At 29.2% G+C, this 72,089-nt stretch overlaps 5 protein-coding genes and 1 pseudogene across 6 annotated transcripts; 4 read left to right on the top strand and 2 right to left on the bottom strand.

Moving 5' to 3' along the window:
* The first annotated feature begins 3,564 nt into the window (after nucleotides 1–3,564).
* On the top strand, nucleotides 3,565–5,302 carry LOC130935997 (pathogenesis-related genes transcriptional activator PTI6-like). The gene has a single exon (XM_057865961.1). The coding sequence runs from the start codon at nucleotides 4,133–4,135 to the stop codon at nucleotides 4,979–4,981; it is 849 nt and encodes a 282-aa protein (XP_057721944.1). The 5' UTR covers nucleotides 3,565–4,132; the 3' UTR covers nucleotides 4,982–5,302.
* A 22,700-nt stretch (nucleotides 5,303–28,002) lies between these two features.
* LOC130937820 (eukaryotic translation initiation factor 2 subunit beta-like) lies at nucleotides 28,003–31,719 on the top strand. The gene is made up of 10 exons (XM_057867111.1): nucleotides 28,003–28,140; nucleotides 28,593–28,642; nucleotides 28,842–28,947; nucleotides 29,030–29,085; nucleotides 29,172–29,226; nucleotides 29,318–29,406; nucleotides 30,243–30,388; nucleotides 30,540–30,682; nucleotides 30,883–30,968; nucleotides 31,422–31,719. Exons 2-10 carry the CDS (start codon nucleotides 28,598–28,600, stop codon nucleotides 31,497–31,499), a joined length of 804 nt encoding a protein of 267 aa, XP_057723094.1. The 5' UTR covers nucleotides 28,003–28,140; nucleotides 28,593–28,597; the 3' UTR covers nucleotides 31,500–31,719.
* Nucleotides 31,720–33,080: 1,361 nt separating this feature from the next.
* Nucleotides 33,081–38,387, bottom strand: LOC130963050 (uncharacterized). Of its 2 annotated transcripts, XM_057889202.1 has the most exons (5): nucleotides 37,181–38,387; nucleotides 35,218–36,986; nucleotides 34,886–34,965; nucleotides 33,876–34,098; nucleotides 33,082–33,429 (listed from the first exon to the last, which is right to left on the bottom strand). In XM_057889202.1, exons 2-5 carry the CDS (start codon nucleotides 35,300–35,302, stop codon nucleotides 33,314–33,316), a joined length of 504 nt encoding a protein of 167 aa, XP_057745185.1. In that variant the 5' UTR covers nucleotides 35,303–36,986; nucleotides 37,181–38,387; the 3' UTR covers nucleotides 33,082–33,313. The 2 variants fall into 2 exon arrangements, 1 of the variants encoding a protein (XP_057745185.1); XR_009079800.1 differs by lacking the exon at nucleotides 35,218–36,986 and having other exon boundaries at nucleotides 33,081–33,429.
* A 1,237-nt stretch (nucleotides 38,388–39,624) lies between these two features.
* On the bottom strand, nucleotides 39,625–47,829 carry LOC130950862 (DEAD-box ATP-dependent RNA helicase 20-like). The gene is made up of 15 exons (XM_057879496.1): nucleotides 47,370–47,829; nucleotides 46,139–46,231; nucleotides 45,826–45,990; nucleotides 45,614–45,709; nucleotides 44,995–45,069; nucleotides 44,437–44,598; nucleotides 43,959–44,039; nucleotides 43,451–43,549; nucleotides 42,608–42,703; nucleotides 42,039–42,170; nucleotides 41,576–41,650; nucleotides 41,263–41,352; nucleotides 41,106–41,180; nucleotides 40,665–40,891; nucleotides 39,625–40,103 (listed from the first exon to the last, which is right to left on the bottom strand). Exons 1-14 carry the CDS (start codon nucleotides 47,736–47,738, stop codon nucleotides 40,715–40,717), a joined length of 1,785 nt encoding a protein of 594 aa, XP_057735479.1. The 5' UTR covers nucleotides 47,739–47,829; the 3' UTR covers nucleotides 39,625–40,103; nucleotides 40,665–40,714.
* Nucleotides 47,830–48,986: 1,157 nt separating this feature from the next.
* LOC130935852 (ubiquitin-like protein 5) lies at nucleotides 48,987–49,386 on the top strand (annotated as a pseudogene).
* Nucleotides 49,387–60,399: 11,013 nt separating this feature from the next.
* LOC130971517 (trans-cinnamate 4-monooxygenase) lies at nucleotides 60,400–67,194 on the top strand. Its single transcript, XM_057897119.1, has 5 exons — nucleotides 60,400–60,866; nucleotides 62,318–62,679; nucleotides 63,504–63,637; nucleotides 65,680–66,067; nucleotides 66,781–67,194. The coding sequence occupies exons 1-5, from the start codon at nucleotides 60,444–60,446 to the stop codon at nucleotides 66,989–66,991; spliced, it is 1,518 nt and encodes a 505-aa protein (XP_057753102.1). The 5' UTR covers nucleotides 60,400–60,443; the 3' UTR covers nucleotides 66,992–67,194.
* Nucleotides 67,195–72,089: the final 4,895 nt, after the last annotated feature.

Here is a 72,089-nt window from a genome sequence, read left to right as displayed (position 1 = left end):
ATAGAGAATAATTTTACTTAGCTATAGTATGAAAATCATCGACAAACAAAAATCTTTAGCCTCTCAACTACTCAACTTAAATGAATTTCTTTTTCAACACTTTTTATTGTTGAGATCATCAAAGCTTCTTTTCAAAATACAAGTAAATTACTTTGTTGGTTACACTTTGATCACACATGAATTTGATCCTTGTATGTCAATTCGAAAAAGAAAGAGAGAAAAAAAATTAGAAAAATAAATTTGGCAATTTTTTTACAAGAATTGTGTTACATATAGTAAAATATCATAATAATTTATTTTTATTACTATTATCAAATAGAGTGCTTTTTTTTTCGAAAAATAGAGTACAAACTTACTTTAAGTAGAATTTACATATATAAATTGATTTTCTATACATTTTTAATTAATAATTAAATTATTCTGTTAATTTTTATAATTTTTTTTAAATTTATAATTTGGTCTTTATATTTTACCAATTTTTAAAATTTTTATACCAATTTTAAATTTATAATTAGATATTTTTTAACAATAAATATTAAAAATTTATTTCTTTAATCCGTCTGATACTACTAACAAATATACCTCAATACATTATATTAAGTTAAATATTTTTAGAATGGCAATAATGTGATTAAAAATTTAAAACTAATATAAAAACTTAATTAAAAATTTTGTAAATATAAAATTTACTATAAAAATTAATAAAATAATTTAAATTTAATTAATTAAGGTATCCAGCTGAGCAGTGTTGATAGACAAACTCTGCAGATTGTACTGAAAAGAGTTTACATTTCATCATCATTGGTTGGAACTGGCCCAGCATTCAACATTGTCATAGACACATTTCCCTTTCCTTTTTTTACCTCTTTTTGTTTTCTCTTCTTTTTCCACAATTAATGGTGATTTTACTCAATTATTTATTCTACCACTTTATACGTCAACACAATGAAACATCCTTAGCCATTCTTACAGAAAAAGAAAATTTTACATTCCATTATTCGAGGTAACTTTTTTTTCATAATTCAGTTCGATATATATCTTTTTGTACTTTATTTTTAATTTTTATTTGCTTTTTTTAATATATATGATTGAAATAGAAATGTTAATATTCAAATGTATTTACTATGTGACACCAAAAAAAAATTAACGAAAAATTTTTTCCCATTATTTGAATTAATTTGCCCCATTATTCAAAAGCATAATACTTTAACACTTAAAAATTATAACATGAAAGATAATTATTAACGAACAAAAATCCGTTTAGGTCAACAAAAAATAAAACGGCTTAATATTTAAAAAAAAAATCAACAAGTGTTTTTTTTTTTTTCGAATCTGGTTTAATTACAAATTTTGTTACTTGTTATTGAGTCATTCCAATAATTAGTTTATTCATTTATTTAAATGTGTTATAAATTTAAATCTTACTTTATAATTTGTTAGACAACAATACACTTTTTATATAAATAGAATTTAGATCTGTAATTATTAATTAATCTTTACTTTGTCAAGTTTAGAATTATTGTAAAAAAAATTATAATTTTGTTATTTGTTAAAAATAAATATTATTCATAAGAAAAGAAAATTTTAATATATTTAATAGTATTAAAATTTTCAATATCTTATTTTCTTAACAAATATCCTATATACAATTATTAACAAAATCTAGTAAGTACTACCTAAGAATTTGTCTTGTAAACATATTACAAACAATAGCCCAACCTCAACGTTATTTCATAAGAAATAAGAAACTAGTAATTAACAAGTAGTCAATTTGCGTGGTCTTAGATTCATGAACGTGGAAAGTTAATTAAGTTGGTACCTTCTTTGGACTCCACCCTTGCTTACTTTCTTTGTCTCTTTATTAATATTAATAAATTGTTTGTGCTCCCTCTTATTGCTATCTACTCGGGTTTCAATTGAATTTTGTCTAATACACAAAACAACATCGCTTCCTTTGAACTTTCTTAAACATTATGTTTAGGTAGAACAAGAAAATGAATGGGCCTTTTCTTTGAAAATATTGGAATGTTTTTGTTTTTGTCTTAACTATTAGGCGTCATGAATTATTATTCTAAATAGGTTTAATTATTCAATTTATTTTTATAATTTTACTAAATTTTTAATTAGATTTCTATATATATTTTTTTAATTAGATCTCTATACTATTCTTTTTAAAAAATATAACGTGGTCAAAAATCTAATTTAATTATTAATTGTGAATACCTTTAATTTGCAAAAAAATATTCAATTAATTTTAATATTTGTTACACTAGTAAATTACTTAAATTAAAAAATTAAAAGCAATGTAAAGATCTAACTAAAATATATATAAAAAATTAATTATAAATTTAGTGAAATTATAAGAACTAATAAAATAATTAATCTTTTAAATAATAAGATTTTACTTTTATTTCTTCCAATGATACTAGGTTTTATTATTAAAAAATAAAATTGACTGCTATTTTTAAAATTTGGCGAATGCTAATACATTATGAAAAAAAAAATAAAAGGTGTAATACTCTTTGAACTTTGAACTTTGAACTTTAAACTTTAAATTTTAAATTTTTAAATTCTAAATTGTAAATAATAAACTTGAATCTTAAATTTTAAACTCTATATTTAAGTTATTAATATAAAATATAATAAATAAAAAATTAAAATTTATTTAACTAATAAAAAATTTAATATAATGCTTACTTAGTAAAAAAAATTTAAGAACGAACTTTAAAAATTGAACTCAAAATTTTAATTTAAATAATTGAGATATTTATTATTTTATGTAATTCTATTACACTAATTTAACCTAAATAAGATTACTAATATCAAACTTAGATACATTTTTTGCAAAACACAAAAATGAAAATTTAAAATTAATGAGGATAAAAAAAGGTTGATTTGATGAGAAAGTGAGGGAGTTTGGAGAATATATAAGGAAAGGAAGAAAGTGGACAAGAGAGAGGATGAAGACTTCAATATATAGAGGCAGCTGGAACCTGCGGAATTTTCTTTCTCCCTTTGCTACCGACAGCCACACACATACACATACTCACCTTCTTATACTTTTAAATAAGAAAAGTATAATTTACTTAAAATTAAGATAAAAATATTCAATTAGTTGTCTGTAAAATTTTTTTACATGAATTGCATTTAAAAATAATTTTTTATCATATGTATATTAAAAATTAGTTATTAAATTATTTATTCTCATAAAATATATAAATTAAAAAACATTTTATACACAAATAATATATAATGATTGAATTAATGATTAATTTTGATGTGTATATAGTACTTTTATTTTTAATGATATATTGAAAAAAATATTTGTATTTCCCTTTTTAGTTTTTTTTTAAATAAATCAAAAGAGACCATAAATACAATATAAAAAAAAATGAAAGATGAAGTATTCAAATATCTACAATTTAATTAGGAGACCTTTAAGAAGGGTCATCCATTAAACTAATAAACCAACCCACTATATTAGGATATTCATATTTCTCTCCTTTTTTCCCCTATCTTTTTAATTACACAGTAAGACAATACTGGGGTAGATTAGTGGTAGTAGTAGTAGTGAGTCATCACTCATGAGATCACTCTCTTTTCCCTCCATCACTCACCCATTTTCCCTCCTTTTTTCTCTCTCCTCCAATGAGAACACACCCCCCTCCTGCTACCATAAATACCCTCTCCTCTCTACTTTTCTGACCTTACTCTTCTCTTTCTTTCCATTCATTTCTTCTCTTCATTTCCCTTTCTCTTTTCCTTCTCTTCCCTTCACTCCACACTCCTAACTGCTAATTACTAAACTACCACCTCTACCTTCCCGCCAATTCTGATCACAAGCTTCCAACCTCACCTCTTTTTCTCTCACTAAACCACCCCTCACAAGGGTGGTGGTGTGTTGAGATTATACAAAATACCAAGATTGTTTTTTTTTTTGTTTTCTCTCTCCTCTTTCCCCTTCTTTTTCTTCTCCATCAACACCAAAAATCATTTCTTCTTTCCACTTCTTCATGCTCCCAAACAACACAACTACTAAAACATCTTCAATTTATTTCTTTTCATTTCTACAACCTTCACAAAGAAAAGCTTAAAACCATTTCTTCTTATTTTTTTACTCTCTCTCACTCTCATGTCCGCACACTCCACCCTGAAGCTTCAGAATCTCGCAATAAGAAGCTCAAGCTTCGATTTTGAAGGCGACCCACCATGCAAAACAGCAAAAAGGCTTCGATCGAAGAAGCTCCTTCGAATCATACTCACCGATCCCGACGCCACCGACTCAGAATCTTCCAACGATGAAGCAGAGGAGCAAAACGCATCACCGAGGGTAAAAAGGGAAATTATCACTCACATAATGACCCCTCGGCTTCACTCTTCGCATTCTTCTTCTCCAACCGCATCTTCATCACCTTCTTCTCCTTCAATCGGTTCGGGTCAAAACCATGTTGACCGGAATCGGTTCAAGAGGAAAATAAAACGCACCATTTCTGGCTCTGGAAGGTTCCGTGGCGTTCGTCAGAGACCGTGGGGGCGGTGGACGGCAGAGATTCGTGACCCGAACCGAAGAAAACGGGTTTGGTTGGGCACTTTTGACACGGCGGAGGAGGCTGCCGCTGTATACGACGCCGCGGCAGTTAAGTTCAAGGGTCCCGGCGCAGCTATTAACTTTCCTCGTGGCGATTCGGAAGTTTCCGGCGAGAGTTTTGCGGTGGTTTCCGGTGAGGGTTTTGTGGCGGTTTCTGGGAGCAGAGAGGGTTTTGCCTCTCCGACTTCGGTCCTTGCTTACGATGACGGCGTTGTTGGTGGTTGCGAGACGACGCCGTTTGAGGGTCTCCGTTACGGCGATGTGGATGCTTTCGGTTTTGACATTGACGTGCCGTTAAGTTTGATGGGCGTTAACTCGGTATTGACTCAGCGGTTTGGGAAGGAAGAGTTCGGCGAGTTAGACCCGGAAGATTTCCTGACGTGGCCTGAATAGGGGGCTTTTTCGTCTTTTTGAAGGGATTGTGGTTTCTATCGCGTTATACTTGTGCTTGTTGGAATTCCGAAACTGCCCCTCGCAGAGCAATGGATGACTAGAAGAAGAAACTATTTTTGTCCTAATGTTAATTTGTAATTAATTTAATTATTATTGTGTAAAGGAAAATGAGTTAAGTGGATAGAAGGAAAAGAAAAATATGTAATCAAGTGAGTGAGTAAGGGACAATGAAAGATATATATAGTTTGAGTAAGAATTCTAGTGTAAAAAATTATATAATTGTTACTATTAATTTTGGCATATATTATTATGTTACATGCATGATCCAAGCTGGTAAGGGACAAAGTTATATGATATTTGAATATTGCCTTTTTTTTTTCTTTCTATTTATAAGATGCTTGTATCAAGATTCTTCTCATGGGATTCTATAGGTACTTGGAGGGTACCTTTTAACATTTGTTTTTTGGCCTAATATTATTATTATTATTATTCCAACAAAGATATGTGTGAAATGTTTAAGAGATATTCTTGTTCCCTTTTTAATTCAGATGCTAATTCTGTAACATCATCAATAATTTTTCTTAGGTAAACGACCAATTAATTTGAATAATTTCAAAATATACGAAAGATAAATTTTTGAAATATTTAAAAATATAATAAAATAATTAAATATTAAATATTTTGTAAAGAAATTAGATATAAAATTTTTTTAAAGAGGCTTTAGATATTAGATTTCAATTTGAAAATTTCAAGTATTATTAAAAAATATTATTAAAATTTATTAATTTTATTATGTCAATTGATTCTTTTTAAATGACAGAAAAATTCGTTAAAAATGAAAAAAAGGTTTAGCGAATTTTTTAAATAAAATTTTAAAATAATTATCTATTTTTTTTTCAAAAATTCAAATTAAATGATAAGTTGTTTGCAAAATGCAAAAGTGTCATTTAAAAGAATATAACTTTTTATTATTATTGTTGTTTTGTTTAAGTCTTTTGAGTGATTATTTGTGGTATCTATTTATTTGTTGAAGTTATTTTTGTAAGTGACATGCACAGACTTTTGATTTTTCTTAAAATACAAACTAGTACATGAAAAATGAGGGAGATTACTTAATGTTTTATATCCTTATATATTTAGATTTTTCTATACATATATTATTTTTCATATTCATACTTACGTATTAGATTAAACTATTATTTTTACTCAAAATTTAGAATATTGATAAATTTATTTATAATTAAATAAAATTAATTTTATACTTAAAAAAATAAATAAACTATTATTTTTATCATAAATGACCTAAAAATAACATTAATATTTGGATATTTTTGTTTTATGAAGACTATATTTTATTACCGTAAAACTAATTTTATTTATTCATGAATTTGTATTTTTATAACATATAAAATATAGTTTGACAGTCCAACAATGCACTAGTTTCTATAGTGAGAATATTACTCCTAATTTAATAAGTGTGATAATTTATAAGTGATATTATTAATTTAGAAATAGTAATGTTGACTTCCAAAACAGGTAGGATTTTGTTAACATAATAATTATTCTTGTAAACTCCTTTTTTATATAAAAATGTGAAAAACAGTAATACATAGATAGGATTTTTGTTTGTTAGAAAACATGACTATGTAGATTTGATCATTTATTATGTCACGTTTTGTTCGTTTGCAACCTACGCGTTAAGCATTCAATGTATGTAACACAATTAACTGGTGTCTGAGTCTTATGATTTATGATGCAACACCAATTAATTACTAAGAAAATCACCCTGCAACTTTGTATGACTATATGAGGATGGACTTTTCTTTTTCCTCAAATATCCTTTAACCTATATTAATATTCCAATAGATAAAAATTTTAACGAATATTAACTAGCAAAAATTGATTATTATTGAGGGATTGATAGTGATAATCAATATGATTAAAACGACATGGTGATAGATCAAAGTTAACTAAACTATGTTTATCATTTACTGAGTAAAATTTGTTTTGAGGTATTGAGACAGAAATTAAGATATTAAAATTTAATATTATATTTATTAGCTCAAAAATTAGTATTAAAATTTTGTCTGTATTTCTAAAATTTCAGTATTTCAGTATTTAAAAAAAATAGAGACACAAAAAACTAAAATTTTAGAGATAAAAATTGAAACTTTAATAATATTTTATACCTAAAATATCTTCAGTTTGATTAATTAATTCTAATTTTATTTTTTGTGCAAATTAAATTAAAATTTTATTCTTTTTTCAATTTCTGTCTCTTATTTTATACCAAATAAAATAATGAATTTTATTTTAATCTCTGTCTCTTAATTTTTATATTTCAGTCTCAATTTTTTAGTGTTTATCTCTTCACCAGAGACTATTTTAAAAACATAGATAATGGTTATGAGAAAAAGAAATAATTGTAAGTTGCAACTTTAGCAATAATTGAAATATATTCAATTATTTTTGGTGTATAATATATACTAAAAATTAATTATTAAATTAGTTATTTGCGTAAGTATATGTCAATTTTAAAATATATATTAAAAATATACGAAATAATGTATCTATTTATATATAAATATGTGATAATTGAATTAGCGACTAATATTTTGTGTATGTATAATTTTTTTTGTTGAAATTTTGACACTATATATAAGAACCAATAAGAAATGTTTAACAATAAAAAATGTTAGTATACTTTTTATATAATCATAAACTCTAGACAATAATGATTTTAGTCATTTTGTCTAATTAAATTGATACTAAAATCAGATACTAGTAAAAATAAAAAATAAATAATTAGATATGTATAGTATAGATGAATAATTTTTTTGTTATTTTTAATTTCGAATCTTAGTTTAGACTTTTAATTTGGGGTATGATTTTTACATAAATATTTTTTTTGAATAAAAATTTAATTAATTTGAGTTAAATTTCACATTGATTTTTTTACTATAATAATTAAATGTACAATTGAACGTAATAGTAGTACACATATGCAAACAAACAAGGAAGTGGGACCCTATGAAAGCACAAAGAGATGAATGCTAGTGGTTGATAACAAGTTAAGAATAATAATGGTGGGTCCATAATACTAATTCATGCTCCTTCATAATGGCATTTCAAATGGCCTATGACCCTCCCCCAACCATATAAAGTAGCTGCCGGCGGCTCACAACACAAATCAAGATATGTATCAACCATGCTTTCTTCGGTGTCACAAGTCACAACACATGTATGAGTTAGGAACAAATAATATCAATGTCAATTTAAATAATGTTATATTATATTTATATATAATTTTTAATAAAATGTATATTTTATCAATTTAACTATTAAATGACAATATTGATAAAATATATAATAAAAAATTATTTATATCAAGTTTTACGGAAAACGTAAAATTTCTATAAATTTTGTGGTGGTTTAATTTTAGATTGCGTAAAAGTATTATTAGTGACTTTTTTATAAACGGTTTCGCTATGTTACCAACAGTATATCTGCCAACTTCTGCCAACTCTTATATATAATTATGTTTCATGGAAGTGTGTTCGTGGATGTGTCTAATAAAAATGTCTTTTTTATAACTGTGTTTAATAGAAGTGTCTTTATAAATATATTTTCTGGATGTGTCTCTTTATATATGTATTTAAAATATATTAATTATTAGACACATCTACGAATACACTTCCATGAAACACAAATATAAATAAGAGTTGGCAGAAGTTGGCAGATAATATGTTGGTACCCTATACTTTTCCTTTTATAAATCATCGTCCTTTAGGTAGCATTTGGTGGAAAGATAGAGACGAAAAGACTGAGATTGAGAAAGAGAATAAGAGACAGAGATTGAAATGAATTTCAGTGTTCTGTTTGATATAAAATGGGAGACAGAAATTGAAAGAAGAATAAAATTCTAATTTAATTTGCACAAATGGTACAATTGGAATTAATTAATTAAAATGAGGGTATTTTAAGTATAAAATGTTATTAAAGTTTCAATCTCCATCTCTAAAAATTTTAGTCTCATGTGTTTCCACTTCTTGGAGGTACTAAAATACTGAAATTTTGAAGACAAAAATAGAAATTTTAGTATCAGTCTGAACTAACAAATACGATACTAAATCTCAGTCTCTCAATCTCTATATCAGTATTTCAAAACAAACGCTACCTTAAAATATAAAAAAAGGAATTCGCACAATTTCTAGGATAACTGTCGCTAGTAAACGGATGAATTAATTTGAGACAGTTTAAAATTATCGCTAGTTTGTTCAATAGATTTTTAAATAATTAAGCCAAGGTTTTAATTTAAAATGGTTCAATGTAAACATTTTTTAAGACAAACATATGAACTTCTAATTTAATGATTACTTTTTTTTTAAATGGTTCAATGTAAAAATTATTCTTTGCTTCCATATCTTCTACATTTTAAACTTGATCATGATGCATAGTGTTACTTAATTGAAGAAATTCTTCACAAAAATTGTTATCAATAATCTTTATTTACAACATATATAAATAAAAATATCTTACTTTGTGGATTTTCCTCCGACCCCGTCCTTACAACATCACACCCTGTCACTATCGGATCCTATAATGTAATCATCATCTATCCAATAATGAGTTAATTATCAATTTTCTATATAAATTTCTTATGAGTGAAATTGCTCAGATAAAAACAGAAGAATAAAAGTAAAATTTTTATGAGTAGTTGTGTTATATGTATTTTTTAGAATTCATATTGAGCAAAAATAAGTATATAAAAAATTTTCCCAATAAATTCCTATACTTGTAGATTTACATAAACCATATCAATAATATAGAATGTAATTTCTATAAAAAAAAAATGAAATTCAAGAGTATTTTTCACAATTTACTTTAATGAATTTTACAATTATTAACTCTCATACTAATAACTAAGCTACCATAATGAAGTCTATTGTATTGAGTTAGGTAGGCTATTGGACTTTTAAATGGCAAAATCATAATGCATGTTTTCTACTTAAATCCCTCAGCAATAATAAATCACTGCCGAATTAGCTAATGGAATTAAATGGGAGTTAACTTCATAGAAATATGTTCAACTATAGGCGTATTTTATTTGCGAAGTTGGTGGTGGCTTCAAATCTTAAGTTGATGGATGTCACTATAGTTAACATAATCGAATCGACAATTAACTCGATCAGATTATTAAATCACTAAATTATTAGTTTAATTAGTAGATTACAGATTAAATTGGTTGATTCAGTCATAATTAAATAATTTTATAAAATTAAATTTTTATATTAAATTAATTTATTTTTTAATTTATTAATTAATTAATATCTATTACATTATTTAAATATATATTAAAAAATATTATTATTAATAAATATCATATAAGTATCAATAACAAAAATAGATTATGATTAATAAATTTTTTTTGTTTATTTTTTTAATTTATAGATATTTAACAAAGTTTAATTTTTATTTTAATAATTATATATAATTAAAAAATAATTAATTTAAAAAAGAATAAATATAAATAAAAAATAAATTAAATTAATATGAACATAATTTATTAGAGTAAAAAGATAAAAAATATCTTAAATTTACATGACTAAAAGAGTTAATAATAAAATTAATTAGGATATGTCTAATAGTTTGTAATATATTTATAAAAAGACACTATATATTATAAAGATGTTAAAGGTCTCAAGTTCAAACTCAGTGTCTAGAATATCCTCGATTTTTTTGAAATTTGAGTGATGCGCGTGTTGACAAATCTGTCCGATTCGATCTTCGGTTTAGGTTGAGTTTGACAAAGTTTTTTTATTTTAACCGATTCGTTTACTTATCAAGTTAGAATGTTAATTTGGACCGATTTAAAATTCGATTCATTAATTTTTCGGTTGAATCAATCAATCCAACCAAATTTATAATAGATATCACTTTATTTGTCTGTTTAAGTAAGTGTTAAAATTTTAAATCTCATTTTATATATACAAAAATTTATTAATTAATAATAAATTTTTAAATAAAATTTAAATCCGTAATAAATTAATCATTAACTTGTCAAATTTAAAAATACAGTAAAAAGCAAACAAAAAATATCTTATACAAAATATCACTATTTGAGGCTTTGGAGGCTTATATATAATTTGCCTAGCCTATATAAAATATCAAAAGAAAAGCATGTAAATTGTGGTTATGAGGAAGAGTGTTTTGAATCAATGAAGGTAAAAACTAAAAAGAAAAAGAAAATGAAAAAGAAAGAAGAATTGAAGAATCCCCGAAATTATTGGGGTTAAAATAAAGATGTTGAAAGGACATTGGATGTATCCAAAGGTGGGTAACCAAACAGATATGAAGCTTAGAAAGAGCTCAAAAAATGTGACGACCCACCACCACCTTATTATACATCACAGCCGCCATCAACTATTTCTAATCAACTCTTAATCTTTTCTTTATTCTTAATAATCAATTCAATTGGGCCATTAATGTTTTTTGTCACCCAACAAAAACATTAATCAAAACACAATTTTCTTTTTTCAGTGAACGACAAAATTAGCTGAAGGTAGGCAGAAAAAATTATGATTTTTAAATTTTTTTTTTATGTTTGTTTGAGTGTTATTAAGTTAATAATTTTTTTATTTTTAACGTGTTTAGTAAATTTTTAATTGTAAAAATAAAAATACTAAAAAAATAAAAAATATTTTTTTTGAGAAACTACAATTTATATTTTTTTTAAAAATATATATTTTTTACATAATAAATAAACAAAAAATTATTTTTATATTATTATATGTAAACATAATTGATAAATAAAAATATTTTTTGTATGAGATATTCAAATATAAAATTATTTTTATTTTTTTTTATAAAATATTTTAAAATAATATAACTCGAAAAAAATCTTTTTTTAAAAGTTTACTTACCCAAACATTCTTTATGTTAATAGAATGGCAATAATAATAATAATAATAATAATAATAGTAGTAGTAGTAGTAGTAGAACGTCTAAAAACATATGTATAAAAAATATTTACACCCATAAAATATAATAATAAAAATAATTTGTTAAGAAAGCAACCATATATTATTTAACTTGCAACTTTTACAATTGCACTAGTAAAAGCAATTGTGTTATATAAACCAAATAAACGTGAGAAATGTATACTATATTACTACAATAATTTTCCATTATGAAAGTTGACACTATATATATATGGTTCCAAAGTCCATATGAATATTGATTAATTTGCTGGCTCTTTTGCACAGCTTGGAGTTGCAGATAAGGTTATTAAGGTACTTGAAAAGGAAAGAGTGTCGTTGCCTCATTCGGCAATTTTGTTTCTTTCTTCTTTCACTCTTTTTCTATTCGATGCATTACATGCTAAAAGACAAATAAATTCAAGTGATCATCAATACCATCATTTTATTTTCAAGTAAAAAATTGTTTTTAATGCCTTCTTTTATTTTTTAACCACTAACCAATTTCTTCTTATTATACATATATATGTTCATCTCGACCATGTATATGACCAGTAGCTTTTAGGTGGTTTCTCTATCTTATTATATAAGGATCCGAGTTTCAAATTTTAATTATTCTATAAATATTAAAAATCAATCACCATTTATTTTTACATATTTATATGTGTTCGGACCAATTGTGGATTTTTCGAACTGAGAAGCTAATGAAAAACTTACTTCTTATTTCCTAATAACGCCAAAAATCAAATTAAGAGGACAATCTACAAAGATATTCCGATACTTAAATCAGTAAATATTTTAGATAAAACATGTCATCTATATATATATTAAATTTTATTTTGGTCTTTGAAATTAACGAATTGTACTGATTTAATTCCTGATTTTTTAATTGTTACAATTTGGTCTCTTAGATTTAAAAAAGTACACCAATATAGTCCTTCTTCAATGTCGTTAGTTTGATAGCTCAAATCTTATCATGTTAGACATATTAAAACGACATTGTACACATTTTGACGCTAAATTAAAAGAGCACTAAATGATGTCATTACAGGGTTTGAACAATACTAAAAGGCCAGGGAGGGGTATAACGTTTTAGTATTGTTCAAACCCTCAAACGACGTCATTTAGTGCCTTCTTTAGCGGCAAAACGCATACGACGTCCTTTTAATGTCTAACGTTACAAAGTTTGAGTTACGTCACTAACTGTGTTAAATTTCAGCGACATAAGATACACAAGAAACTATATTGATACACTTTTTTTAATTTCAAAAATTAAATTGTAGCAATTAAAAATCAAAAAGTAAATCAGTACAACTCACTAATTTTTAAGACCAAAATGAGGCTTAACTCATATATTTAACTATCTAACTTGTTAAACTACTTAAGAATCTATACCTCTTCAATTCATATAACTATTCTATCCATTCATATATCCACATATTTTAGAATTTAGATTATAATTCTAATTTTTTGAAGATTATTTTATCAAAATCTATATCTTTTAGAGGACGAAATAACTATTTAATTAGTCAAATATAATCCTCACAAAAAGTACAATGTCATACCTAAATATCTTCTTATACACGAAAATGAAACTTATTAATAAGTTGGTAAGAGCACTTCTTGTATTCTCATGATGAACTTAAAAAGAATTATTAAGAGAGTGGTGGGAAATAGACCATATATTCTCATTATTATTACAAATTCATGCACTATTATTATTATTGGTCATAATAAGGAAGAAAATAAGCACAAACCTTATATATGTACGACATAATAATACATCAACTAATGATGATGGGGAATCCCCACAACATAGATAATTAATTAATAATAATTAGTACAATAATTTTGATGAATGTGTAGCTTTAATTTGCTAGATTTATAGAGGCCAAATTTGGATTTAGCAATGATATCAATGTAGTACTAGGTAGATCCCTAATCCAAAAATAAAGAAAGCCAAGAATAGTGGAATAGCTAGTGTCACATAATGCAATGAATGGAAAGCAAAAAAAGGAAAACATATATAGATAGATAGATAGATGTTTGTTATATTGCATTTAAAAGTAAGGTACATATTGATGGATCGGAGTGGCCATAATAATGTTAGTAGCACATATATATAGTCTGTTACATTCACATGGATATATATAATTGTCATTCACTACTTCACAATCTTCATCATAATGGGATACTAGCTAACCCCACTTACCCCCTTTTTTTTTCATTTCTTAATTTAGTAATATTATTTCTACATTTAATAATTTATTATTAATAAAAAGGCACATCAAATAAAATTGAAGGGTGAAAAATAAGAATATAATTAAGGATTAAAATAAAGGGTTTGGTGCGTGGTTGATAAGGACTAGGGCCGGGATAGCTTAATTTTTTTAAAAAAAATCTATGTTTAACAATATATTGACAATTATTTTTTTAATTTTTCTAGTTTTCTAACATAAACCATGCTTCTTTTTTTTGTTAATTGATTTCTTAGGAAAAGTTGTGTAGTTTGCGTTTACAAAAAATCTTATCTTTGAAATAATGTTTTCATATTTCTTGATTACGAATCACACCTTTTTTCCCGCAGAAAAAAAAAAAATCATTCATAAAAATAGTCAATTGACACTTACATATTACACATAATAAAACATTAGTTCTATATCTAAAAAAAAAGAGATAAATTAGTAGTTTCAATCCAACTCTAGATTAATAATAATTACCATTAATTTGAGATTCTTGATATTTTAGAGAGATTATGTTTGACTTGTTTTTTTTTACATATATTTTTTGTAATTTTTTTATGATATAAAAGATTAAATTTGTATTTTTTCTATTATTTTTTATTAATTACTTTTAATGCATATAATAACATGCACTAAAAGACACCACATTTTCTTTTTGTGAGGTCACCTATTCCGGTTAATTAAATCTCTTCTCAGGTGTAATACGATTAATATTTTTGTGGTTGGTGTTTAATTGTAAGCTTAGTTTAGAATAAACTTATTGATGCTATATATAGAATAAATAAATGTTATAGCGTGGAAGGGTTAAACATTTTAATTAATTAGCTAGTACTATTTTAATTTCAACACAATCTGCTAAAGATGCGAAGGGATTAAGGAGGCATAACATAATCTGCTAAAGTACTCATCATGGTCATTATTAATGAATTATACCTCAAATGATATACATAGTCTTTTTATATTTACTTATAAGTTGTAGGTTTGAGTTTCACTCTTAATTCAAAAAAAAAAAAGCACAGAGTTGTATATAATATATCTTATGATGCTAAAACACTGACATAGACATAGAACACGACACGAGACATGCGAATATATGAATTTAAAATTTTTATAAGACACGGAAACACAATATATACACCGCCGAAGCTTCCCGCTAACATTGCCATCGCACCTGGAGCACCCGCTGTCATTGCCGCTGCATGTGCTCATCAAATTTGCTGCTGTTGTTGCTGCTATTTACGTCATTGTTACCATCGTCTCTGTTACCAGCCATAAGTCACCACTACTATTATGAGATTATTGATTTGTTGGTATGATTATTATGTTTTTTATATTATTTTGTGACTTTAATATTTTGTTAGAGATGTTAAATCTTGTTAGTTTGGTTGAATTAAGAATTAGATTTTAATTAATTAGAGTAACGAATTTTATCTATTCTTTTAAATTAGTTTTTTTTGTGAGTTTAATATTTTGTTAGAGTTGCTACTAAATCAGTGATTAAATTTACTTAATGAAGTATATTATTAGGGGTTATTGTATTACTTTAATGCAAGTAAAAATTAAATTTGTGATGCCTCTTATTAGTTTGGTTGACTTAAGAATTAAGATTTAATTAATTAGAGTAATGAGTTTTATCTATTCTTTGAAGTTAGCTTTTGAATTAGTTTCAACTTGTGAATTTAATAAGTAATTATTTTTATTAGGACTGTGCTAACTTTTATGAACTCAATTGGAGTTTCTTTCTTTTGTTGTCTGTGCAGTAATATTCGAGATTTGTTTTCTATCTTTGAATATAATAAATTGTTTAAATTTTATGTTGAACTTACTTTTTCTAGGATAGAGTTTTAGGAGGGAATTGGGAGAAAGTCGCGTAGTGGCAACTTCTTGAAACCCTTGTTTGGTGAAAAATTGTGGAATTATACTTATAACTGGTTGCGCTTTAGAACGATTAGGATTTGGTATCTTATTAAATGCCTGTATGTTAATGATTTATGCCTGCAGTTGTTTTCTATATGAAAACTGTTGTATTTATTTTATAGATGTCGCTGAATTAAGTAGAAGCTTTGCCAAATTATCGTTTAAATTGTTTAAAACGTATTTAGTTTATCAGAAAATAATAATTGTATGCGATGGGAGCTTCTAATTATAGGGGACACTCTGCCGATTTTCTAAAAACTTAAATAATTGTTTTGTTCTTTTAATTATGGGGTGTGTGTTTTAATATGATTCCAAGTCATCGTATATGAATGTATGAGAGGGATAACGATGGTCGGGGGTGTAAAACCCAAATTCTTTGAGGGGGTTGACACATTTGTCACGCATGTTTTCAGCATGGAACCCTATATGTTCGAAGGGGTTTCTAGGTCTGTGCCAAAAGTGTCGGCTGACTAAGTAGTTAGAACCTACGAACATAACGTTTCACCTCTATTGTAACTAGTTCAAAGATGGGTAATGGATGTGGACGGAACACGGAAAAGTGGATGAGCAGGAAATTAACTGGTCTGTCTTTAATTTAAATAGATTCGGTTGTCAATCAACGAGGTTCGGGTGGTAAGAGACTTAAATATAGATGAAATGACTTGGGAGACTAACCAAGCGAGATACAACGAAATGGTGTATGATGCAACAGAAGTGAATGAATTGGAAGAGCCTGAAGAAGAGTCTAACCCGGAAGTAAAGAGGTTTTTATCATCTGTCAGAAGCTGCTGCACTAACCTTTGTACGATGGGTATTAAGTTGGAGTCAAATCATATCCAAGAGTCTTTTGATAACTGGGCCACCCTTTGCAGCGAATTGGTACCTATAGGGTCATCTAGCATCCTCCGAAACCTCTACGAAGCAAACAAGCCAATTTCAAAATTGGATCAAATGCAGTGAAAATTGATTGTTGTTTGAATGGTTGTATGTTGTACTACAAGACGGATGTAGAACTTAACGAATGCAGATTCTGTAGATCACCGAGGTTCCAAATCGAGAGAGAACATATTAGTAAACGTCGGTTAAAGATAATTCCTATGGAATGGGTGCATTACTTGCCTTTAATCTCGAGGTTGAAACGATTGTATGCATCGATGAGTTTGGCCCCGTACATGATCTGGCATGGTAGCAATAAGAGAGATGATGGGATCATGAAGCATCTGTCACACGGAGAAGTTTGGAAGCACTTTGACGGAGTCTATCTTACATTTGCAAGCGAGCCCAGGAATGTTAGACTAGCTTATGCTTTGACGGGTTCACACCCAATTCTAATTTTGGTAACGCGTACTTTTGTTGGTGGTAGTTATGACACCTTATTACCTGAATCCCGAAATGTACATGAAGAACCCGTACATGTTCCTAACTTGCATCATACCTGTTCCTAGCAATCTGAAAGCCAAAATAGATGTCTTCTTGCAGTCTTTGATGGATGGGTTACAGGAATTGTGGATCCATGGTGTACAAACGTATGATATTTCGACGAAGACAATCTTCCAACTGCGAGATGCGTTAATGTGGACCATTAAAGATTTTTCTGCATAGGACATGTTATCCGGTTGGTCCATGCATGGCAGAATGGCGTGTCCCATTTGTATGGAGGATGCAAAGGCATTTTAGTTGACGAATGATGGCAAGAATTCGTGGTTTGATTGTCATCGAAGATTCCTCAACATAGATCATCCTTTTTGGCATAATAAGGACTCCTTCAAAAAGAATAAGGTTGGACACGAAGAGGCACCCAAGAGGTTGGGTGGTAGGCAAGTTTGGCAGCGTGTCAGAAGAATCCTAAAGATCGTCGACGGGGCAGGGGTGAGACATCCGGAATATGGCAGGGAGCATAGTTAGACTAAACTAAGTATATTTTGGGAGTTACCTTATTAAAAAGACAACTTGGTTCGACATTGTCTTGATGTGATGCACATTAAAAAAACGTGTTTGATAACATCATGTACACAGTAATGGATGATGAGCGAACAAAGGACAATGATAAGACTATGTTAAACTTGATAGACATTTGCAGGTGGCCAAATCTGAACTTAAAGAGACTTGGTAACAGACAGTGGGCTTAACCAAAGGCGGTGCTCTCTCTAACGGAAGAGCAGAGGCAAAATATTTGTAAGTGGATTAGAGGATTAAGGTTTCCTGATGATTATACCTCTAACTTGGGCAGGTGTGCAAACGTGTCACATGGTAGGCTTGCTGGGTTGAAAAGTCATGATTGTCTTGTATTCATGGAGTCTTTGCTTTCGATCGCATTCAGAAAACTTCCAACCAACATTTGAAAACTCTTGACAGAAATAAGTGAGTTCTTCAGGGAGTTATGTACTATGAAACTGAGCAAGAATGACTTTACAGTGATGGACAAGAACATTCCCATCATACTTTGTAAGCTAGAGAAGATATTTTCTCCATCATTTTTTGACGCCATGGAACATTTAGCAGTCCATCTACCGTACGAAGTAATACTATGTGGACCAGTCCAATTTCAATGGATGTTCCCATTTGAGATAAGAGGATGATTGGTCCATTCAAGTGCACCATGAAGAATAGAGCTCCGATTAAGGACAGCATCTGCAAAGCATTTCTGGCCAAGGAAATTTTCGCATTTTGCTCCTTCTATTTTCAATCTCATGTTAAGTCACGTTGAGTAAAGGTTGCAAGGAACAATGAAAGGGAAAAATCCTTGTCATGTGGAAGGAGATCAACATCGTACATTTGCATGTGTTGCTTAACTATGACCAAGTCTTACCCTACCTATGTGAGTTTTATAAGTTTTCGTAAATATTGCAACCAGTAACATACTAGCTTCCTAATCTACTTAAAACTTTGTTGTTCTATTCTATCATACAGGTTATTTCGTGAGGCAAATCCAGAGACATCATTGACCAATTTTCCATGTTGGTTCCGAGAATACATCAGCGTACAACTAACTGACATAACATATTCAAAACTAGTTGCACTTAGTTGGGGCCCATTGAATAAGGCAACTAGCTACCTGATCTACAATGTTAATGGATATCGGTTCCATTCCTTACAATGGTTGATTGAAAAGAAAATAGATAATACCAGAGTTTGGGTTCGTGAGGATTCAGGTGGGATCCATTCTGATTGGTTTGGTGTGTTGCACAATATAATTGATTTACAATATTTCTGTTGCACCACATACCAGGTGTGTGTTTAAATGTGAATGGTATGATTCAAGTTCGTGACAAAGAACACGAAAGCACAAGGACTATGATATCACTGAAGTAAATATAACCAGAAAATATATGTACTACGATCCTTTTATTCTACCTCAAAATGCATGTCAGGTATACTATTTATCTTATCCGGGTTCATGCAAGTCTAGTTGGGTGGTTATGATTAAGATTAAGCCAAGAGGACGCATTGAGTCTGATGATACGATAGAGGGTCAGGAACCTTACCAAATTGACGACCCAACTCCTTCGAACGGTGATTGATACCGATGAGCCGATCTCCCTTCGGTCTGCCGTTATGGATAATTACATCATTAACCTTGGACTAGATGCCGACGCACTTCCAGCAGAGGATGACGATCTTCAAGAAGAAGACGGGATCGATGGCGACGAAGAAAAGGAAGATGAGTTCTATGATAATCAGGAAACTACATCAGAAGACAAGGATGGTGAACCAGAGGAAGAAGATGATGAATCTAACTAGGGTTGATGTAAACATAGTTTTTTGATATGTACTTCTTTAAGAAACTTTGCATGTTCATAACATATGTTTCAGTGAATGTAAACATAGTTCTGTGAATGTAATATAGTTAGCATTATTTCAGATATGTCAGTTACCATCATTCGGTATTTGTAATTTAATTTTTTCGTACTTCACATCAGGTTTGAAGCACTATTTCGATTGTTTATTATCAGGGTACACTAAAAATGGACGAGAAAAGATAATTTAAATTTTTTAAAAAATACTACCATCAGAATTACCGTCGGAATATTCTGACGGTACCATTATTATTTTAAAAAAAAAGTTTAAATAACATTTTCGTCGGTATCAGCGTTAAATAAATCCGTTGGTAATATGGCGAAAAATCGTACGAAGTGGCGCTAAATGTTACCGTTGGATTATTCCGACAGTAACGTCGACGAAGGATTCGTTTTCATTTTATTATATTCCTTCAAAAAATCTGACGATAATTATTGTTGGACGCAATAAATTCGACGGTGAACGTTTATCAGCGAGGTTTAAACCGGCTGATATTTTTCGACAATAAATCTGATGGTACCATGATTTTCATCAAATTTATTTGATGAATTCAATAATAAATCTGACGGTATTCAACGTTTTTCTTATAGTGAATAATAATATTTTAAAAAATATTATTAAAAGTAAAATAATACTTTTTATTATTTAACAATATTTTTTAAATTTTATTTTTAAATAAAAATATTACTAAAAATATAAAAAAATATAACTTTAATTTTAATAATACTTTATAATTGTCGTAACCGCCATAAATATAAGCATGTTACAATTCACCATATATTACATTCCCCTACTGCAATTATCTAGTCTAGTCGTCCTTGATGATCATCTTTTATTCTTCTTGTTGATGAATATCCCATGTTATCATTTGCAATATCAGAAGATCAATGTGTCACCAAACTCTGATAAATGCTACACACAGAAGAGATATTAAGACACATTTTTTTTGTGTTCTTAAGAAAATCTTTTATATTAAAATTTTAATTTTGGTATTTCCTTTTCATTCCTTAAAGCTCTTGAATTAGATATTGTTTTATCTAAAATCTCTTAAACTTGTATTTATTTATTAGTAAGAAATGATTTTTTGAGTTAGGCATTGTATCTTAAGTCATATGGTTTTCACTCAAACTAATTAAGTGCAACTAATGTAGGACATCATCATCACACTTAAAAGCTAATGCATGCACCTAATTTTATCAAAGTCCTTTTTCAATAGTTATTTATCACAAATAAACGTTAACATTATCAAAGGCTTATGTAATCAAGTCTCTATATCCATAATATGTAACTCATATATGTATCATATCATTGCCAAATAAAAAATTTAAAAACATATTCGTCATTTTATTAAAACTCGACAAATTTATGGACAAGTATTACTTTCCATGATAAAAATAACAAAGTTTTTAGCATTTAATTTATATGGGAATATAATAATAATAAAAAAACTAAAAACAATCGGATCACTTATTGCTCGAATTTTCTCTCTTTTTCGCTCACTTTTGATGAAATTTTTTAAGCTTACGTGGAGAGTCATTGCTTCTCAACTTCTAAAGCAGCCATGATCCTCCTTTCTCTTTTTTTTTTTTGTCTTTTTTTCTCTCTTAGTTAGGGTGCATATGAATCGGATAAAATCCGCATATCCGTAGTAATTATCCTCATCCAATTTGCATTTTGTGGATATTATTCGATCCGTAGAGCTATCAGATCGGATCAAATCCAATCCGCACTCTTGTAGGTTCGGGTGACGGGTATTAGAGCGATACCCTCAAATTTGCACTTTTAATAAATAAATAAATAAATATATAATTCAATAATATATAGCTAACTTAAAAAATCAGAAACCCTACCCTAATTCTCTAAACATTTCATTTCAGCATGCATCTTTCTCACTCGTCTCCCTCCCTCTGCTCTTCATCTGCTCCTCATCTCATCAATGACCATCATCGGCGTCCACTGCTTCTTCATTCACTCGCAGTCTCATAGCCGTGTTCCATTGCCAGTCTCTCAGCATCATTGCCTCGCCATCTCGCATCTGCCTCGCCTCGCCGTCTGCTCTTCTCTTCCTCATCACCCAGCCTGGTTGCCATCGCGCCACCTCTCTGCTTTTGTTCTCGCCTTCATCATCCTCTATTATTGCCGCTGGCTCTCATCCTCTATTTGATTTGCTTCTGTTCTTCATAACATTCTTTTCTGTGCTGATGTGTTGATTTTTTTTCTGGAAATGTATTATAGTAGTTGTAATTTATTTATTTTGGGGGTAAACATTGATGTTTAATTTTAATTTAGGGTTTCAATATTTTTTAAATTTTGTTGATGTTTTTCTTTTCATGTCTATTTTTTTAATTTTAAATTTTTTAAATGCAAGTTTAATTTTTTATTATTTTCAAATTTTAAAACAATTTTTTCAATCGGATATATCTAATATCCAATGCTAATTTTGCTGATCGAATCCGAGCTAAAAAATACGAATATTGGATCCGATCCGATGATCTTTGTGCAAATTAGACCGAAATTTTGTTCATATCCAATCCGATCCTTGTGCAGTCCTACTCTTAGCTTTTACCTCTATCTTTTCTTTTCTTCTATCCCTCCTCCTATCTCCCCCACCATTTTTCTGTTACTATCTTATTAGTCCTTTCTCTCCTTTTCCTTTTTTTTAATAGTTTTTCTTCTCTTCTTCCTTCTTCTTTTCTCTAACTTCTATTTTTTTTTCTTTTAGAGATTTAGATATAGATCATCTCAAAATAATTTTTTTGTGATTATTGTCTCTTCTTTATAGCGTATTAGTCTTTTTTAATGATTATTTTGGATATGTTATTATACGTCTGGGATGAATATATAATGAAAAAAAATTTTTGTTCATAGAAATATTTTCATATCTATTTAGAAAAAAAATGGTATTTTTTATGTTGTAACATTTTTTCTGTAGAATTAAAAACAAAAGAGATTCATATTTATTTTTGTTTTTATTTTATAATATTTTTTGTAATCAAATATTATGTATGTTTCTTTCTAATTTATAGTTTAACATAGAGATTATCTATTTTTTTTCTTAGATTTAGATGTAACGTTTTTTCTGTTATTTATAAGTGTTGTTTGATTACTTCTTTAAACGAAAGTTTTTCTTCTATAAAAATAAAACTTCTATGGACATAAATACTGGCTTTAGATTGTTTTAGAATAGTAAAATTTCAACTGATTAAAAATTTAATAAAATTATAAAGACTAATAAAATAATTAAAATTAAAATTTAATTAATTAAAAGTGTTGTGTCTATATTCCAATTCCTTTTTACAATTCTTTTTAAGCTAAATAATTTGTTTATATTTTTGCATCATATATATGCCATTTAATTAACCTCTTACTAAGTATTATTATATAAAAATAACAAACGAAAAATTATATGTCATAAAATGGCTTTAACAAGAAGATGGACGATCAAGGGTTGGTGGGGGGAAGAAGCACAAGTTATTTTTAATTAAAACTTCTTATAATTAATTGTGTTACTATCTTTTTATATGCTTAATAATAACCGACCCTTTTACCTATATAAAGCAAGAAACAAGTTTGATAACAAAAAATTTTCAGCCATAATTAGCTAAAAGTTTCTATAATTTACTTTATTTATATAACTTAATATTAGTTTTATTTTTTATCTTATACTCTTATTATTTCACTTATCATATTTTTATCAATTTTACTTATTAATGATATTAATTATAATATCATATTCCTTAATACTTAATATTCTTTTTATAATTTAATTTTTATATTTAAGAATACATTAAATAATAATAATAATAACAATAATAATAAGAATGGACAGTAATAATAATATACATTAATTGAGTTAATTACACTTGATTCTTTGTTTCCCTTAAGGTATTTAATATCAATCAATAAAAATACGAAAAATCATTAATTTTTTGATTTCGTTAAAGCATTTACTTGCACGTGATTCTTTGTAATATATACCTTCCATTAATTTAATTATGATCATTCAAAAATCATGACTATAATACCATTGCAAGCAGAATAGTGTATAAGTCAAGAAATTTTACAAGAAGTCGCATTTATCGTTGCAAATAGTATGACATTTGAATTCGACCTTAATACGATATCTATGGTAGAAGATGCTGATGAAGAATTTGAACAATAGGTGGACTCACCCAACGAAGTTGTTGTCAGTAAATCAATTCTCGAGAATATAAAAAATCACACTAACTTTGATGAGGTATGGTAATAAACTGGCGGACTCACCCGACGAGGTTGTTGTCAATAAACCAATTCTTGAGAATATGAAAAATCACACTAGCTTTAATGATGTATGGTAATAAACTGATTTAATTTTTTTTGTGCTTTTATGTGTATTTATAATTATATTGTATACTAACTAAATTCATACACATAACATTCATAGGTATATATACATAACATCTATAATTACATACAACTAACATCTAAAAATTAAATTCATGTTTATTAGATATTACATCCATACACATATCATTTTTTAGTTATTGCATATATAAATATAAAGTTAACACATATATTTTTTAAATTTTTATCATAATTGAATTTTAAAAAAATCAAATTATTAAATTAATTTATTCAATTGATAAATTTACACATAACATCTATAAATTTATACACATAACATCCATAATTTCATGTTAATAACATCCATAATTTGTATTCATAATATTTATAATTTCATACCTATAATATTTATAATTAATAAATTTTTATAATTAATATTATCAAATTTTAAACTATTTGTCTTATTGTATTTTTCAAATTATCTCATATGTGCATTAATAGGCCATGATTTTAATTATTTTAATATTTTTATTTAATATTCATATGTATGGTTATTTATTGATTTTAATTTGACGAGTCAATAATTATTTTTAAAAAATTATTTTTTAATTTTTGTTTATATTTTATATTTTATTTTTTATTTTTTAATAGTCTATATATAAAATATAAGTTGTATAGTAGAATTATTGCATTTTAATGGATAATAATGTGATTGAGAGATGTTATGAATTTGATTTAGAAGAAATTGAAATTAATTTTAAAAAAAACATTAATAATTCCAAACATACAGCAAAATAATAGATAATAAAAAAGATAAATAATAAAAAAGTGTATCTCACTTACTTATAAAAAAATAAAAATTTTTATATAATATTCTTATATTATAATTATTTTTTGGCTATCTAACATCACCCATAAAGCAAATGCATGCAGCAAATACTAAATGACAAAATGTTAAAAAATGCACCATATATCTTCATAACTTTATATACAAGCAGGAAACTTCCGCACAACATGGTAACCCCAATTCACTAAAACTCAATCAATAAATAATATTGCCACCATAATATTCTGAAAGAGACACAACCTTTGCAAAAAGTTGTCAGTAATTTCTTAATAGAAATTAAAGCCCCATTATTACACTAGCTTTGCTTCAAAGAAACCTCCCAAAAAAATTTCAATTATTATTATTGTTATTATTATTAGTTAAATTTTGATATATTAATAATATAAAATATTTTATACAATTATTTAATTATATTTATCTTTTGGATAATAATTCATACGATTAATATAAAAAATAATTATTTTATTGACGTATTATTATATAATTAAATACACATATAAAATTATTTTATACTGACATATAATATATTAAAATTAAATTCTATTATTATTATTATTATTGATTAATTGAGTGCACAGTTTTTGTTAGGCTCATCACCAGTCAAATTTAAAGCTAAGAAAATTATATGTTTGATTATTTTTTTTTTGGTTTATCCAAACGATATCCTCCAACTCGACAGATTAAGAATTAATCCGTTGTGGATCTGAGCTCCATTTAAGAATTTGTCGTTGGCCAATGAGTTGCTGCACGCACAAAATGCACAAGGCGGATTATATGTTTGATTATTGACGCTCAATAATTCACATAAAAGACAGACAAAAAGTTTGGTCCATATAGTAAAACTGGTTAGTGTGTCGTCGTTATAAGATAGGCCTAGTAACACTAGATTCTATTGAACCTAGATTTTAGAATCTAGATTTTCTAAATTAAAAACTCGTGGTTAATACGTGAAGTTGATTTTTCTTCCTTGTTGACCACGTAACTAATATATAGAAATTATTACATAGTACTTAGAAATATTCATGGTATAATATTTGTAAGTGTTTATCAACTCTCATTCAATTTCTTAAATTAAATTGTAGGGTTGATTTCAGCTCATTCAGCTATAATCGCAACTCTTTATGTCTCTTTAATTTGTTGTTGCATTAAAAAGAAAAAGAGTATAAAACAAAAGGCAATTATGGAATGAGCTAGCAAGCATGTCATTGTCCAAACATTAGTGTATATATATTTAGATAATTAGATTATTGGAAACTACTATTTATAAAGAAAAAAAAGTTTTAATTATTTGCACTGAAGGGATTGACTGATAATGAAATTAAATTAAGGAAAATAAATAAGAAAGATGTGTAGCTACTTATTAGCTAGAATTGATGTCCAATAAACATGCATGAAAGGTAATTTTGATATAATAGAATAATAAGAGACTACAAATATATAATAACTGACTTTAAAATTTATTTTTTTAAGTTTAATCTCATTCCACAATGCTTTATATAAATATTTTTAAGTTTATTATTTTAAAAAATTTTGGTAACTTGTTATTAAGAAAATTTTAATTTTTATTATAGTAAGTATACACAAAATAAATAAAAAATTAATTAAGTGTTGTTTTTTATTAAAATTTTTTAATTAATATCTTCCTCTTTTATTTTATCATTATCATATTTTTTTTTTTAATTTTCAATTTTCATTCATGAAGTCGAATCGCAACAATCACCATCCATATATGCAAAAATCCATCCGTACAGGACTATATAGAAATTCTATCCATTTCCACAGTGCTTTTTACTTTATGAATTTTGTAATTGTCTGAATTTTTATTTTTATTTTCTTACTGAGGTTTTCTTTTAGTCAATATTTTCTAAATAGTATTAGAAAATATTTAGTTTTAAAAATGAATACATAATAAAATTAAGTAAGGATAATGCTTTATGAATGTAAGAAATAAATCACTACATTTTTATGCAATTTTATAAATACTAAATATTAACTATTAAAGTTATTATATTTTTTTTTGTATATATTTATATTTATTTTGTATCTTTATATTTTTGATGATATGATCTATGATAGGGGTGTCTTTGGATAATTTAAAATCAGCATAAAATGTGAAAATAAATAGAAAAATCAAAGGATAAAAACGCCTATAAATAATTATATAAGTATATAACAACCCTATATTGTAAAAAAAAAAACAAAAAAAAAAACTCAACGAGAAGATACATATAAAATGGTGAAAGATACATTTTGTACTAACAGTGGTGCAAAGATATTTTAAGACTGAATTAAGAGAATACAACGACTCTTAATATGTGACATCTATTCCTTATATTTTGGTACCTTTTTTTTTAATTTCTCATATAGCAAACTGACCCCAAATATTAGCAGAAGAACAATTTTATGAAGAAGAGTTTTTTGTGCAAGAAACTAAATATATCAGTGTATAATTTATTTTAAAAAATTAATAAAAATAAAATGACACACTTTTTTATATAAGTATCTAATTATTCTATTAAAGAGAATCCTTATTTCTTCATCATAGCATGCACCTTAGCAAAATTATTGTCATTTCTATGCTTAAAAATTGTTTTATATTAAGGAGGCTAGAACAATAATAATGATTTTATATAATATTTGGGGACAATTTATTAAACACACAAAATAAATAAAAAAAATAATTAGAATCAAAATCTAAGAAATAGATGCTATCCATTAAAATTTCTCATATTTACATATTTTTAACCACTAGACTAACTCAATTTGGTTAACAAACGAGTGAGTTAATAGCTCAACTAATGGTTTTCTTTTTGGGAACTTGGCAGAAGCCCAATAGTTGAGCCCAATACTTCAAAACAAAAAAAGAAAGGAGAAGATATCTAAAACCCACGTGAAAACTAAACGCAGCGTTTTGAAGAAACAAGAAATAAAAGGGTTTTTGATTCCATCAGCAGAGAGACAGAGAGAGAAAGAGAGAAACGAGAAACGCAAACCAAAGAGGTCTCACTCTTCCGCTCACATTTCTCAAATTCATACTCATACTCGTTCTCGCAGGTTCCTTTCTTCATTTACTTTTCCCTCCTTTGTTTTGCATTCAGTTTACTTCATTTTTTTTTCATTTGCGTCGATTTCCCCCTTTTTGAGTTTTACGATTCGATATTTGTTTGTTGTTAATGGGTATGGATCTTCGATTTGTGCAATTTCTTGTTATGCTTGTTCATTTGTTGTATGAAAGTAGTTTCCAGTAATTTCTCATTTACATGCTTAAAAATGTTTATATTAATAATTTGTTTATCGTTGAATCGATAAATCCTTTGTTGAGGTTTTACCATTATTTAATTCTTTTGTTGGTGGTATACTTGAGGATTCTTCTTAGAAGAACAGGAATCTTGTGGGTTTGGAGTTAGGGATTCTTTTACTGCCTTATCTTAATTTGGTTGTCAACTTATTTTGCTGATATTCCCCATAATAATTACTTTGCTAATTCTATTTTACTTGGGATTCAGTAACCATGGCTGATGAACCACAAAATGATATGAAGGAGGAGGTTGCAGAGGTAAATCTATGTTCCCTTCAACTTTTTTTTTTTTTTTCCTTTGTAGATTTATGTATGCTAGGATTTACTATATATTTTTCACTTGATTATGTGTGGAGGTCTATTCAAAGTTGCAAACATATTTCAAGCTTTAGACGGTTAAATGCCATGTCTGGTTCTGCTAGGAATCTGGTTTAATTGGTAGTTTGATCTGTGGCAGATTACCCCATTTGATCCTAGTAAGAAGAAGAAGAAAAAGAAAACTACAATCATAGATCCTGCAGATGATCTGGACAAGTTGGCTGAGAAGACTGAAAATTTAACAGGTACCTCAATTGGAAAAGGCTGTCAGGTATCTAGTTTATAATTGTGGTTATATATGGCTGATTTCTAGCTTTTCACTTATAGTGGCTGAAGGCGTTGAGAGTACATTTGCTGGTTTGAAAAAGAAGAAGAAGAAGCCTGTAAGTCATACTGACTTTTTGTGTGCTTATATTAATGAACAATTATGGTTGGAAACAATTCTGTATTTGATATGTCTTGTTTATAGGTTGAAATCAGCAACTTAAATGAAGAGAGTGGAGATGCAGTTGAAGATTTGGATGGTAAGTAGTTGGTTTTATTCATGTTAGTTCTACATACAAGCCTTAAAGAAAGCTTATTGGATGCTGAATATTTGATATATTCTTTGTCTAGATGCTGCTGAACAAGATGAAGGAGACCCAATTTCCTTGCAGCCTCGTTATCCTTGGGAAGGGAGTGACCGTGATTATCAATATGAGGAGGTATATGATATTTTATATGTTTTCTGCTATACTACAAATATGCCTTAACAGCTCAAATAGCTAGAGGTAGATGAAGACCTTGAAAAACCATTAGGCAAAAGCATTAATAAATGGTTAAAACTACGTATCATTCATGATATAATACTATGGTGTTGCCTAATTCATGTTGCCTCATCTAATAGTAATGCAACAAGTTATTGGTTGTTGTGGATCCCTTTTCTATTTGACATTAGTTTCATAGGCTGTGGTTTGGCTTTGAGGTTTTAAAATGGGTTGTTTTTAGGAATGGTTTATTTGCTGCAGATTTTTCAACTCATAAGCATGTTGACCATTTAGTTGCACATGCCTCTGCAATATTCAGGTGTCATAAGTTCTGCATCTAACCCATGTTTGGGATACTAATGAAGGAATGAAATGAAATTTTGTTAATCTTATGTGGAAGTAATTATAAAGGAACAAAAGGAAGCATTAATATTGCTTGGAGATTATAGTTTTTACTTTACTCTTTTCCACTCTAATCTTAGTTTCCCCTGAGTTCTTGTACATTCTATTCCCACCTACTTGGATAAGGCTTAGTTATCATTCAAACAAGGGAGTTTATTTCCTTTTCTATTTACCTCGACTCCTGTCATCAAATTATGTTTTAAGGGTGCTTTATCCTTATTGGATCAAGGTGTGCCTCTTTTGTGTGATCAAATGGTGTCATTGTACTTTTGTCCTGAAGCCTTTTTTTTAAAAAAATGGTTTGCTGCTTCTTGTTTGATGAGTTTTACAAATGTCTTCTATTTTCATATGTCGTATTGTAATCCTTTTGTTATTTGAATATTTTTGTGCAGCTTCTTGGCAGGGTGTTCAACATTCTACGTGAGAATAATCCGGAACTTGCCGGCGACAGGCGGAGAACTGTTATGAGACCTCCACAGGTTCTTCGTGAGGGCACGAAGAAAACTGTTTTTGTGAATTTTATGGACCTATGCAAAACGTATGTTATTTTACTCATCTGTTGGATATCTCTGATGTCCATTTGGCCAACTATTTCTTTATTCTTTTATTTCTTCATTGCATCAACAACTAATCTTTACACTATCCATTCTCTTCTTTTCTTAATGTTTTGTTGCTCCCCAATCTTGTAGGATGCATCGACAGCCAGACCATGTTATGGCTTTCTTGCTTGCTGAACTGGGTACAAGTGGCTCTTTGGATGGACAGCAAAGACTGGTTGTGAAGGGAAGATTTGCACCAAAGAACTTTGAAGGAATTCTGCGACGATATATCAGTAAGTATTTGTTAGAATATATGATGCTGTATTATCACTCCTACTTTCTAGTATTATTTCTATAATAAATTCAACTGACTACATTTTGTTTGATGCCTCCTTGCATCTCCAATAGTCCTAATGTATCTTTTGGTTATTGCATTTCTGTGTTTCTGGTTTTGGGGTCAAAGGTTAACTTATTTTCTGTTTTTTTTTTTTAGATGAATATGTCATTTGCCTTGGGTGTAAAAGTCCTGACACAATACTTTCTAAGGAGAATCGTCTGTTCTTCCTTCGATGTGAGAAGGTAAAATTCCCATGTGCAAATCATCAAATGACATTAGTGTTTCTTCCTTTCTGATATCTTGTTTTCATTCAATTTGTGGTCAATGATGTGGCCAAAGGTGATCTCTATTGAATTCAAGGTATTTTGGTAATTTGCTTGTTCAAAATTAAATTAGGATCAGTGAACATGTTTTTGGTGTTCATAATGCTTATGCAGTTCTTTTCGTTTTGGTGGGGTTGAGTTTTGACAACTAAATACACTATTTTTTGTTTGATACATAAGAACCTTGCATACAGATTTCCATTGCTATTTAAAAAAATATTCTCCCTTTTCTTTGTCATCCATGTCTTTGGTTGTTTGTCTTACAAATTAGATAGGTGAACCATGTTATCTGCTGAGGAATTAGTTGCAGACTTATATGTAAGACAGAATAGGCATTGCACTGGATATCTTATAATTCTTGTTGTCTTGCAGTGTGGATCTGGAAGATCAGTTGCTCCGATCAAGGCTGGTTTCGTGGCTCGTGTTGGCCGTAGGAATGCGGGCACATGATTTGATCTGATACATATATGTAGACTGGCCGGGAAAATGATACCTTGTCCCAAAATTTTTTGGCTATGTATGATGGATTCTTTACTTCCGTTGAGGTTAATAGGGTTGTTTCTCTTTCCGGGGTTTAAACGTTATATCATGATCTTTAGAGAATGATGCATAACTAGTCTTGTCTCTTGTTTTGAGCTTGGACTACTTATTTTTGCCGATTAAACGAAAATCACAGCTGAGCGAGAAGTACGAAGCATTTCTGGGCTATCTAGTAGATCACAATCGTGTAAATTTAAGTATCGATAACATTGGCACCTTTTTACTTGTCACAATTGGAGCCATTGTATAAGGTGCTATCCAACTTTTGGTGAAACCGTAAAACGGGTATTTAAGATATCTATTAAAAGTAATTTATAAATAATTTGATTTTTTAATTTTAAAAATGTTTATTTAAAAAAATAATAAAAAAATTTTATTTAAGAGATTTTTTTTTAATTTTTTTATAAGCACTTAATAACTTTTTTAAAAATTATAATTTAATTTTAAAAATTATATCAAATATTAATATTATAATTTTTTTTAAGTTAAAAATTAAAAAAAATTACTTATGAATCTATCTAAACTGTCCTTAGTACTTTAAACCTTAATTACTTGCTTTGTTCTATTATTGACATGTATTTTATTTGTCATCTTAAACTCATATTTATAGGCTCATATCTGTTGTATCTTGCTTCAAATATATTCTGTTTTTCTATATAACATTCGTTTTTTATAAAATGTAATATATATCCCATGAAAATAAAATATAAAGTATTAAAAAGATTACGTAAATTTCAAATATAATTAAAGTCATCAAATTAAAAATTATAAGCAATCCTAAAGAAGTTTAAATTTATTAAATTAAATTTCTCAAATTCAATCATCTATCTCAAACACTTATTTGTGTATGTTTCAAAACTAGTCAACCTTTGAAAAATCGGGTCGGATTTGGCCAAATTGTCATCCCTTAAAAGATGGATTATTCGAGATCAAAACTAAAACCTATCCAACATCTCGCAATTCATGCCTTATTAAATTGTCATGTAACTTAAATTTCTTGTCTCGGTAGTTTAAAGATATCAATAAAAGTTGTTCGTCTGATTTTTACAGTTGCAAGCTTGATTTCATTTATGTTTTCTTTAAAATAAAATAAAATTGCTGAAACGATGTAGGATTAGTGATAATGAATTTCATTACAAGGTTTAATAATTTTGAATTCTGCATTTGTGGTTGAGGATTATAGCAAATTTTGCCTTTGCAGTTTTCCTTACAAATTGAAACATCAGGATGCAATCAATACGCCTTAAAAAAAAAGAAATTATATATAAAAAAAATTTAATTTTAATTCAGCGTTAATATAAATAATTTTATACATATATTTAATTACGTAATGCCACATAAAAATAGATATCTTTTATTACATACATAGTCATCTAAAAAGTAGATATAATTGGACACCTATATAAAATAGTTTACACTATTTAGTGTATTAAAATTAGACTCATAAAAAAAATTGAAATTAACACATAGTTCTACTACTCAATAGAAATACATAGGCTACAGAAATTATATACCCTATATACTGGTAATAGGAAAAGGAAAAATAAAAATGAAACTGCTTATTTATTTCTATATTTATAGAATAACATTAATCAAGACTATTGGCACACTGCAATATCTATGTGGAAGCTTATTTTATTTTATTTTATTTTTTTTACGTAGCTTCTTTGCATTTCATATTCTGCCCCTTTTACTCCATTCTAGATATGGCTTTGCAAAGAGTATCACATATTGAAGGTGGAAATGAAGGCCAATGTTGTTAGTGCTGAAACAATTGGCATGTATAATCTCCCATGCAAACTCGTGGCACCGTTGGGTTTAGTGTAAGATGTATTCAAAGCTGCATAAATATGGAAAACATGAGATGCTATAATCAAAATCATTTTATTCAGTCTTTTGATTGATTGAAAACAATTTTTTTTTTAAAAAAAATAAGGAATATAAGTGATATAACTAGCGATTACAATGAATAGAATATAATAGAGTTTAAATTTATGAGATATACATATATATATCAGGATACTGCTTAATTTCTATTATAAGGTAAATAAAGTGAGTCAATACAATTTTCTGCACAGATAGTTTGTATATAAAATACTTTATGATAACTGCTTTTAAGATATACAACAAACTTGGTTATGGGGAAAAAATGACAGACATAAAATTTATCTATCTAACAATTAAAATTTTGTTTACATTCATAAAATTAAGAACAAAATATTATATCTATCTCTTGTATCTGTAAATATAGAGAATCCAAAGGCATCATAATATCTAACAAGGAACCTGTATGTTGAATGCAAGCAGTTTGAATGGCGTTTTCAACGAAGGAGAGGGAAGCACCGGTCTCAAATGTGAAGCCATGAGGCTTGACGTCACGGACGCATCTGATGACGTCAAGGGTGTGTTGAGCACATCCACCAATACAGTAGTCAACGATTTCATTTTGGTTCACAAATACTGTACCGTTGAATGTCAACGTGTTATGTTGAGCGCAAGCTTCTGAATGCTGCACAATTGCATATACATCACCTTCAAAATTCTAAACAACGCTAGTTTTTTTATATAAATTAAAAAAATAATTAAATAACTATTTTAAAAATCATGCAAAATCTAATTGAAAGTTTGATTTTAGATTTTTTTTCATTTTCTTTCCTTTTTTTATTATTAGTATAGAAATAAAATTACCCAACCTTTAAAATTACCAAATTTTAAGCATGAATTTATTTTTTAGACGTACTTACATGCAAAAGGCTGCTTTGGAGATTCGGCCTCTACTCTCTAGAGCTTTTTGACAATAAATCAATCATATTTTTTTATTTTTCTCAAAATAATACTAATTTTGGAAATTTTTTTTACTTGTTATTTTTAAAGTTTGGTAGTTTACCCCAAAAATAAATCAATAATTTACAAAAAAATTTTTCAATCTTTTTCCTTATATTTGTTCCCTTTTTTATAACTAGTAATATTTTCTCTGTTTTTTAAATAATTATTATCTACTTTTAAATATATACATAAATTAATTTTATAGACTTGTCCTTATTATTAACTAGTTTTTCTATCACTCTACTAATATCTCTGCCTTTATTGTTGTTTTACTGATATTAATATCTTTGTCGTTCAATTTTCTTTCAGTCATTTTGTTAATAAATAGCGGTATATTTAAGAAAAGGGGGGGGGGGGATTAATTATTGTCACACGAATTTTAAATAAAATTATTTATGAAGTGAAATCTTTAAAGTGGACCAATGCATTGCAATTCATAAAATAAGATGAGAAAAATCATAGCTCATTACATTATTCATAATACAGAAGTATGCGCTCCTCCAACTCTCAAAGGGGCTCAGATTGGCGTTTCTCCTTGGTTCAGTTTTGTCTGCAAAGAAAAAATACACATGGAAGGGATAATTAAGTAATTATTGTTTGTTTCAATCTAATAAAGCTCATCAACTAATTAAAATACTAAAAATGACATATCATGATATTTTTCTTTAAGGATGTGTTTGTGAGAAAATATTTTGGAGGCAAAGAAGAAAAGAAAAGAATCAAATAAAATAAAAAAATTTCTCCAACATGTCAACTCAGAAACACACTATATATAATCTTGTGATAATTTAGGATTACTAACTCTCAGCATTAGTGGGACTAAGCAAGAACATCAAACATATTGCAAGAGAAAAGGAAAGAAGGAATTTGCTCTTGCCATGTTCCATTGCTTAATCAAATTATTATGTGAACAATATAATTTGTTGACTATTTGTTTGGTTTGAGTTTTGGCATTGAAGAAACAAAGCTGTTGGGAAGGTATATTTATATATGTATATGGAACATAGTAGGTTCTTGATGTTCAAAACTAGGTGAAAAGTTGTTCTATTACGCATATGCTAAGAATATGGAATAAAACATTTGATAATTGATATAAACAAGGATACATATTATTGTGCTATATGAACAAAACAAGATGGAAGCGTTGATCAAGGACAATATGAAAACAATGAGGAAAGAACATTTTGTCCGAAATTAAGACGTGGAATACAATGATTGTACCGCATTACTTGGACAAAAGGATAATGTCTGAAATTTATTAACCACTTTCCTTCAATTATTGCTTCTTTTATAAATATGGAAAATATCAAGACACAGATAAATCTGCTCATTTGCAAACATATTCGATATAATTAGTTTGCTTTGAGCTTAATTTTTTTTTTGCAACTAAAATGAACGAACCTAATTTAAATTAAATTTGTCTGGGTGATTTTTCATTATTATAATTTTCAAAACATAGATATTCTTCTATCGGAAGTAATCACATGCTTGAGCTATATAGAACCACCTGAGCGATCGACAAAGCTCTTTCCTTCATACAATGATAGTAATGATGATATCCTACATAAAATTATATTGTTTCGGCACGATAAAAATTTTAACTAATCTTATTCATACATTTTAATATAATTAAGAAGCTGAGAGAATATTATTACAATTGTAACGAAATATCCAACTGATCAATTTAATCAGATTAACAGAATCAGTCATTTAGCAAATCTAGTTTAACACAAAAAATCCATTCAAAATTGGTCAAAAACTGAATTTACAGAATCGGGCAAATCTAGTTCAAACAAAAAATCCATTAAAAATTGGTCAAAAACTGAACTAACAGAATCGGTCAACTTGGAAATTTAGTTTAAACAAAAAAAATATGTTAAAAATATTGGTCAAAAACTACTTAACCGTTTGAACATATATTTTTTGTATAAAAAACGATTTAAAAATTAATTAAAAAATAAGGAATTTTAAAAAATATATATAATATATTATTTTATTATATTTAACTCAATTGGAACTGAATTTTGATTATATTTTATATATAATAAAGGAATTTTGATTAAATGTCTAATCTTTAAACTTTTAATTTCACCAATAATCTTATGTAAATCTACATGACACATAGTTCATCATTGCTTAATAGAACAAATAGTTTAACGTACCAACATTAACGAATTAATTGTGCTTACCAAATAATAATTTCCATACTACATAGCTTTACTTATATATAACTAACATCAAATTTTACGTGAAAATCTTAACTTTGGTATCCATGCAAGAAAATTCAATTCTTTAGTAAAAAGAAAACCAAAAGTCTCTAACAAAACCCTATCTTTTCCTCTTATAACGGAAATCCTTTCCTGCTTTTAACAAAGTTAAGTTTAACATACCATCATTATGACCGTGTTTGTTATTGTTACCACATTCTAAACATAGAAATAATGTTAAAAAAGCAAAAGAAGACCTTTCACATTGTTTCTTTTTTTTCTTTTCTTCATATAAAAATCATCATTTTTTCTCCTAATCCTCATACAAACAACACTTGATTCCCCTTCCTCTTTCCCCCAACACCTGAACAAAAAAAAAAAAAAATCTGTTGGGGGAAGGTTTTTAAAAACTCAACATTCCACCTTTTTTTTCTGCGGAAACTTTTATCTTTGAATCTGAATCTTTTGACGCAGCGCGACGCTAATATATTTAATTATTTATATATATATAAAATAAAAGATGACTTTCAAGAAGCTGAAGAAGCGATGTACTCTAACCTCGGAGATGGAACACAATGTGAAGCGAATGCTGCAGCTAATTGAAGATGGTGGAGATTCATTTGCACAAAAGGCTGAGATGTATTACCAGAAAAGGCCAGAGTTGATTGCACTTGTTGAAGAATTCTATCGAGGATACAAATCATTAGCAGAACGCTACGATCATGATGTTCAATCATGTCATTCAGATAACGGTTCTGAATCACATGCATCAATGAATCCTCGCCGCGGTTCCAGCTATAGAGCCCCAGGGTTTGATTTCTTCCTTGGCTCTTCCAATGCTGTGAATAACAACAATTGTTTCTACGATGCAATTCACAAAGATGGAGACGGATCTTCGACTCTGACGGATTCCGACGATGAATCTTCGGATAATTCTTCTGTCCAGAGTTTTAATTCTGGATTCTACAGTGGTAGTGGCAGTGATAGCGGTATGAATAGGAGGATCTTGGAAGTGGAAATGGATTTTCCTCGGGATGAACATGAATTGAGGAATGTGAATGAGAGATTTAGGGTTTATGAGGAAGAAATTTACAAGCTCAAGGTTGAGCTTGAGAAATATAGATCTATGGAATTGATGAATAATTTGCATAATAATAACAATAATGTTACTGAATCATTATCACCGACACTGCAAATTTCATTGTTGAAGGATCAGATTAGCGTAGCCACTAAGGAATCCGAGTTTTGGAAAGTGAAATTCAACTCCGAGAAAAGAGAGCGCGTGAAGCTGAAAGAAAAGATGGCGGAGAAATCGCAATTGGAATCGGAGTTGAGAAGGGTTTTGGATGAACAGATTCAGTTGGAGGAAGAAATTAAGAAGATGGAATGCGAGATGGAGTTATTGAATGGAGAAATTAAGGGGAGAGAAAGGAACATAGAGGAACTGAATGGTGAAATTTGTGCCCTAAAAGAATTGGTGGTTTCAAAAGATGTTGAAATTAAGAAGATGGTGGAAGAGAATCAAAGGTTGAAAGATGAAATAATTGAAGGGGGTGAAGAGAAAAGAGAAGCAATAAGACAATTATGCTTCTCACTTGAACATTACAGGAATGGTTACAATGATCTTAGGCAAGCTTTCATAGGCCACAAGAGGTTCCCAGTTTTGGCTTCATAAATCATGATTAATAATTAATGATGAATAATTATGCATCATTGATTATTGTAAAATACTAGCATAATCTTCTTGTAATTTTTTTCCTTCTAATTCTGCATCTGAGATGTGTGACTTTCTTATACTTAGGGGGTGTAATTGTAATAAACATGACCCCAGGATAAGAAGGTGGATATGTGTTTTTACTGTGCATATGTTTATGCCACGTGTCATCCGATTCAGGTTAGGAGAAGGTTGTGTGTATGGGACCACCCTTTTGATTAGAGGGGGTTCCAATGATGAATAGAAGAGACTGGGAACTTTGCTTGGTCTGGTCTTTGGGACCTGCTGGCTGCTGTATATTTGGAGCCATTTAAAATGTATCAAAAAATAGGAAATAAAGAAAAAAAATGGAGATGTTTGTGTCTCCATCTTGTCTTTGACGTTAAGGGTTGGTGAAATATTATTATTGCAACGTTTAATTTATGTTGAGTCTCCCTTTTATCTTTATCATTGTTTTATCTAAATTTATGTATGTTCTCGCTTCTTCAATATATAAAGATTATTATCTTGAATTTGATTCACTTTTAGTAAGTATATATAATATATAATCTTTGATAGCAACAATGTTGAATTGTAAGTAGAGAGTAAAACAAATGGTGAATTTATAAGAGAGTTTGTAGCTAATAAGTTGTAGACTATAGTGCTATTCCAGGAATTTATATTTGAACTATGAATAATTAAATTATTTTCCATCAGAAACTTATAGTTTTGATATTTTAAATACAAAGAGTAGAATTTCAAAAGAATTAAAATCAGGGTTTATATACACAATTTTATTCCCATATCAAATCATTTTCAATATAATTGATGATAATCAAACTTCCATTTATATATGTTGTGATTAAAATAACAATATAAGAATTTTTATGTTCTAGCAAGTGACTATAACCTAGATGAAACTACTACAACTACTAGTCAACTCTTTGGATCTAATCTATTGTATTCCCATAAGAGCCATCATACCAAAAAATTATAATTGCTGGAATAGCAATACCTTAGATACTGCCACCCTAAAAGAAAAACAAGTAATTTTGAATAGAATAATTTTAACAGTCAACCCAATATTTAGTATTGTCAGGGACCATTTAATTATCAAAAGAACCTTTATTTTATTGATAATACTTTTATTGACACTTATTTTTTACTGCCAATAATAACTAAGAGTCAATAAAAATGGTCAAAATAAAACACAGAAAAAGAAAAAAAAATAGAAGATGGATTTCCTTCACCTCGAATTTTGTTTGCAATCTCACCTATAAGGTTACAATTGCTCTATTAATATATCATAATATTTCTATATTCTCGTCATTGTGATAGACATAATCAACAAGATTACCAAATTCTTGAATAACTCTTGAAGCTTAGGCCTTTACCATTTTACAGATATACTGCTCACATATAGAGATGTCATCAAGACAAACGGCAAATAAGCTTTCAAATCATCAAATGTGGAAGAAATTCCATAAAAGTAATCCTCGACTTTCTACAAATGCTAAATAAAGTCGACACTGAAAAAAAAAAACTAAAATCTGGGTGGAATACACAAAGGATGTGTGGATATATACATTTGAAGGCGGGTTAGGTACCTCTACAAAATATCTAGCATTCTAGCAAGCTACCTTGTTTCAAGTGCGTAAACTACAACTTTGTTGTGAAAAACAATGGGTAGAATTGTCCACTTAAAAACGTAGAAACATGTCCATCTCCAACATCATAGAAGCAACAACTCTGCAGATCTACTCAGTCCAAGTATAAGAACCAGAAGACCTACAAAATAGACAAGGAAAACCAACAGAATTGGATGGTGAGGGAAGATAGTGTCGCTAGTTGTAAGAAGAACAATTAGAGATAACTGTTTAGTCCAAACATTTCAAAAATGGCAAATATTTAAGTTTGATATCCAAACATTTCTCAAAACATCTAGCTTTAGTCCTTGAAAGATTATGATAAATTGGTTTGAGAAAAATACTTATTTGAAGAGACAAACAAAATTATCATAATTTTTAGCAAAACAAACCATGGTACGGATTGATAGAAAAATAATTGAGTCTTAATTAATTATTTATCTTCCTAATTTCTAAATAAAGAAAATTTTGAATTTTTTATTTTTTTTATCGTTTCAAAAAATAACATATATGTGAATTTTTTACTTATTTAAATATAGGAGGATTAGGACTCCCAATCATTACCCAGATTGATATATCCTATACCAACAAAACAAATTTACAAGGACCAAAACCAACATATGCAATATTTTCCAAAAAACATTACGCTTGAAAAAAGGAAAATGAAAAATGATAGGAAGGGAGAATATGTTATGTTAACAACCTTTGAGGATCTGACATTTGCCATGAATCTTCAGGAAGCCTGGCACTCCACTAATCATCCCAAGCACTATCAGCTGCGCCTACCTTTTTAATGTTTGAGGTAGTAATCATAAATCTATATTTATCTTCGATGTTAATTGAAGCAGGTCCCAATCCAAAGTGTTTGGATAAAGCAATATTTGCCTCTTTTTGTGCAGCTGCTGCTTCTTTCTCCTTCCTTCTAGCAACCTAGAAGTCAAGTGAAAAAAAAGACAATAAAATGAAACCTGTTGAATTTTGTGGATAAACACCGGTTGTCTGTATATGACTATGTAGTGTATAAAAAGTCATAAGTGAGACTCACATGGAATTCATTGAAAAACAAAGACTCACCATAGCTTTGACTCATTGTTGATCGTATATCAAATTATAACATTTTTCAAGCAGAAAAAATATATTTTACCTTTCCAGTTGCAAATGCCACTGTGTTCCCAGATTCAGCATCAGCAATTGCTTTCCTTATATTTGCAACGAGGAACTAAAGTGCAGAACCATATGTTAAATCAACAAAAAGCATAGTTCAATATATACACATGTTGAAATAAAGTAACAGCAATCACCATGTCACGATCAGTGTAGAATGAAGTCGATAGGCCTGTTGTTCCTGCACGCCCTGTCCTTCCAATCCGATGTACATAATCTTCCATGGTCTATAATTGAGGCAACCAGAACTGAAGCTTCAATTATGCATTCCTCAATGAAATAAAATTTGAACAAAAAAGACCAGGCTAATGAGATGCCAAAGTAGCTGTAGCAGAATGGCCTATCTCCACTAATTGTGGAAAATACCCGCACAGTTCCAGATAACCCTTTTCCTAGTGTATAACAGATAAAACACAGTGATCAATTAGTTTATGATTGGCCACAAAGTACCTTTGGAAGATCTAGATTGATGACATGCGACACTCCTGTGACATCCAAGCCACGAGATGCAACATCAGTGGCAACCTGTGTGATACAATATCAATGAATAAGATAGCTAGTGGGTGAAAAAAAGTTAACTTTGCAAAAAATAAAACAAAATTGAAATTTGAACTAGAACAACCAGAAGGAAAAACAGATGTTAACATGAATACAAGATTTTTAAGTGTCTATCCGACATTAGTATCGAGAATGGTATTAACTTACTGAGAATCTCTAGGATATAAATACAATCATTTGGGACCATACAATACTTTTTTTTCCCATTTGACATTTAAGGAACAAGGGAATACAACACACCAAGGAATACAATGGCTTCACTGCAATTAGAAAGCCACAGGAAGCTTCACTATATTTCTCAACAATATTTGCGCAACTACTAATATATGCTCTAGCAATGTAGGAGAGATATTACCAAAATGTTGGTGGTGCTACTCCGAAAATCATGCAGGGCAGCCTCTCTTTCACCTTGACTGCGGCCACCATGAAGAGAAACTGCAGATAATCCTTGAGCTACAAGTGCTTCAGCAATTTCGTCACATCTCGTCTACAGTTACCCCAAAAGAATTAATGAGAAAGATGTAAATTCAAATCTTCAGAGAGGTCACTTATATAATTTTATGCTACAATAGAAATACGTTACAATTTCAAAGTACTTATGGTTTCCAAATTCCAATACTAATAGGTAGTTAGGCACACAAGTCAAATAAATTGTAATCATTCACTTTACAATATTAAAATAGTAAGGGGGGAAGATGGGCACAGGGGGTGGGAGTGATTGGGGTGTAATTAGGTTAGGTTGCAATAAAAATTGAGAAGACTTGGTAAAGAATGTGAAGACCTAAAATGTCAAGCATGCAAGATCAATATGTGCATCGAACATTAAACATGCAAGTTTTTTTATAACTCTTGATTTCTTGTATACAACTGACAAAAATTTAGATGTGATATTAATATATGGCACAAGCACAGAACAAAGCATACCTTTCTTTCAACAAACACTATTGTTAGTGGAAATGGATGACCACATTTTTCAGCCTGTGACGCCTCTTCTACAAGCAAATCTAGAAGTCGATCAATCTACAACATGAGACAAGATTTTAGAACAGAAATCAAACGACAGAAGAACAGAAACTTTAGACGATGCAAACTTCAAAAAGCATACGGTCAAACGGGAACTAATCTAAATAAAAGGGCAACCTGGTGGAAAAGCATCCTGCATTAACATAGGGTCCAAGAACAGGCCACACCCGAAGGATGTAATGTACGCAACCTAACCTGATAATTACATCAGTGGTTGTTTCCACGGCTTGAACCCGTGACCTTGAGGTCATACGGAAACAGCTCAACTGTTGCTCCAAGGCTCTAAAAGGGAACTAATCTAAGTTAAAAAAATTATATTCCACTTTCTTTTTTTGTTATTCTCATTTTAGTTCACTCTTATCTATATTACATTTGTTCCCTCTAATTAAAAAAGTCCATTCCATCACCACTCCTTAATTATTTTAGAGAAATTATGTTTACATCACTCCTTGGTACACCACTAAGTGTATACACCTTCCCTTTATGGTGTAAAAGACAATTTTTTAGTCTTCCTTCACTTCTTATCAATCATTTTAATACCAGAAGTGGAAAGTGTTACACATAAGGTGGTGTATAACTGCATATAACATTTCTCGAAAACACTCCTCCAAAACATAGGAATAAAATATTCAGAAAAATTAATGATTACAAATATTCTTGGGAACAGGAAACTACAGTACATTGCCATTTACTAATCCAGATCTGAACAAAACTATAATTAAATTGTCATCTGCGTAGATGTACCTTCTCATTTTCAGAGACCTTCACAAGTGTTTGTGAAACATTTGTTGTTGGGCTACTGACTTTTCCAACTTTCACTTGTACAGGATTAGCCAAGTATTCCTGAAATTTGAGAGAATAGATTGGTGAACTTCAAAAAAATCCTTTCAATTACTAAGCTTACAACAAAATGTAAAATATTACTAGTGGTATCAGTTAATTTTTTTAATTGTAAAGAAGAAAACAGTGTAAAAAGATAAATAGCTAAATAAGAGCCAAATAACAAAGATTGACACTTGAATCACAAAAGATGTATATAAAATTTAACATGGATGTTCAAGCAGTAGTTAGGAAGCTGCCAGTAAATATGAGAAGCAAATAGAGAATGAAGTAGATTTTGTTATTTGGCCAAGCATTAGCACAAAAAAAAATCACTTCAAAATAACAGAATAACATTGTATTTTGGTATGGGACAGTGGAGAAAATAACCAAGCCAAAGAAACTGAGGTATTGAAATCAAAAGGAACCTGACCTTTGATAATGCTTCAATCTCCACAGGCATAGTGGCACTAAACAGCAGTGTTTGATGCTTCTCTGGAAGATTTCTCATTATCTGGAAACAAAATTTGAAGATGTGTAATTCCTTCAGTTTCTACATAATTGGATTCCTTCAAAAATGCAATGGCAACACATGAGCATAAAGGTTATTTAATGCTGAATTTATTCTCCAGAGATCATATGTGTGCAATAATCAAGAATAAGATATTCAAGTATTGCACAGTTATATGACAAAACCCAACTCGTATAAGCAGTAGACAAATGAAACTGCTACAAGCTACAAAAGAGAAAAACAGGAGGGAGCATGGAACAATCTAATTTGGAAAACTGTGAAAGAGAGCATAAAAGCTACAGTGAAGATCCTACTAGTTATCTACATTAGGGAAGTGAGTCTCCATGAAATATATAAAAGGATACTTCATATACAGAAGTAAAACACCAATACTACTAACCTCTCGTATCTGTAGCTCAAAACCCATATCAAGCATTCTATCTGCTTCATCTAGAACAACAAAAGAAATTCTAGAAAGGGAAGTATTGCCTTGTTGTAAATGATCAATAAATCTTCCAGGGGTTGCAACAGCAATTTCAACTCCTGCTCTTAGCTCAGACCTCTGTCGTACACAACAAAAACTAAGCAAACTTGCTGGAATCCTGGAACTATAAACTTACAACGAAAAAGCTTTATTGATCCTTGTGTCCCAAAGATATAGTTTGTTAAAACAATAAGACAATGCTGGGCAACTCTTTCCAAACTAGGCATACATAAAGCATGCATCTTAACATGAACCAACCAATGGAACTATTTATATTAAAATAGAAGTTTTAACTCCTATCCAATACAAATAAAAATGACCATCAAGCAATATGTAATACCAATTTCAGACAAAAGCACTTGTATGATACACCAAAAGAATTTTTAAATGCAAACCAGACAAGTGATAACCAGCATTCCTTGATAATTAAACTTTCCAAAAGGGGCATCAGACCAGAAATATGTCTTTAGTTACCTGCTTTTCAATGTTAGTTCCACCCACAACTATGGCAGTTTTCAATGACTCAAGAGATCTGCTAAAAGCTTTAACCTGCCCGAAATTCAGAACACCAACAGAGATACTTAATAATATGATAGAAAGATTCTTCTATTCATGGAGAAAATTATTTTTGTAAGGATCCTTACTCTAAACAGAAACATGATAACAAAAATTCAATATTAAAAAAAAATTTGGCAGATGGCAGCAAATAGCTTTGAAGTACAAAATAAATGGTAGAAATCATTTGAACACGAATGGACATAAAGGGAAAGTAATTGACCATTCCCTTCAATGGAAAAAGTATTAATAGAGGGAGCTAAGTAAGAGTCTAGAATAGGCCTCATAACTAACTTAAGCATGAACTCTCTCTCTAACACTATGGAGTATAGAATAATTCTTCTCAAAAGGAAATGAAAAAGTAAAAACTTCATGTGAATCATATCTCAAGAACTATGTGAACTAAGCTGTATAAAAAATTTGGAGACAATCCAAATAATATATATGATCCAACAGAGAATTATCAACTCTAATTGAAGAAATTAAGAAGAAACTCTTCCCACATAAGTCATAACCCAAATAAAATTATGTATAACACCTCTTTCTCTATTTGTTGAGCAAGTTCTCTAGTAGGAGCCAAAACTAATGCCAGAGGACCATCACCACGCCGAATAGGAGGTTGAGCCATGCAATGCTGTAAATTTGAAAGGGAAAAAAAGGATGATTAAAATAGGTTGGTTTTTCAGAACATAATATCTAAGAAAACATTACATGGTTAAGTCAAACATGCAAGCTATAATAATTTCGGACCTGTATCATAGGAATTGTGAAAGCTGCAGTTTTCCCACTACCAGTTTCAGCACAGCCAAGTAGATCCCTTCCACTGAGAGCAATTGGCATGGCCTGTGCCTGGATAGAAGTTGGCCTGGTGTATTCATGATATGCAATATCCTTCATGATACTTGGATGCACACACTAAAATAAAGGGGATCAAAATTTAACACACGTGTAATAGTTGCTCAAAATTAACTAGCCATTATATATATATATATATATATATATATATATATATATATATATAGAGAGAGAGAGAGAGAGAGAGAGAGAGAGAGAGAGAGAGAACCATATCACTAAATGATTCAATTGGTGCAGGAGCAGCTGGAGAGTCTGATGCAATAGTGACATCAAGGTTAAGTCGGAGGCGGACCTCTTCAATCTGCATTTAACAAGCACCCTAGAGTTAAGCAACAAAACTAGAGAGAGTTTGGAAGCCTCTGTAATGAAAAAAGGAAATGAAATAATGATAACTATATTAAAGATGATGTTTTAAAAACTGGACTGGAGTACCAAAGTTCAATCACTCATACAATGAACTGGCCATTATTTTGGTGTAATAGCTTGGTTGAACAATCAATCTAGCCATTTAAACTCATGGAACCATGACCTAGAGAAATTGCACCTTCAGTTTTCAAAATTATTATTAAATGACGCAGAGATCACTTAGAACAACTGAAAATGAAACGAGGGAAATCAGGGATAAGGATATTGGCGTAAACATAAATAAATCTACACAGCCTTGGATAAAACAGAGTTCAAGCCAACTCTCACAACTTGATAAAAACTCAAGTGACAAAACAGAGTTCAAGCCAAAACTCACAATTTCACTCACTTTTACAAAATCTAAAGTCTACAACATCCAGCACCATAAAAGCCGCCCACCATTCCTCTCATGCTCATTGTTGCAAGTCACAATTCACAATTTCACATGCTCACATTCACTATCAGCACATTGCCCAGAACCATATTCCCAATTCCAATAAAGCCACCTTAAAACGAATGACAACTGCCCCTATACCGTAATCTATACCCTCAATACATGCCACTTCAAATTCAATTCAAACACCACTCTCCTGCATTGGCATGTTTAGAAAAACAACATTTTGTGGATACAATACTTTCTAGAAAGCTTTTGATTTTAAGTGTTTCGTAGAGTAAGCTTATATTGAAGTTCAAAACAGTTCAGAATCAAAATCTTATGTATACGGCGATTATATCCCAAAAATTAAGTTGTTACCAAAGACGCACCAAATCTTATAGAAACCCTCCAATTCCGAAAACTCTCATACAAAGAAATGCACCAAATTAACACCACCGAACCGCGACGATAAATAAATAAATAAATTACTCCGAAAACCCTAAGCACAGGAATTGAACAAAACAACACAACAAAATGTATGAAAACGTCGAAATCAAAATATTTCAGCTCAAAGATTAAAATTCAAGAAAGAAGGAAACGGTTAAGATTGTGAGAATGAAAATGAAAAAATAAACATAAAAAATGGAGAAAAATGGACCTGGTCGGGGCTCATGCGTGAAACGCGCTCGGATGGCTGCCAGTGAGGGAAAACTGGCTCGGGAGCTGCGAAAATCCGTGACGGCTGCGGAGTGGCGGTGGAGCGGCGAGAACCATGGGACACAGAATTGTGGTTGTTGGCGTTGCCATTGATTCCATTGGTTCCATTGGTGCCGTTGGAGTGAAAGTGAGAGTGTGAGTTTGAATAAGAAGGGAATGCGAGCTTAGTTTGATGGTTAACATTGTTGCTGATATTGTCGTTGTTGTTTTCTTGGGTTACGGAGGAGGTTTTCGCCGTCGTGGTGGTGGTGGTGGTCGTGGTTGTTGTTGTGGTGGTTGAGTTTCTGAGGTGTGGAGGCACATACGACATCGTTTCGAGGTTCCTCGCGCTGAAAAAGAAAAGCCGATAGAAGAAAAAGGGAAGCGAGGAAGTGAGTGAAACTGAAAAGTGTGTGTGTGAGAGTGAGAGGTGGCTGTGTTGATGAGGTGATAGACTTACTCATCAGTTATCATCACTATCCTTTTTTTGCCCTTTCTGTTTTGGGCTTTTTTGTCTCATCAACCACTTTTGGGATTGACAGCTCTTCTTTAGGCCCAATACATGAAGATACAAAAAATAAGGAAACATAAATACTGACAAAAAAACAAAGTACGTACGCCATCCCTGGTCCAAGTGTAGGAACTTAAATTTTGTTTTGTGTAAAATGAAGTTTAAATTTATGACGAATTAATTTTTAGTCTGTCAAATTAAAAAATAGTGTAAACAAAAAAAAATAATTCTTGTCCAAAAATAAAAGAAAAGTAATTAGTAATGAGCCTTCGGACAGAGAAATGTGATTATTCACGTAAATATTGTGAAAAGAAAGAATGCAGATTTTGCTACCACTATGGAATTGTGATGCTAACTGGGTCGGCTAGGAGTTTTTTGGTCTAGGACATCTTATATTGTTAGGCCTGACAAAAATAAAGGAATAAAAATTTTGACCAGAAAAAAAAAATGAACAATAAATAATATTGATATGAGGAATTATAATAAGAACAATAAATTGGTTGGGTATTACATGCTATGCTACTCCAGCCAGGATCAACTTTAAAAATAGAAAAATGTATGCCTATGTTAATTTTCAATTCAAAATTAAATATCTTGCATTATTTTAAATTAAATAAATTATTCTAAAATATATTAATTTGGATCAAATAGAATTAACCATTTATTAGTTTATCATTATAAAATAGTTAAAAATTAACTAAACACAATAATGTTTGCGTATGTTTTAATTAACTAAACAAATAACCTTTATTTGTACATTTGTTTAACTTATTTAATTAAAAATACTTATTTTAAAATTTATTCTACAATATTAATTATCGATAGTTTCAAATTTAAAACATTTTAAATTTTAATTTTTAATAATTTCAAAATCTGAAATTCATTCAACTACCTTTATTTATTTCAAATTTTATAATTTTACGGTCGCTACTAATACTATTAGACTTATCTTTTTAATTTATATTCTTATCATATAATTAATTTTATATTCTCAAAATCCATACTTTTTTTTTTTGATGATAAATTCATACTTATTTTAGTCTCCAATTCTAAACACATTTCTTTATCTTTTTTTTGTCAATCCCTGCATATAAAGGCTATCCACTATCCATCTACAAAAACATAAAGGTCCAATTCTATTCAACAAACAAGAAAACTTCTTAACTTTCTTTTCCCAAACTCACAAAGGTTAGGCTACAGAAGAGAAGGAATTGGGGGATTAGGGTTTCGGTTTCAAGTTTCAGAAGATGATCGAGGTGGTTCTAAACGATCGACTGGGGAAGAAGGTTCGCGTGAAATGCAACGATGACGACACCATCGGAGACCTGAAGAAGCTGGTTGCAGCTCAGACAGGAACGAGGGCCGACAAGATTCGCATCCAGAAGTGGTACACCATCTACAAGGATCATATCACCCTCAAGATTACGAGATCCACGACGGCATGGGCCTCGAGCTCTACTACAACTAAAATCCCTCAACAAAGGTCTCTTCTTTCTTCTCTATATTGTTTATTTTAGGGTTCCCCATGATTTTGCGTTTATTTAACAATTGACTTGTTGGAATTTACCTTTGATGAACATTGTGGATTCGTAATTTTGTTCATCACTAGTGAAAGTTATTTCTTTAAGGAATTGCACAATTTATGTGCTCATGTTATTATTTCTGTGCATGCTGCTTCCTTAAGACTTGATCTTATGCTGTTGTTTGTTTCAGGTGCTATTAATGGCGTAATATAGTATGTGCTGGGAACTGGATAAATGTGTCTGAATGTAATTTTTGACTTGCAAAATATCCCTTTGATTGGAATAATGTACATACCGCAATGATATTGGGTTTAATTTGCAGTTGGAACAATCTGTTACTTTGTTGTATAAACATATATTTGACGTGTTCTTGGTCATGAATAAGCAGTATATTTTTGGTATCTTTTATTTAATTTTTAGAGGGAAGGAAAAATAAAAAATAATAATTTTTTTAATTTTTTGAACAATTAGTATATGAAAATAAATATTTAAATTAATTAAATAATAATACATTTTAAAAAAGATTGAAATTTTAAAAGATAAGTAATATTTTTGTTCTGAAACTATCATTGCTTTTATATTTTGTGCGTTTGGGTTAATGTTTCATTTAACAAAAGTACGTTTTATTTTTTTGATGGGTGATCTTTTTGTTTGGCTCTTTTTTTTTCTTTTTCATCCCCGTTTAGTATCCTCCAATTGTACGGATATTGATATTTTTTACGGTGTTCATTTTAAAAACATTTAAACTAATGAATTATTTATATGGAATCCGTTAATATGAATACGTATTGAAAATATGTATAATACAATATGACTAATGTAGTTGATTTGTTCAATACGTATAATACAATATGGCTAATTTGAATACCACTAGGAATCAATGAAATATCTATATAATGTGTATAATAAACTGTTTATTTAGGTTGAATTTAAAATTAAAAATAAATAATAATTAATTAATTTAATTATCATTTAATTTTAATTATAAAAATATTCCCATTATATACATTTAACACCGATGACATTCGCTCTCCGTACTTTCTCGGCTAATTTTTAGTGTGTGTAATATTTTTGTTGAAACGAAATGGTATTTTTACAATGTACAAAACGAATTGTGATCATGGTAGAGTTCTTCAATATAATCAACTGGTGTAAAAACAAAAATTATTCTTTAGATCTTTGAAAACTCATTTATGCAGCTAGCTTCATTTATATTTATTATTATTATTATTATTATTATTAGGCGAAGTCTATGGTGTAGATACCATAAATTATCTATATGTATAGAAGCAACGTGTTATAGTTTTCTCAGTGACACCTAGTTTTACTTTTTCTTTTTTTCTTTTCTATGACATCAGCCACATCAATGACACACTGCAATTTCAGATTTTTGTCCCCTTAAAAATATATAATTAGCAGTACTATTAAATTAGTAATCAAGGAGTTTTTGACCAAGTATGCTGGGCAACTTTTCAATTAAATCTCATATAGTTAAACCTGTTGTTATGATCTAATTTCTTTTTTATAAATAATGCAATATATTTTTATAAGTTACACAACATGGTTTTCTTTTTTGCACCGCTTATTTTTTTTCTTTTAAAACATTATTTCTTTTTTCTTTAACACTTTTAATATGGTGAATAAATTACAAAAAGTTCTTATGTTGTAGATCTTAATATTATTAATATTCGTAACTTTTTTATCTTCAAATTTTTTGTTGGATATAGTCTACAGATATTTTTTAATAATTTATTTATAAATTAAAATTTTATAAAAAAATAATTAATATTCGTGATTTAAATCATATAAATAATTTCACCAAAGTAATATTTTAAGCATACACATTTAGTATTTATTTATAAATATATATTTTTTCATTTATATTATATCTTAATAATAGTATGTTTAAATAATATTTTAATATTTATTCACAGTTATGTGTTTTTTTTTGTTTATACGATGTGTATAATAATGTGTTCAAATAATATTTAATAATATAAATAATTTACAATTCTATAAGAAAAGAATCAATTTTTTTATAAGTGTTATACACTGGCCTGTTTTTAGATCCAAATAAATATAAAAGAAATCAAATTTTATTATTTAATTTACTATTATAGAATTCTTATTTTGATTTAAAATAATTCATTAAATTAATATAATTAAAATTAATTATAAATTATTTTTATATAACACATACAGATCCACTTAAATATTGCTATATGTGTTATATAAATTATTAAATCTGTATGTGTTATATAAAATAATTTATAATTAATTTTAATTATATTAATCGAATGAATTATTTTAAATTAAAATAAAAATTCTATAATAATAAATTAAATAATGAAGTTTGATTTCTTTTATATTTATTTAGATTTAAAAACACCCAAGTATATAAAGCTTGCAAAAAAAATTGATTCTTCTCTTATAAAATTACAAATTGTTTATATTATTAAATAATATTTGAACACATTATTATACATATAGTATAAATAAAAGAAAAATTACATAATTATGAATAAATACTAAAATATTATTTGAACATGTTATTATTAAGATATAATATAAATAAAAAAATATATTTATGAATAAATAATAAATGTGTATGTTTAAAATATTATTTTGATGAAATTACTTATATGATTTAAATTATGAATATTAATTATTTTTTTATAAAATTTTAATTTATAAATAAGTTATTTAAAAATATATGTAGACTATGCTCAACAAAAATTTGAAGACCAAAAAGTCACGAATATTAATTATGTTAAGATCTACCACCTAAGAATTTTTTGTAATTTATTTATCATAACTAAAAGTGTTAAAGAAAAAAGAAACAATGTTCTAAAAAAAATAATAAACGGTGCAAAAAAAAAAACCATGCTACGTAACTTATAAAAATATATTGCATTATTAAAAAAATAAAAAAAATAGATCATAACAAGGCTTAACTATATGAGATATAATTAAAAAATTGGTCCAGTATATTTGGTAAAAAATTCTTTGATTACTAATTTAATAGTACTGCTAATTATATATTTTTAAGGAGACAAAAATCTGAAATTGTAATGTGTCATTGATATGACTGCTGTTATAGAGAAGAAAAAATAAAAAAAAAGAACTAGGTGTCACTAAGAAAATTATAACACGTTACTTCTATACATGTAGATAATTTATGGTATCTACACCATAGAATTCGCCTTATTATTATTATTATTATTATGATTATTATTATTCTGATCCAATACTATGACTCAGGTCTAAACAAACCAAAAGGTCTAATTTAAATATTGGTTTTCGCTATCTACCGACCTCTTCGAAAGAGGTCGGACCCGACACGAACTCCTTTACTAAGAAGTCGGGCTCAATGGATAGCTGGCAGATACACTTATTTAAATAAGTAACTACCCCTGAAATCTCTCAATTCACTTCTTGGAGTCATATCTCAACAACCTTAAGATAAATGGACGGTTATCCACCTTCAGAAATGGAACTACTCTAACAGTGGTTATTGGATTACCACTATAAATATACTGACATCTCTCAGGTATCTTTAAGTTCCAATACATTCTAAACCTACTTAATACATTGCTAACTTAGGCATCGGAGTGTCTTTACAGGTACCACCCCCCATTCTTTCACATACACAATTCAGACGGCGGCTCTCAGACATAAACCAAGTCGGAAACTACCCTCCAATAACGCTTGGGCTAATTCTTCCAGCCCAATCCATAATTCTCAAGTTACTCTTATATTTAATATTATAATTTTGTTTTACACATAATAAAATTTATTTGGGTTAAGTATTTTTTTCGTCCCTAAGGTGTGAGGCCAAAATCAACATCATTTTCGACTTTTTTTTTTTATTATTAAAATCATCCCCAACGTTACAAAACGTTATAAAATCGTCCTTTTGTCCATAAACAATATTTTTTGAACAATTTTGCCCTTAAAAAAATAGAAAAACCCTCCCTACCCTCACCACTAACCTCCATCATCATCACCATTGCTACACATCTCTTCCTCCCTTTTCTTTATTGTCATCACCACTTCCACCATAACCAACACATCTTCTTTCTCCCTATTTCCAATTCATCATTCTAAATCACTACCACCCACTCACTATTCCCAACCTTTTTTTTTCCACCTGAACAGTTTTCTTTATGCAACAATTTAACAACAATAACAATCAAAATAATTACACATAAATTTTAAATTAAGGTGATTTTTCAACAGTCAACCCCAAACCCCACACATCACATAAAACTGCACTTCAACATTCTAAAATAATCAAATTTCAATAGAGTGAATTGAAGAAATCCAAGTTCAGAAACAAAAAACACTACACCTCAATCGTAAAGGACAAAATTAAAAGGCATCAAACATTGGAGCGAAAATTGATTATCAAGAATATAGGCTTAGTGTAGGTCTTGTACCAAGAGAACCTAATCCTAGCCTTCACTAAATGATTCAAATTCAAATCGAACTTTCCTAGGCACAAACGAGTCCTCTACATGCGTCGCTGTAGATTGATTCCAACACCAATTTCTCAAGAACAGGACACCCAGCGAAAAGCATCACTATATACTCATGGCACCCAAACAAAATCCTATTCCCAACATGCAACACTTTCGGCGAAGGGAGGGACACAGCGAAGGAAGCCCCGAGCTCCGTTGACTAAGTGTCGCACGTTCTCCAGGCCTCTTCACCGGCAACGACGACAACGACCCCAACGAACAAAATTTTGAGCACCTCGTTACCCTGCACAACCCAAGGGCCCGACTCCGACCTGTTGTCATCCTCCTGACGAAGCAACTGCTGACGTCTCCACGCCGTAGAAGGCCGCCCTCTTTTCTGCCGTCGCCTCCTTCTACTTCCTTTTTTTTATTTTTTCTCCCTCTTTTGTTCTTGTTTTTCATTTTAGTTTGTCTATTTTAGATGCAGTGGGAATGGTTGGGGGTAACGAGTGAGTGGGACTGCGGTAATTAGTAATAATAGAAAAATGGTATTTGTATCATTTCAAAAATTAATATATTTAAAATGACGATTTTATAATATTTTGTAACGTTGAGGATGATTTTAATAAAAAAAAAAGATCGAAAACAATTTTGATTTTGACCTCAAACCTTAGGGACGAAAAAAGTAATTAATCAAATTTTAATATTATATACATAATATATATTTAATATTATTTTTTTAAAGATTCTTATATATATAAATTTTAAGATTCAATAAGGCAAATGTCCCCACATACATATATATTTAATATTATTCTCTAAATATTTATCATTAATTCTTTGATATTACTATGATGGGTTTGAGAATGTTTTTTAATATTTACATTTAGAAATAGAAAATCTTATTATATTATTAATTTTTTTTGTTTCATGTCGAATATCAATTATACATTGTGTTTCTTTTGAAATAAAACAATAGTGAGAGATCCGTCTAATTCACTCTAATTCTGGTAAGTAGCCCAACAAGACAGAATTTCGTTACATTATAAATATTTGGCTAAGGTTAATTAATCCAGCTTTTCGAAAAGCATGCCATCCTGCCATTTCTAAGTATTTATTTCCTGTAAGAAGTAGGTGTTATTTAGGCTTTTAACCACAAAGAATATCTGTATATCTTAATCAACTTATTCTATATAAGTAATTTTTTTATATTTCTGACTCTTTTAGATTTTTATATTTTGTCATAATTTTTTTTGTTTACCCAAATGGTATCTCCCAACCCGACAGGTTAAGGACTAATCCGTCGCAGATCTGAGCTCCATTTAAGGGTTTACTGCTGACCAATGAGTTATTGCATGCACAAGGCAGGATTCGAACTCTCGACACTTACTTAAACGGACTGAGTAAGCTGACTACTCGACCAACCCAAGTTAGTTTTGTCATGATTTGAAACGAACAAGTTGACACAAACCGACAAAAAGAAAAAAAAAAAAAGAATGAACGACTATTACACCAGCGAAGAATAATAATTAACCTAACTAACGGATTACCTTTTTAAATTTAAATCATTCATATAAATATAATAAATAAATAATTCAGATTTATGAATTAATAAAGAGTATAACACTCCATACTTAATAAGAAATGTTTAAGAATGAGCCATATTTTTGGTTTAGATCCACACAAAAAAGTTATATTAAATCTCCACCGTTTAAATTTTTAAAATTAAATATGGATTGTTGAAAAAAAAAGAATAAAATATTTCACTTAAGTACAACGAAACATGTGATAAGGCAACGAATTATACTTCAAATGACATAATTTTTTCATATTCACCTACTCACCTAAGAGGTCGCGAGTTCGAATCTCTCTATTTTTGATAAAAAAAAAACAGGTGATAAGCTTTCTATACTATATTGAGTAATGAATAATGCTACCAATATAAAATATATATTAAAATATAAATACACATTAAAAATAAAATAAATTATATATATATTTAATTTTAATAATTAATTTTAATGTATAAATAATATTTTTTTGTACTATATTAAAAATCCAAATCACACTACTGTTTCTTTAAATAATAAATTTCGTTGTCACCAAAAAAAAGAAAAGTCACCAAAAAAAGAATTTTTTCGTTGCCTCCATGTTAGTCACGTGACGTTGAAAGGGAGAGGGAATTTTTCACATTTTTTAAAAGTTTTGTTGGATTTCTATTCAAAAGATTTTTTTTTTTTTTTGGTAACTTATTCGAAAGAATGTTTGTTTACATTTTTTTTTTAATTTCCTAAAACTTAATAATTATTAGCCACCAACCCCCTTGGGTCCTCACCTACCCCCAAACACATACACACGCTTAGCCACCCTCACCCTCCATTCTTGATTCTTCTCTCTCAATAACTACTTCCCCATATTTCCTCACACTCGCACACCACAATCATAAAAAATTTTTGAGTAAAAATCTTTTTCCACTTCTATTTTTTTATAGTTTAAACAATACATATATAATATATTAATATTGAAAAATGACATTTTACTTATTATCTTTTTTTTTTTTATTAGACGCATAAGTTATTGTGTGAGAAATTTTAACAAAAAATGATCATAACAAAAAATACTTACATATAATATAATTTGTATGACCTATTTTTATCAGTCTTACATAAATGATGATCACTTATTTGTGACTATTTAATTTTTACATAATCATCAAAATTATATCCAAATTAAATAATTATTATCTTTTTATAATATTATTTTAATAATGGTATAAACAATAAACAATTTCAATCAAATAATTATTATCTATATAAGAGAGGTAAATATCAGATAATACAAGTTAATATTATATATAAGCATTTTCTATCAATTTTTTGCTAAAAATTTCCATAAAGAAAACTCATACATCTAACGAAAAAAACAAAAAATAAACTATTATTTTTTAATCATTAAAATATAAATTATCTAAATTTAAAAAAAAAAAATCAAAGACCGAAGAAGGGTTTTACTAAAAATTTTATGCATTGCCTTAATGCTTGTTATAACTTATAAGTTATTGTTGTCACTTATTAATATTTCTTAAATTCACGTCACCAATCGAAGAAGTTTCGAAAATTCACATCACCAGTAATTTTTCTCCTTAATAAATTTATCAAAAATATTATTTGTAGACTAAAATTAATTATTAAAATCAATTATCAATATATTTGTATATAAATACATATATAGTTTAATTTATTTTTAATATATATTTATATTTTAACATATATTTTATATTAATGACTAATTTTAAGGACAGTACTATGGTGCGGATGCTTATCTTTTTCAGCATGTACTGAAAAGACGTGGCTATTAACAAACAACAACGCGTGTAAAAATTGTTCCATTGAACGAGGCAGCTGCTGCATTAAGTTCAGCTGCTGCAGGTCTTGTCGGCTGTTTGGTTTTTAATTATGTGAAATTAGGGGTCATGATTAAGTTTTTGGGCTTCTTTGTTGTTGACTTACCAGGTATGATAAAGGAATGAGTTTGGATTGTTAATGGACCTTATGAGTCCATGGAATAATATAAAAAAAAAAGAATTGGGTTTAGTGGAAGTGTTATTTGACCTTGGAAATAATAATAATAATAATAATAATAATAATAATAATAATAATAATAACAACAACTTAGCAGCAAATTACAAGTTAAAGCCACTTGAAAAAAATTTGAATAAAACGAAACAAGTCAAAATTCAAATTTTTTTTTTTTTATTTAAAGTATAAAGTGAAATTTGAACTTACGATCTTTAAACTATTTAAATTATAGTTTATAGACAAAAACATAAAATCCAAACTTTCATTGAATATGGCCAAATATGTTTATCGTATAATTAATTAAATTAATGATTATAATAAATAATACTTTTTAATTTAATTTTTTTAATTTTTAATTTATATTAAATAGGCATAATTAATTTCTGTAAGGTTAAAATTTTATTTTTAATTTTTTAAGTAGTTTTAACTTGTAATTTGCTGCTAAAATCATTATTATTACGGTATTTCTCAATCCAACCGACTAAAATTAATCTGTTGCAGATCTGAGCTTCATTTAAAGGTCTGTCGCTAGATAATGAATGTGTTGTTGTATGCACAAGGTGAGGTTTGAACTCTCGATACTTGCTTAAGCGGACTAGTTATTATTATTTTTTTGATATATCATTATCATCATCAACTTGCTACATCTACACTAAAATTAGTCACCAAAGTCTCAGTATAAAATAAGAGTTAATAGTCAAATTCATCCTGAAAGATCACCCATTTTTCAAATTAGTTATCAAAAATTTTTTTCTAGTCATATTAGTTCTTAAAAGAAGTCAAATTGGTCCTTCCGTTAGTTAGATGATGGCGTGGTAGGCAAGTCACAAATGATTGTTTGACGTGTCAGGTCAGTGACACCTAACACGCCACGTGTCACTTGACATGTAAAAAAATTATTTATAATCACAATAGTCCCTGAAAGTTTAGATATAAGTCATTTTCATCCCTAAAATTTTAAAAATTAATCAAATTAGTTCTTAATAATTTTTTTTTATTTTTGCTTATAATATTAAATTTGAAGTATTTTTTATAGTACTAATTTTAAGATTATTTTTTAGACTTTAATAAACAAATTTTTTTACATAAAATAATAAAAATAATTAAATTATTATAAAATTATTTTGTCATTTTTATTTTAAAATTTTATATTTTCAAATTATAATTTTTTTATAGTAAATTTTTTTTATTTAAACGAATTTATCAAATTATTGTTGATTATATATTTAAAAATTTAATATTTTAAATCTTACTACATAATATAGTAGTTATTTTAAAATTTAAATCTTTAATTTTTATTAAATTATAATTTTTAATATTGTTTAATATATATGGTAGAACTCAATAATTGAAAAATTGATTTGTGGGATCACTTGTTGAATTTTAATATTTTAATATAATTTTTAAAATAACTACTATATTTATTTAGTGAAATCCAAAATATTAAAACTAGTTATATACTAAAAGTTTTAATATTTTGGATTTTACTAAATAAATATAGCAGTTATTTTTAAAAAAACTATAAATTAAAAATATTAAATTTTTAAATATATAATCAACAATAATATGATAAATTCGTTTAAATAAAAAAATTCACTATAAAAAAATTACAATTTAAAAATATAATGAAAAAATAATTTAATAATAATTTAATTATTTTTATTATTTTATGTAAAAAAAATTTGTTTATTAAGGTCTAAAAAATAATATATTAAAATTAATACTATCAAAAAATATTTTAAATTTAATATTACGAAAAAAATAAAAAAATTTATATAAGGACTAATTTGATTAATTTTTAAAATTTTAGGAATGAAAATAACTTACGTCTGGACTTTCAGAAACTATTTTAATTATAAATAATTTTTTTACATGTCAAGTGACACGCGGCATGCTAGGTGTCATTGAACTGACACGCCAACCAATCATCTTGTAACACGTGGTATTAACCTATCACGTCATTATGTCACATAGCACTTAACCTGATACGTCATCGTGTCACGTGGTACTTAACGTAACATGTCATCATCTAATTAACGAAAGAACCAATTTGACTTACCTTTTATCTTTTAAAGACTAATATGACTAAAAATTTTTTGAGGACTAATTTAAAGAATGGATGATCTTTCAGAAACGAATTTAACTATTAACTCTATAAAATAAATATTAGAATATAAATATACATTAAAAATAAATTAGACCACATATATATTTGTACATAAATTTATTAATTTATTTTTGTATTATTATTATTATTGTTTCTGAGGTCAAATAACACTTCCACTAAACCCAACTCTTTTTTTTATGTTATTCCATGGACTCATAAGGTCCATTAACAACCCAAACCCATTCCTTTATCATACCTGGTGAGTCGACAACAAAAAAGCCCAAGAACTTAATTATGACCCCTAATTTCACATAATTAGAAACCAAACAGCCGACAAGACCTGCAGCAGCTGAACTTAATGCAGCAGCTGCCTCGTTCAATGGAACAATTTTTACACGCGTTGCTGTTTATCAATAGCCACGTCTTTTCAGTACATGCTGAAAAAAATAAGCATCCGCACCGTAGCACTGCCCTAATTTTAATGGCTAATTTTGATATACATAGAACATAGTCGTAAGTTTATAGTTAATAGTGTATTATTATTATTTCTATCATTTACATTTTAATTTTTTTAGTTAAAAGATTATATTATCATTATTATTATTTTAACATTTAATATTTAACGTAATATTTTTCCTTTAGCTTAACTCTAATACCAGTTTTTTTCATAAACAGTAATAAAAAATAAGTTAATAAACATGTCACTAGCAAAATATAGACAAAAAATAAATAAAATAAATCACTACTCCGAGTCTCCAACCCCCTATAAATCCTACTCAACCTGCCCTCTACTCCACCAAACCGAAACATCAAATTCCCATAAAATTACCATTTTGCCACTGACATTCAGAATCACCATGGACCTCCTTTTCTTAGAGAAGGTCCTCTTGGCACTCTTCCTCGCCGCCGTCGTCTCCATCGCCGTCTCCAAACTCCGAGGGAGGAAATTCAAGCTCCCGCCGGGACCACTCCCGGTACCGATCTTCGGCAACTGGCTGCAAGTCGGCGACGACCTGAACCACCGGAACCTGACGGAACTGGCGAAGAAATTCGGCGACATCTTCCTCCTCCGCATGGGGCAGCGAAACCTGGTGGTGGTTTCGTCGCCGGAGCTGGCGAAAGAGGTTCTACACACACAAGGCGTTGAATTCGGGTCACGAACCCGAAACGTTGTGTTCGACATCTTCACCGGTAAAGGCCAAGACATGGTCTTCACCGTCTACGGTGAACATTGGCGCAAGATGCGCCGAATCATGACCGTACCATTCTTCACCAACAAGGTTAGGTGTTATAAGTTATAACAGATTTACGTTACTGAAATTACTTGAGTTATATCATTTTTACGTTAATCTTCTTTGTTATTAAACAAGAGTAATTAATCCGCATTAATTAGATAACTAAAATTAAATGTATATAAGAACATTTTTGTCTTAAAAAACGTAGAGATTCACGTGCCACTTTCGACATATGAGATGTTTTGGTTATGAAAAACCGAATAAAATAAGATATTAAAAAAAGTGAAAAATTAATACAAACTATAAAAATTTAATTTTTGTGGTTAAAAAAAATAAAAAATATAATTATAAAAAATAATAAAAATTTATATTTTTTATTAATTTTTTATTATTTTTATTTAAATAAATATAAAATATATTAATTTAGTGTATCTGAATCAAATATAATTTTATATTTTTGTGTTTTTAATTTTATTTTGTATCTGTAAATAAATATAATTATAAAATTATTAATTAAAAATTATTAAATAATTTAATATATTTAATAAAATTATTATTTAACTATTTTTAACTAATAATTGATGAGTTTTCACTTTTAAAAAATACTATTGTTATATAGGGAGTCCAAAACAATATTTTCAATGTTTTTCCCTCAATTCTCACGTTTCTTTTTTCTTATACTCTGTGGGACCAATTAATTTAGATCTCACGTGCTTTTTCGCAAACTTGTTGCAGAAATGGTGTTATTTATACTATTTTTTTTGGCTAGTTGACTCGTTTTAATCATTAAGGTTATGTTTGGTTGGAAGGAAAGAAATAGACAGAAAGAAAATAGAAAGGAAAAAAAGGAAAGAAAAAAATAGAGTGGATTGTTATTTTTTTTAGATGTGTTTGGATGAAAGGAAAATACAAAGAAAAAAAAAAGTTATAAAAAGATAATTTTATTCTTATAATATAAATGATATAAAAAAAATAAAGGGATAATATTGAAAGTTGAGAGAAATTTAATTTTCTCTCCATTTTCTCTTCATTATTGGAGAAAAAAAAAATTGATGAGTCCCACCAATATTTTTTCATCCATTTTCCTTTCTCTCCCATTTCTCTCCTCAACCAAACAAAAAAAAATAATTATTTTCCTTTCTATTTCTTTCCATCCATTTTCCCTCCTTCTATTTTCACCTCAAACAAACACACCATAAAAGTTTGCGCATTTAATAGTTAATATATTAATAACTAATAACAATTAAAAAGGTAATAATTGCTCTTAAAACTATTTAAATAATTTATAATAAAAAATTAAAGTCTTGGTATAAATATTTAACCTTAACAAATGTTCAATTAAAAACTTCTATCAAATAATAATTATATCATCTTTTCACATCAAAAATATCTGAAGACCATAAATAATTTTAAATTTAATAAATATATTAATATAAATATTTTTAGAATACTAATATTTTAATAATTTGGACAACACTTTTTTTTATAACGAGCAGGTGGTGCAGCAGTACCGTTATGGGTGGGAGGATGAGGCGGCGAAAGTGGTGGAGGATGTTAAAAACAACCCGGAAGCGGCGACGAGCGGGACGGTTCTGCGGCGGAGGCTGCAGCTGATGATGTACAACAACATGTTCAGGATAATGTTCGACAGAAGGTTCGAGAGCGAGAAGGATCCAATGTTCCAGAAGCTTCGGCTGCTGAACGGAGAAAGGAGTAGGTTGGCTCAGAGCTTTGAGTATAACTACGGTGACTTCATTCCCATTTTGAGGCCATTATTGAGAGGGTACTTGAAAATATGCAAGGAAGTCAAGGACACTAGGTTGAAGCTCTTCAAGGACCATTTCGTTGAGGAGAGAAAGTATGTGTCCTATTTCGTAATTTCCCTTTTTCCTTCGTATTCATGAAGGTAAAAATTTAGATACATGAAGTTGATTGCTAAGTTAAATAATTTAACTAATTTAACTAAATTTTTATTTAACTGTTTTTAATTATCAATTTCACGTAAAATTGACTCTTGATGAGCTTTCATTATAAAATATAAACCTAACTCTAAATTAAATTTTGACAATTTTGAGTTATTATTTTTTTATTATTAAATATCAACAATAAATAGGTGTTTTTTGCTAGAAAATTCAAGATCTTACTTAAAATTATTACTCGGGGATTTTTTTAGTTCACTGTAAAATGTATTAGTGTTAAAAATTTATATAATTTTTTTTTCACACTCTTGTTATCATTTTGGTTGATTTATCATAATTTTTTAATCAATGAAACTTAATTATAGTGATTTCTTAAATAAAATTAAATGTAAATTTGTCCTTATTATTTCATTTTTTTTATGTTTAGAAGAATGTTAGAAGATGGATCAATATTTCTTCTTTATATTTGAGTCAATATTAATAAAATTTTCTACTTTTTCAACTAAAAGTGCTAATTCTGGAGTAATCTTTCTACATATTTTAGGTAATGAAATTATTATAATTATTTTTATTATTTTATTTAAGTATAATTTTACTATTTAGATCATCATAATTATTGTGGAATTTTAATTATGCTTTTCTTTTCCTTTTAATTTACTACATGTGCATGTCAATGATGAGTAATAATGTTTTTACTTTTTAGTAATAGGATTCATAAAGTGCTTTGGATTATTATTTATTATGATTTTGGAATAAACAACAGGAAACTAGAGAGCACAAAGAGAACCCACAACGAAGGCCTAAAGTGCGCAATGGATCACATTTTGGATGCACAGAAAAAAGGCGAAATCAATGAGGACAACGTTCTTTACATTGTTGAGAATATTAACGTTGCTGGTAATAATAATCAACTTTCCTTTTTCTTTTTTAATTTTTGCAAATAGTTTTGTAATGTGTACACTAAAATTAATTATCAAAATTAACTATTAATATAGATTATATGTTAAAATATAAATATATATTAAAAATAAATTAACTTACATACATATTTATATACAAATATTTTAGTAGTTAATTTTAGTATACCAATAATATATATATATATTGAAATGATTCAATTCATACCAATGCCTTTTTCTTACCTACCTAATCACGTTGATATAAAGTTAAGGTGTTTGTTATGGTGTCTAAAAGGTATTGTTTAACTATTAAAATAAGTCAAATAATTAATTTTAAATTTAAAAGTATAAAAATTAAAAACTTTTAAATATTTTAAGAAAAAGTCTAGGAAGTTAGCAATTTTAATGAATTTTGGTCAGTATGTAACCAGCAAAAAAAGGTGAGCCATTGGATGAAATTTCATATCAATCTCACACCATCAAATCATCATTAATGACTAATTGATGGCTAATAATCACAAAAATTACTGATCCTTAACATTACTCATATTTTAAAATTACTATAAAAAATAATTTAAATAAAAATTAGACATCAAACAAAAACACTATAGAATTAGCATAAAGTTAATCACTTAATCAGAACGGTAGGTAAAATGATCAGAACAATAATTATTACAAGTGTTTTGTTTTCTGTATCTAAGATTTAAACATGTAATGAACAAGCTTTTTGGGATGCACATGCATGTGACCATGGTAATTATTTTTGGTCCCACTTGACCATATTAGCACGTTCAAGAATAATTTTATTTTAATATTAAGCTTTGAATTTAATTTTTAATATATTTAATTTAGAAGAAAAATTATTACAAATATCTAATTATAGCATTTTTTTAGAGAATGTATTGATTAAAAAAACTTATCTTTCAGGTTAACCTACAATTCATTGAAATTTTTTTCTTAATTGTACAATTATTTGAAAAAGCAACTCTTACTTCAAATATTGGTGACCATATACATACTATGAAACTATGAAAGTGATCATTTAGGGTGTGTTTGTTTGAGAGGAAAATGGGAGGAAGGAAATAGGAAGGAAAGAAATTGGAAGGAAAATAACTATTTTTCTTTGTTTGGTTGAATGGAAAAGTTAAAGGAAAAAAATGAATAGTGTAAAAAAATGGGTGGGACCTATTGAAAATTTTTTCCCTCCAATAATGGATGGAAAATGGAAGGAAAATATATTTTGTATCAATATTTCAATATTACTCTTTAATTTTTAATATATTTTAAAATATCTAAGGATAAAATTGTCTTTTCATAATATTATATACTATTTCCTTCCTTTTCATTTTCTTTTCATCCAAACATATCCAAGGAAAATAAAATTTCACTCAATTTCTTTCCTTTCTCTTCTTTCCTTTTTATTTCCTTCCTTTCTATTTCTTTCCTTCCAACCAAACAAAGCCTTAGTTGGTCTACCTACCTCCAGGATAGTGGCAAAAATATTTTATATTTTTTGTTTGTGATTATTCAAATTTTTTTTGTTCATTTAGCATTCTCACCACTACCAACCCCCTAGTGCACATTAAAATAAATGTCCAACATTTTTTTAAAAGCAATTAATTATGGTATATATGTTTCATTTATTTGGGTGGGGTGGTAGCTAGGTTTTGATCTATAATTATTAATTAGAGTTCATCTTAGGGTTTGATTAGAATACACGTGATGTTTTGGGACTAAAGTAAAACTAAAGAATTTAGGGGGCTAATTTTGAAATTTAAGGATCTAGATGTAGTAGTAGTAGACTAGTAGTAATAATGAAAGTTGAGTTGATATTTAAATATATTCGTCTTTTGTATAAAGTTAATATTTAAAAATTATTAAATAATAATTTAATTTAATATATTTACTTATGTCTAATTTTTAGTTATCAACTTTATATAAAAATTGTTATTTGGTGCAATTGTTGGTCATATTTTGCAATGCATTGTTGTGACGGATGTTGATTGTAACTAAATTTTTTTTTTTTTGGTTTTGAAACAGCAATAGAGACAACACTATGGTCAATTGAGTGGGGAATAGCTGAGCTAGTGAACCACCCAGAAATCCAAAAGAAAGTAAGAGATGAAATTGATAGAGTTTTAGGAGCAGGACACCAAATAACTGAGCCAGACACACACAAGCTCCCATACCTTCAAGCAGTCATCAAGGAAACACTAAGGCTAAGAATGGCGATTCCACTCCTTGTTCCACACATGAACCTCCATGATGCAAAGCTTGGTGGCTATGATATCCCTGCTGAGAGCAAGATCTTGGTCAATGCATGGTGGCTTGCTAACAACCCTGCTAAGTGGAACAACCCTCAAGAGTTTAGGCCTGAGAGGTTCTTGGAAGAAGAGTCCAAGGTTGAAGCTAACGGAAATGATTTCAGGTAATTTTTTTCTAATACCTATGGTAACCCCAAATTACCATCTTACCATCTCATATCAATACTAGTATTTTAATGCTTCAATTATATTTGTTAGGATTTAATTTGTATTCAATGTTTTACTAAATTGTTTATACTCTATTTTTTTTTATACCACTACAACTTTTTTTCTTTAAACAATATTCTAAATAAATTCTTCAAGAAACTTTTAGTCAAATTAGTGATTTAGTTCCCAATCCAATCGTTAAACAAATGAGTAAATTAAATATCTTTCTCAATTAGTGACTATTTATCTAAAGGACAAAACACTCATTTATTATTTAAAATTTTTTAAACGTCTCCAACAATCAAAAGAAACTAGTATAAGTAGCTCTTGTTATGGGTTTAAGTAGTGACTCTTGACATATCACAATTACTTTGATAGTTAAAGACAGATTAAGGATTTTTGAATTACAACAAATAAAATAATTAGAGATTAAAAAATGATATATACTCTAAACAAATTAATATCTACATCAAATTTTTCATCACATATAAGATCTAGTTCAAGAATTATAAAACAATTTAGAAAAAAATGACCCTGATTTGACTAAACTTCTGTCCCACTAAAATTTTTTTAATCTTGTGCACGAACTTTAATTTATGATAAAATAATCATATTTATTATGTATTGTGTCGTATTTAATACTGGTATTTGTATATATACAAAAATACAGGTACCTACCCTTTGGTGTGGGAAGAAGGAGTTGCCCGGGGATCATTCTTGCATTGCCTATACTTGGCATCACATTGGGACGTTTGGTGCAAAACTTTGAGCTCTTACCTCCCCCTGGACAGTCCAAGCTTGACACCACTGAGAAAGGAGGGCAGTTTAGTCTTCACATTCTCAAGCATTCCACCATTGTTGCCAAGCCCAGATCATTTTGATTCCTGTTAGTTTCTTTGTATTCTTTTAATGATCCAACTTATTCATGTATTACACTGATCGATTTTGTTTGAAAAATGAGGATATGTTGTTATATATAAGGGTGTATTGTTATTCTTTGCACCTCTTATTGTAAATCATGAGCTTCAAATGATGATTTTCCACTACAACCCAGCTATACTGGGAATCGAACCTTGGTTCTTGACGTGGCTACTTACAATTACAAGACAAAGCATGTTTGGCACTCATACACTGTTTGAGACACAATTTCTACCCATTCTAAACATCTTTGACATTGTGTGTTATTTTTTTAAGAGCTAAATTAGTCCTAAAAAATTATTCATTTTTTAAATTAGTTTTTTTAAATTTTTTTAATTAATTTTATTTTTTAAAAATTTTAAATTAGTCATGTTAATTTTTTCATAATTTTTTTGCTAATGTAATGCATTAAATAACCATAACACACACTTAGAAAATTTAATGGGCTATTATCATATAATAAGTTTATGAAATTATATCAAATTAAAATTTAAATAAGATGAGAACTTGAGGCATTGAAATTCCTCAATTCGGGGTTGATTTGATCTAATTTCATGTTAATAGTCAATTAGAACTATTAGGTATATCTTGTAATGTTACTTAACGTACCACATCAACAAACTCTGACGCCGTCAATAATAGAAGTAATGGAATGACTAATATGACTAATTTAAAATCTTTAAAAAACGAATTTGATTAAAAAATCTTTCAAGTACCAATTTAGAGGACGAGCAATAATTTGACCATTTACTCATTTTATTAAAAAGGAATGTTAGAGGACATTAATAGCTAAAAATATTAAATTTTGATGGTTCCCTAGCATTTTTTTTTCAATGAAATTAAGGGGCCAAGGCTCAAAGAGAACCACAACTAACTACTCTCTAGAAGATAGGGAACTAACTTTCTTTTTCTCTCAAAATCTATTAACCTGACGAGTTCACTTGATGGTAAATCAAAAAAAAAATAAAATCAGATTGCTTCCCTAGGCTCCCTTTTGCAAGCCAATCAGCACATTCATTGCCTTCACGGAGGGTGTGATTGAAAGCAAGCTCCCACGGTCTATTTATCATGTCCTGTATATCTCTTAATTGGACACTGATCTTCTGCGATTGAAACTTCCAGTTCAAAATGTCATAGGCCTCAGTTGAATTCACTTTCACGATAAGCCTTCTCATGCCCAAGTCCCACACTATTCTCATCCCATGGTAAGCTCCCCACAGTTCTGCTTCCAAGACCGAACAACTTCCTAGGTTAGATTGAAATTCTGCCAACCTCTCTCCCTCATGTGTTATGAGAAGACCTCCACAACCTATTTTGTCCCATTTTCTCCTATAGCTACATCAGTATTCACCTTTACCTATCCTCTAGGAGGTATACTTCAATGAATATTATGTTCAGGTTGTAATTTTCTCGCTTTCATCCCTTGTTGTTTTCTTTGATAAGCTTTTTTGAAATTCTGAGCTGTGTTTTTTATCACTACAATGGTGTTCCCAAGTCTTATGAACGGTGGTGAAAAAATCTCTTGATTTCTCCACTTTCAAATCAATCAGTTATCTACAAAAAACTCATCTTTCCAATCCAATAGGGAGTGCCTTCCAATCCAACAGGGAGTGCTTTCCAAGTTCATTTTTATGATTTAAATTAATCCACCCTTCTAAGTCCAAACCAAAAAAGACCACAACGGCAGCTGGGTTTAAGAGTTCAGTCCAAATTCTCGAGGCTCTCAAATAGCCCCTTAAAACATGGAGTGTTGTTTCTGGGTGTCCAATACAGCAATGACAATTTGAATTTGTCCTCAGCATTCTGGCTCTTCTACTTGCTGTCAGAATTCTTCCATGAGAGACCTGCCATATAAAAATTTTTATTCTTTTTGACCCCTTCCACTTCTAAATTGACATCTACTTGGACGTGCACATAATATTTGTTGTCTTGGTAAATTCTTTATAAGCATATGCAACAGTATAACATCCATCAGTAGTTAATCACCAACAAATCGAATCTTGCAAATCTTTCGTTGGGGGAGGGATGGATTTAATGATGCTTACGATGTGCTCAGACAGAAACTTTTGAATATCCACGATATTCCATTCACCCTTGTCATTCACAAAGTCCACAACCAGATCATCTTTTCTAGAACTGGGAATTGGATTGATGGCAGCTCTATCAAGTCTATCATAATTCGACACCCATTTATCCTTCCAAAAAAGAGCATTTTTTCGTCTCCAGTCACATATCTACAGTACTTTTCCACCTGTGGCCATAATCTCATTAATTCTTTCCAAAGGGTGGAATCATTTGCCCTTCTACTCAGCCCCTCTACTCCCTCCCTTCCTTCTATATACTTGCTAATGAAAATTCTCGCCCATAGTGAGTCTAATTATGTGATAAGCCTCCAAATCATCTTCATAAGGAACGATTCATTGACAGCTTGAAGGTTCCTCATTCCTATTCTGCCCTGAATCTTCGGCTCGCAAAGTGTACTCTAGCCAATGTGATAGATTCTCTTCTGTCCTTTAGAATCACCCCAGATGAATTTTTTTTGGACTTTTTCTAGTTGGTTGCATATCTTTTCTGGTAGTTTCAAATGTTGCATATCAAAATTTGTAAGTAGACTCAAAACTGTCTTGGCTAAAGTGATTCTCCCTGCAAGAGACAAGCACTGGGTCTTTCACCCCTTCAGTTTGCTCTCCATTCTATCAAGGACATTTTTAAATTTTTATTTTCCCCTTCTGTGGTTACTAATGAGGGCTAGGGGTGACCGCGGATCGGATCGGATCGGATATGGCCGAAATTTCGATCCGATCCACACTAAAATCATCGGATCGGATCCAATATCCGTAGTTTTTAAGGTTGGATCGGATCCGATCCGCATATTTGGGAATCGGATCGGATATCGGATATATCCGAAAAACACAAAAATATTTTTAAAAGCTTATTATTATTAAAAACACATCAATAAAGTTCATTTTTTCTATTTTTTTAAATATATTTACTCTTAAAATAATATTAAACATACTTTTCTTAAATAATAAATTAAAATAATATAGCATATATGATAATTATTAGTTGAAATAAAATATAAAAAGAATATTTACTTATTTATTTCTTTATTTTTGCGGATACACGGATATGCGGATACTAACACAAGATCCGCAATCCGATCCGATTAGTGTGCGGATCTGATCCGAAAGCCTTGCGGATCGGATCCATATCCGCAATTTTTGGATCAGATTCGGATAAACACCGCGGATATGCGGATCGGATTCGATCCATGAACACCCCTAATGAGGGCTCCTAAGTATCTTTCCAGGACTGATTTCTCTTAAAAATTACAAACATTTAAGATGGTTTCTCCGTCTTCCTTTCAAGTATTGTTAGAGAAAGTAACAGTGATTTTAATGATACTTATTTTCAAGCTAGAGACAGGACAAAATCGATCCATACATCTCTTTATTTTCTCTATTTGGCCTATACAAGCTTCTCCAAAGACAAGCAAGTCGTCGGCAAATAAAAGGTGAGAGATTGATGGTCCCGTGCACCCAACTCTCATTGAGGTCCATCTTCCTGCCTCCACACTATCCTCTATAACATGTGACAATCTATCCATCGCTATGATGAAGAGGTATGGTGAGATGAGATCCCCTTGTCTTAGCGGGTTGGATGGAATTCCTCAGTTTTTCTCCCATTTCATAGAACATTATATTGTACAGAGGAGACACAGGCCATAACAAGGTGAACAAATTGCTGAAAAGTTGAAATCTAGAAGGCAATTTCTGAGAAAGTCTCATCTAAAGCGATTGTACGAATTTTCAAAATCAAACTTTATAAGAATGTTATCAAGTATTTTCCTGCCTAGAACAAAAATAGATTGAAAAAGGGCAATTCTATTCAACATAGCAGGCTTGAGTCTTTCCACAATGATCTTTGCGATGCACTTATAATTGACGTTACATAAGGAGATAGGTCTAAACTGAGTAATAGAATCTGGAATTTTCACCTTGGGAATAAGCGTGATAAGGGTGGAATTGATATCGCTCATCAAGTTTGGATCCACCCACTTTTGTCTCGCCATACTGGTTAAACTCTCTCCCACCATCTCCCAATGTTGTTTGAAAATCTAGGAGAAAAATCGTTCGAGCTTGGAACTTTCATAGATTCTCTCTCTCTCTCTCTCTCTCTCTCTCTCTCTCTCTCTCTCTCTCTCTCTCTCTCTCTCTCTCTCTCTCTCTCTCTCTCTCTCTCTCTCTCTCTCTCTCTCTCTCTCTCTCTCTCTCTCTCTCTCTCTAGGCATCCTCTTTAAATTCTTCTTGATGTTCTCGTCTAAAGAGGGATAAGACCTCACATCATGTAAGAAAGGTGGCCCTTCATTATCATCTGTATACAAAGTTTTGAAAAATGATATAACATGGCTTGCCAACTCCTCATGGTCTTCAATCCACCTCCCTTCAGAGCTCTTCAATTTTAAGATTTTGTTCCTCCTTCTACGAATGATGGTTCGAGCATGATAATACTTAGTATTTCGGTCATCTTCAATCACCCACTAGTCCCTAACTTTCTGCATCCACATTATCTCTTCTTTATCAAGGATATGCTCTAGCTCCTTCCTCAAATAGATCTCAAGCTCCTCCAGAAAAAGATTGTTTCCATAGTTACCTGCTCTTTGTATTCCTTTTATCCTTCTCTTCAAAATTCTCTTCTTTCCAATATGGCCAAAGCATTTTTTTAATACATTTTGTGTATAGTACCTGCAAAATGGTCCAATTCGTGTGTACTAAATTTACATTGATGTCTCATTTTGCAAGAGGAAATAGTTTTAGAATTGCCAAACTTCCAAGCACAAAAGGTACGTTAGACTAGCCCAATTTCGTGTGTACTAAATTTGCATTGATGTCTCATTTTGCAAGAGGAAATAGGTTTAGAATTTCCAAACTTTCAAGCACAAAAGATACGTTAGACCAGCCTAATTCTTGATTGTCGTGTGAAACCATTTCACGGACTTAGTATGTGAAATGGCCCATTTCGTGTGTGATGACTGATCCCTCATGCGAAATGGGTGATGTC

This window comes from Arachis stenosperma, chromosome 1, assembly GCF_014773155.1.
Source record: "Arachis stenosperma cultivar V10309 chromosome 1, arast.V10309.gnm1.PFL2, whole genome shotgun sequence".
Taxonomy (NCBI): Eukaryota; Viridiplantae; Streptophyta; class Magnoliopsida; order Fabales; family Fabaceae; genus Arachis; species Arachis stenosperma.
Note: the sequence above shows the minus strand (reverse complement) of the source record. Positions and strands in the feature narration are given on the sequence as shown.

Coding starts and splice junctions, on each gene's coding strand:
- LOC130935997 (XM_057865961.1), top strand. CDS start 4,133: ATGTCCGCACACTCCACCCTGAAGCTTCAGAATCTCGCAATAAGAAGC.
- LOC130971517 (XM_057897119.1), top strand. CDS start 60,444: ATGGACCTCCTTTTCTTAGAGAAGGTCCTCTTGGCACTCTTCCTCGCC. Junction 63,638..65,679: donor TGAGAATATTAACGTTGCTG/GTAATAATAATC, acceptor GTTTTGAAACAG/CAATAGAGACAACACTATGG. Junction 66,068..66,780: donor GCTAACGGAAATGATTTCAG/GTAATTTTTTTC, acceptor ACAAAAATACAG/GTACCTACCCTTTGGTGTGG.
- LOC130950862 (XM_057879496.1), bottom strand. CDS start 47,738: ATGTCGTATGTGCCTCCACACCTCAGAAACTCAACCACCACAACAACA. Junction 45,991..46,138: donor TTGAATCATTTAGTGATATG/GTTCTCTCTCTC, acceptor CCTTTATTTTAG/TGTGTGCATCCAAGTATCAT. Junction 43,550..43,958: donor AGATTGAAGCATTATCAAAG/GTCAGGTTCCTT, acceptor CTCAAATTTCAG/GAATACTTGGCTAATCCTGT.
- LOC130937820 (XM_057867111.1), top strand. CDS start 28,598: ATGGCTGATGAACCACAAAATGATATGAAGGAGGAGGTTGCAGAG. Junction 29,227..29,317: donor TGCAGTTGAAGATTTGGATG/GTAAGTAGTTGG, acceptor TTCTTTGTCTAG/ATGCTGCTGAACAAGATGAA. Junction 30,969..31,421: donor TCTTCCTTCGATGTGAGAAG/GTAAAATTCCCA, acceptor GTTGTCTTGCAG/TGTGGATCTGGAAGATCAGT.
- LOC130963050 (XM_057889202.1), bottom strand. CDS start 35,302: ATGGAACATGGCAAGAGCAAATTCCTTCTTTCCTTTTCTCTTGCAATA. Junction 34,966..35,217: donor TAGTCCCACTAATGCTGAGA/GTTAGTAATCCT, acceptor TTTTCTTTGCAG/ACAAAACTGAACCAAGGAGA. Junction 33,430..33,875: donor TGCTTGCATTCAACATACAG/GTTCCTTGTTAG, acceptor ATATTTATGCAG/CTTTGAATACATCTTACACT.